We start from the raw sequence: 72089 nt of genomic DNA, 5'->3' as shown, positions 1-72089 counted from the left end.
TTCATCATGTCTTCTGGCTGCTCAGCTTGTCTCTTCAAAACAGACACATCAGCATACGTCAACTCAGCAGTCTCGTCTGATGACAGATGTAAACAGAGAAAGGGGGAATAGACAAGGAATACAAAAGCATTTTAATAAAGGACGTTGCAAAAATCACATTTGTTTTGCATTTACATTGCATTTTTTTAACCGGCTTGGCAAAAATAGCCACTGATCATTTTCTGAAGTCGTAATTTGTGAAACGTCTTGTGAATTTGTAAGATCATCAGCAGCGACCATTCCCCTTTAAGCTGACTTGTAATGGAGCCCTTCTATTCAATGACTATAAATACTACTGTAGAGGTGACAGGCTGTATTGCAGAGGTAAGGAGGGGGAGCTGATCTCTTGCAGCTTCCCAATTGAAACACTGTCTCCACACCACAATGATAAACACATCTGCTACATGTTGTTTGTGGAAGACAAAAGAAATCTAAAAAAAACTCTCTACTTACTCTCCCAAGTGCTCTCCAGTGCTTCACAAGAAATGTAGCATAGACTACAATACCAACCTTTTAAAAATATTTATTTTTGGGCATTTAACCCCTTAAGACACGGCTTTATAAATTTGTTGTTAACAGTATGGTAAATGACCAAGTCGTGGTGCATTTCTAAAGGGCCTGTGTTGCTTGTGTCATAGTATTCTAGTGCTATCGGTAATTACATTTCAATGACTATCACAGCGTGCCACTGGAGGCACGGCGTGCATTAAGTGGCTACGCCTGAGATAGGACAGTCAAAGATGATAACAGGAAATGAGCGGGAGAGAGATACAGGGAAAGACTGGGAAATGACCCCTGGCCGAAATCGAACCGGGGTCCACTACTACATAATGCCGCAGTGCCTTAGCCCAGTGTTTCTCAACCTTTTTTAGGCGAGGCACCCCTTCAATTCTTGAAAAATGCCAAGGCACCCCAAACAACAAGCGAAAAGTAACATACAGTGAGTCCAATATGTATTTGATCCCTTGCTGATTTTGCCGGTTTGCCCACTAATAAAGACATGATCAGTCTATAAATTTATGATAATATGTATTCAAACATGGAGAGACAGAATATCAAAAAGAAATTCCAGAGAATAACTTAAAATAATATATTTTATTTTTTTTGTATTTAATTTAGGCAAATAAGTATTTGACCCCTCTATCTAAAGAAGATAAAGTGCTTTGTGGCAAAGTCCTAGTTGTCTAGCACTGAGGTCAAATGCTTCTTTTAGTTGATGACAATGTTTGTGCATATAGTAGAAAATATTTTTGCCCATTTTTCTTTGCACATTATCTCTAAAACATTAATAGTTTGTGGCTGTAGCTTGGTAAATGGGAGGTTCAGTTCTCTCCATAGAATTACTATAGGGTTAATATTTGGAGACTGTCTAGGCCACTTCACGACTTTAATGCTTCTTATTGAGCCACTCCTTCGTTGCTTTGACTGTATGTTGTGTATTATTGTCATGTTGGGAGATCCAAAAATGGCCCACCCTTCAGTGTAGTGGTGGAGGGAAGGACGTTTGCACTCAGGATTGCACATTACATGTCTCCCTCCATCCATTCGTTGACGATGTGAAGCTGTCCTGTGCCTTGGCCAGACAAACACCCTCAAACCATAATGATACCACTTTCATGCATGATGGTGAGGAGGGTGTTCTTGGGATCATAGACAGCAGTACTCTTTCTCAAAACACATTGAATTGTGATAATGCCAAACAGCTTGATTTTGGTTTCATCTGACTACAGCACCTCCTTATCATATCCTAAACCAGTCTGATGTCCGTTGGCAAACCTCAAGTGGGACTGCACAGGTTCCTTCTGAAGTAGAGGTACCATGTGTGCACTACAGGATTTTAAACCTCTGTGGCATTAAGTGCTACCAGTAGTTTTCTCAGTGATTTTGGTCCCAGTAGCTTTGATATCATTGCCTAGTTCATCCCGTACAGCTCTAGGGTGATTTCTTTCTGTTCTCATGATTATCAAATCCCTACAAAAGGTCAAATCTTGTATAGAACCCCAGACAGGCTGATGAATAGTCATTTTCTATTCCTCACATTTTGGAAGAAATGCATCAACAGCTGGGTCATTAATACTCAGTCTCTTTCTTGTGGCTTTGCAGCCCATTTAATCTTTGTTCAGGTCTAAAATCGTGTCCCTGATATCATTTGACCACTCTTTGGTCTTTCCCATGCTGGTGAGGTTGGAGTGTGACTGATTCACTCATACTATGGACTGATTCTGCTGCTTAATTCAGATGACAAGTTGATCGGAAGTGACCATCTGGTCTGTGGGCCCGGAACTGTAATCAGTTGGCAGGGGATCAAATACTTATTTTGCTTGATGAAAAGGAAATAAATAAATATATATTCTCTGCAGTTATTTTCAGATTTTTCTGTTTGATATTCTGTCTCTCCATATTAGAATACGTATTATCATAACATTTATTGACTGATCATGTCTTTGTAGGCAAACCAACAAAATCAGCAAGGGATCAAATACTTATTGGACTCACTGTATTTGGAGACGTCACACGACCTACGTTCGAAGTTGCAGCTGACTGGGGCGACCTATGTTTACTTTATTGTGCGTACATGGCAGATGAAGGATTCTACTGACTAACATTAACATATCAATTTAGACAAATATATATTATATTACATAATTTATTTATCAGCCACGTTTCCGCGGCACCCCTGAGGGGGGCCTGCGGCACCCCAGGGTGCCCCGGCACCCCTGTTGAGAAACACTGCCTTAGCCCACTGAACCACAGAGCTCCTCAACAGCACCATACTAGTGTTTGGTGGATCGGCACTAAAATGATGGTANCGGTATCGGCGNGTACCAACAAATAGGGCACCGATACCATTTACAGATGCTTTTATGACACTTCAACAATTGAAATTAGTTATTTCATAGAGGTATTTAAAAGTATAAAAAGTTTTGCTCGATTCACTTTGTATTTGTCTTTTTCCTGTTAGGCAGCAGCCTGACAAAGCCATGCAATGATTTTACATCCAAGTAGTATGCACTACAGCCCTTTATATACATTTAAAATTGGGTGGTATCGTTATCAGTGTGGTATCGATATCGACTACACCCGATACTACACAGCCAGGTATCGGGTATCGTTATCGGGGCCAAAAAATGGTATCGGTGCAACACTAGTACCTACCTTGATCGATTTCCTCATGGTTCTGTTCTTCTGTCATGGGAGCTGGTTGGTGCGTGTGTGGCTTCCTCCGACAAGTGTAGATAATGCCGCCAGTCAGGCACAACGTGAGCACGCAGAATGAAACTGCTATAAAAATGAGGATGACTCTGATCACAGCTGAAAAAAAATGAAAGAGAAATGAATTAATCAATTAATCAAAGAAAGAAACATAGAAACAAACAAGGAAACAACGACTCAATTCATCAATGGCTGGAAAACCATGTACATTCAAAAATAAAATGAATGAAGCATATTAAAATGAGTCTGACTTTGGCCACAGCTAAAGAAATTAATAATGAAGGAATGGAGGCTATTAAAGCAAGCAAGAAAGATAGAATGAATGAATGAATGAATGAATGAATGAATGAATGAATGAATATGGCTGAAACGCATACAGTACAGCAGGGCTATTCAAATGGCGGCCCTGGGGCCAGATGCAGCCCTTGGACAGCAAGGTTCTGGCCCCCCACAAGTCCCTTCAAATACAGAATCGTTTTTTGGAATTTGGAGATAAAAGTATGGGTTCCATTATCATGCTGAAACGGGATACAGGACGTTAAAATGCAGGAAATTACATCTAAGAACTGCAACATTTTCTGGGAGAGGACCCCCAGACCCTCCACTTCAATGAAGTCTCCCATATTTTTTTCATTGACAGTCGGCAACCATGATACATACGTATAGTTCGGCCCCTTTACTGGGAGGAATTTGAAAAAATGGCCCTCGTTGAAATATAATTGAATTAGCGCGACACAGCGCGACACAGCGCGACTTGGCCACCACTTTTTGCTTCACGATTGAGCTGTGTCTTGACTATTTGAAAAGCAAAAAGCGGTGGATGAGTTAAGCTTTGTTGAGCTGTAGGCCTACCAGAAAACCGCCAGTGGAAAAGAGGCATAGGTGTATAGGTCAACCCTGAGTGGAAGTTGAGGGTCTCTGCTTTTTAAACCTACAGCAATTGTCTGAACAGCTCAAGGATTTTTACAAGTGAAAATCAAGACTAATCTCATCATTTCTTTCAGAATGAGTCAGAGTGGGGTTTTTTCCCCACGTAAAGCAATGCGCTGTCATGGCACCTTCCACGTGTAAGCTGTAACTTGTATTCAGTCCAGAAGGAAATGGCTGGAAACAGAGGCACAATCTAACTGTACTGTATGTTCGACCAATAGTCAGATGAGCTCCAAAAAATATAATAGCTCCAATAAAATAAAATTTTAATGAATTAATTCAAACAAGCATCATTTTGATCACCAAAGGTTATTTTTGGACCTCATTGGGCAGGGTGGCGAACTACCTCTTTCAACTGCCTGACTCTATTTTTGTAACAGAAGTGATACTCACCGGCATCTGTTTCAGTGGGGCTGTTGTTAGTGGCGTCGGCCATGGTTGATGTCTCACCACTGTGCGTGTCTTAAGGGCATAGAAAATGATCAAGTTACGCTCTGTTTTTTTTTAACCATGATGAACTCACAACAGGCAGTAATCACATCGTCACTTCTGAGTAATCTTACCAGGGCTCTAAATTAACTTTTTTCATTAGGCCTTCTTGCCAAAATGGCTAGTATGTTAATCTTGCTAGCCAAACACACCCTCGCTATGTCACTTACGGGTCAAAGTGGCTAGTAAGTTGGTCTTTTCTACCAGCCAAACTGAAATTTCACCAGCTTTTGGCCAGTTCTCGGGTGTTAGTTTAGAGCCCTATCTTGAACCTTTACCTCTAGGAAATTTAGGAAATTTTTCAACCATGTCATTTTCCAGACTTCTAAGCCTAAGGTGCATTGAGTGCTCTTTGCCAAAACAAATTGTGATGTGAAGCGCTCCGATATGACATCAACACTTTTTTTTTTTTTTTTTTTTTTTATTTTTTTTAAACCCAAACCACCACCCCCCCTTATGGGGAACCTATATTGTCTTCCTTTTTTCCTTTTTTTATTTTTTTATTTTTTTTTGATTTATTCATTTATTTATTTTAATTTCTCTTTTAACAAATTAATGTATTAAGTTTTCCTTTTAACAACAACAGAATGTAATATAGGCCTACAATAAAGGATAATAAAAGGTTACAGAAAAAAGGAAAGACAGGAAAAACAAATACAAAACCAATCTGTGTGTCCCCCAACGCTTCAAAAGTATATATATTAATTAAACAACACTACCCCCCTGACATCAACACTTTCAGGTGCAGCTTTCTTTTATTTTGTTTGTTTGTTTGTAAAATAAAAAGTCAGCCTCTGAAAATGTGCCTTCCTCACTCTGTGGAAACCACAGGCCTACACCAATTTAAGACTCTTGACGGTCTCTGAGAGTATGTACCTACCTGAGCATATTTTAAAGCATCCATGGCTCTTTCTGAGAAAGCCAGACTGCTAGTGTGTGATGTGAAAAAAAAAACAAGAAAGGGAAGCAGCGGATCTCAAAAGCGCTATTTTTAAACCCACAGCAAATGCCCGAGAACAACTCAAGACTTCTTTCCGAGAGAAAGTGAAGTGTATTCTTGTCTTTTTTTTTTTTTTTTTTTTTTAGAGTAAGGCAAGGCATAATCTAGCCATAGCCTACTGTATTGTACTGTACCGTGTTCGACACCGAGTCAGACCCAAAGCTACTCTAACTGATGCAAGTGCAGTTAAAGCCAAAAATTGGTGTCAACCTGCACAGCATTCCAGATGACAAAATCTTTCCAATGACTAAAAGCAAAGAAGCTGATTTGAGCTTTGGAACTTCGGACAACACCCATCAAATAGTTATTTTGCAGCATAGGGCAAAACCCTTTTAAAGCTCATTATTGTGACTCCGAGGCATTTCAAAATGAGTGCAACACTGGTCCTTACACACAAGTGACTTACATCCAATTCATGCAATTACTGCAGATAACGGCTTGATATATCAGAGAGAGAGAGAGAGAGAGAGAGAGAGATCATAATTTACCATTTATTATCAGCTGAAATGTGTCATTTGCCATGTTTTCCCCTGTATCCTCATTGACGACCTCTACTCTGTATGTTCCAGAATCTTCTTTGGTTACTGGGTTTATAATAACTGTCCCATTGGCTGCAATGAAGTCCAGTCTCCTCTCCGCAAGCAATACTGAAGATTGATTGAAGAACACAATCTGGTTCTTCCGAAATCTGAAAATCGCTATTTCACCATCTTGAGTGATTTTCTTCAAAGTCAACATAGTCCCACGTCCAGTGACATCTGTCACCACTTTTAGATGCACAGCTTCTCCGACATGGGATGTCAAGGTCCTGGACACGTCAACCTTGTATTCTGCTTTTAGGAAAAAGAATTTATTTCTTTATATAATTAAACATCACACACACTCACGCACACACGCACACGCGCACACACACACACACACACACCCACACACACACACACACACACACACACACACACACACACACACACACACACACACACACACACACACACACACACACACACACACACACACACACACACTTTTCCCTCACATTACATTTTACTTCATACAAGCTGATCATACAATACTTTATACAATGATGATTACTGATTGGTAATACTACAAACTTAAACAAACTAAACATTTTAAGGCAGAGGAAAAATGGTTCATATTAAGTCTTACCACTTGAAACTCCACACAATACGAGAATAAGAAGAGAAGTCTTCATTTTGGTGTTTTGCTCAGGCATCTGTGGTGTGGTGACTGAATATTTCCTCCAACATCCTTCTTCACTTCTCACCCATGTCTGTCACAATCACAGGGTTAAGAGAGGCGCCAACCTTTTGTCAGCGCACACTCTGAATGCCTTCCTCAATTGAGCATCATGTGACTTTCTATAACTTCTTGACCATTTGACAGTCTTCTCTGGTCACTGGTCACCAAATAACAACCTTTTTTGGTGTTTTTGCAAAATAATAGTAGGATTGTTGCATGCATTATGCTGTCCTGTGGTTTTCTGTTATTTGAAGGTTATAACACTGAAACATGGAAAGGTTATAAAATGAAGAGCTTTAAAGTTTTCTATCAATTGACACTGACACTACGTCAAACTTCATGAGGACAATTGGAAAACCGTAGACATTATGATGCACTGGTCGTATAATGTTGGCTACAACAAATATCTTTCTTATTTATCTCTGTAACTGAGAAATATTAGTAGCCTGCCCTGTACACTAAAACCCTTGAGCGGGCGGAAACCTGTCCAGAAACCCACATCCTGTTGTCAGTGTTTTGTCTGTTGTTGTCATGACAGCTGTTTCATGATGATTCACACCCGTAGAAGTATATATAGGCCTACATAATTATGTTCTATAGGCCTATGTGGTAGCCTATACGTATGGCCAAGCTTTCATACTTATTCCTGTGCATGTACTCAAGAAAACCAAAGTAGGCCTACAGTGTAATGATGATACCCAGAAGAAGTCTCCACACGTTCTCCTAAACATGATTGAATATTTAAAATACATTATTTGTACAAATGATGTAGGTTTTTTTTTTTTAAAGGGATACGCCACCCCCAGGCCAAATTAAGTGTCTGCCTGCATTCCCGAGAGTTAAATAAGCGTGGAAGCGTGTGTGGAAGCGTTTTCCTGGCGACCCAGCCATTGTCCGAATCTGTCACCACTGACCACTATTTGGGTGCACGCAGATTCATGCAACCCAGCGGCGCCAGGCCAAAGATTTCGGCCAAAGTGAAGAAATCACTTGATTTCTCCAGCAATTACTGTCTGGGCAGTGCTCTCTCACGCAGAGTGCAAATGACTGAGCATATCAATGTGGAGGGCTTGTTGTGGTCATTTCGGCGTGGGAACTATATTTCGGTGCGGAAATACTCAGCCGACGTTCACTCAGCAGAACGTCATTGGGGGACCCCGCCTCCCACTTCCCTTAACAAGCCAGGTAGCAAGCCAGCGTGAACAAGCGTGAAGCTGCAACAACCACCACCAACGCGCAAATTCCCTCTGCACACAAACGTTGTGACTATTTACTGCACTAATGCTTGAGCTGGCCCAGTCCCGGGTCAGACTCTTTGGCATGTTGAGTGCTAATGTAGGCCTACTTAAAAAAATAAAATAAAAAAAAACACTAACCCTTCTTGCCATCGGCACTTATTGTCCTGTATATTTTATGTGTTCTTTGTGTCTGCAAGTGTTGTGTGATTGTCCTCAATTGTAAGTCGCTTTGGGCGTCGTTATGGTTTTCACGTAGGCCTATACAGTACTTTTGTGAATGTTTGCTGACATGTTTTTTTTTCAATTGCTTTTTGCCTAGATTCAGGACAGAACAGGAAATGAGTGAGAGAGACGGGGAGGGATCGGCAAATGACGCAGGCCGGAATCAAACCCGGGTCGCTGGCATAGCAGTCTAGTGCCCTACCGTTAGAGTACGGTAGGGCCTGTTTGCAGAATTGTACAGAGAGCACAAACGCAACTCCAAATATAAGTTGAGTTTACTATACTGTTGACTAAAGACTGGCCATCTCTCAAGCCATGAGAAGAGAAGTTAATGACTTTCTCACGGGCAACTAATACTTATGTGGTATTATGTGGTGTCTGTCACAGAAGTAGGCCCTAGTTAAAATTGTGCCTATATACAATCTGCAGCACAGTTTCAATGCAACCACAAAGATGGCTGAGGGAGTTTGACTGGGTAAGTGTATGTCGGTGGACTTAAAAAAAAGGCAAGTCAACAACTGTCCACCATGCATGGTCCCTACAGTGGCTGTAACGGTAGGGCACTGAGCTGCTATGCCGATGACTCGGGTTCAATTCCGGCCCGGGTCCATTGCCGAGCCCTCACCCTCTATCTCTCCACACCAGGGGTCAGGAACCTTTTTGGTGGAGAGAGCCATAAACGCAGAATTTTGTAAAATAAATTTTCATGAGAGTCATACCATTTTAAAAACACTGAATACAATCAAAAGCATGTATTTCAATTCAGCCCAACAACTTTAGAGTGTACTGTCAAGTTACTGTATTGCTTTTCTTGATAACAGGTAATTAGGGTTGCCAACTGTCAATTTCATTATTGCGAGGCTCTGGGAGAATTCGGTATTTTTTAGATGTAATTTCCTGCATTTTAACACTTTTTAACCTCCCTTGTCCCGTTTCAACTCAATATGGAACCCATACTTTTATTTATAAATACAGGACGATTCCATATTTCAAGGGATGGTTGGCAACCCTAGATAAGTAAGAGCCATATATAGTTCCCAAAAGAGCCACATGTGGCTCTAGAGCCATAGGTTCCTGACCCCTGCTCCACACTCACGTCCTGTCACCAAGTTCTGTCTGAAAAAAAGGTTTAAAGCCCCAAAAAATCGTATTAAAAACTATCCAGCACATATCATCAGAAGGGAAGTTTATGACTGCTCTCATGACCAGTTAATAAGCTACATGGTGTCTCGTCTACCACAGAAGTAGACATGCCCACATAGATCACAGTCACACCCTTTCAACACCACGAGGGTGTGAAAATGGCTCAAGAAGTTTTACTGTGGCAGATTCTACAGTGTGTTGACTTTACAGTCTGTTGACTCAACTGTTCAGCACATCTCTCAAGCCAATGGAAGGGAGGTTCAAGAGCTGCATGGCCAGCTATATAAGTTGTGGTGTCTGCATTTGAGCACTACTGTTAAAATGTACAAAAGACACCTAAAAAGTGGTACGGAGACGGTTTTTTAATTTTAATTTTCAAGGTGTTGTTTATGAATGCATTCAAATATGTAATAAACAGGTACTGGACTGCCAGTGTGTTAACACACAGCTGGGGACATACAGTATATTGAACATCTTCTACACAACATCTTACAGCACACACCACTTCAGGTTATATTTAAAAACATTTGACAATAAAAAAAAAAACATTTGACATTGTTACAGTTGTGCAATTAAAAACTTAATCGTAGGCCTATACAGTACTGAGCAAGATGTACAAAAATGAGAAAGTGCTGTGCTGACAGCTCCAGGCATCAATTTGCCACAAATGTACACTGATGTATCATGCAGATAATGCAACATCATGACACAAACCGACCAACCACAAATCCATGGCCTGTAGAGCCATCAGTGGAGAGGTTTCATGTGAATTTTCCTTGCCACCTCTTTTTACCTGACATCAACTCATCTCCATTTTGCTCCTGTAGACATTACCTGTCTTGGGTAGCCTATACAGTATACCAGTCATCTTTGGCAGAAACATGCGCACCACTTCAACGTTCCTCCTCCACAGTTTCCTGCAGGACGCTGACTTTCAGTTCCTTGTTCCTATGCCCACCTAAGATAAGAATAATGCACAGACTACGGTAAATTGACTGTTCACCATGGCATATAGCCAGAGATATACGAAAGACAGCCACCATCATGCATGATGAAATAATATTTTTTCTCTGACCTGGCATCACTGGTCTGCTTTTGGTTGTGTAAATATAGTACCACCCAACCAGCAGTGCTGTGAGGGTGATGATCTCTGCAAGCCACACACTTACGAACACTGGAGAAATTCCTTTAAGAGAAGTTGGACATAATTCAGAGACCACATTCAACCACAAACCCACTTAAATACAGAATACAGCAAACTTTAATATGTTTTTAAATATGAATGATTTTGTTCAAGTAGACTCGATAATCCTAAATAGGAGAAGATATTAGAGGCCCAGACAGTGTCCATAGTGCACCTCATCAGTTATTTATTTACCTGTGGTGCAGGGTGGCCTGAGAACAGACCTGATGTCATCGTCTGTCATGGTGAGAGGAGCGTCTCCCACGTCCACCCAGATCTTCATCCTCTTGCTGCCATTGGGAGAAGCCCACTCCCACAGCAGAGAGCGAGTGAGGCCTGGACAGGAGGTGGTGGGAACAAATACATTACATTACATTACATTACATTACATTACGTTACGCTACACTTAGCTGATGCAGCAGGGCCGTAACCAGACCTTTTCAAATACAGAGGTCAAATACTGCCTGCTGTACATTTAGAATGCTTAAAAAAATACTTAGTCAAACTCTACAGTTTGTTTTTATTAATCACTGCCTTGAGGATAAATGGGGATGTCATATACAGAATGAATTTAACATTGTTGATCATATATCAATTTTCATCATAGATACATTTTACATTATTGAAAAAAAAATACAGAGGATATGACCTCTGTGTCCTCAAAGGTAGTTATGGCCATGCTGACGCTATTATCCAAAGCGACTCACTGATATTACAGGTTAGGCCTACAGCCCTTGGAACAATATGGGGAAAGGTGCCTCGCTCAAGGGCACTTCAGCCATAGAGGGTTGAAGGAAGCGGTTAGAGTGGGGTCTGAACCTGCAACCTTGAGATCTACAATCCAACTTCCTAACCATTATACCTAACACCACGGCTGTCCCTAAGTACTAGAGATGCACCGGATCCAAGATCCGGTTCCGGATCCGGCAGGATAATAGGGTTTTTCACAGGATCCGGATCCGGTTCCAGGATCCAGGATCCGGTAGCCGAGGCTTTTCAGTCAAAATAGTTTGAGACAACGTGATAAAAAGGGCCCACGTGTGTGAGTAGGCTATGTGTTTCAACCCGTTCATAGGATCCGGTATCCGGTTCCGGATCTGGCAGGATCTTAAGCAGTGGATCCAGTATCCGGCAGGATCCTAAAAATCAGGATCCGGTGCATCTCTACTAAGTATGTTTGCTTTTTGGAACCACACCACCGCCATGCCTTGCCTGATTATCATCGACTTTCAAATCTCGTACCGAGATGTTGGTCTGACCAAGAAGATAACGAATAACGTTTCCCAAACGGCCTGGTAAACCTGCCTCCCACGGTTTGCTACTGGTCGAGGCCAGAAAAGGTTATGCCGAAGTTTAAACCAAACATTTTCTTAGTCCCAATAGAAAGTCACTGCTTAAACCATGTCACTGTGGATTAATGGATGGATGGATGGTGGCTGTCTTTCATATATCTCTGGCTATATACCATGGTGAACAGTGATTTACCGTAGTCTGTGCATAATTCTTATCTTAGGTGGGTCTTGAACACACCTCTACCCAGGGCCGTTGGAGCAACTCAACGTTGATTGCTTCCCGACAAAGTGGGTGGAGTTCATGATTTCGCCGGAGCAAAACGTTTTTTTCTATTGCTCCTCCTTTTTCTATTGCTCCTACAGGTAAAGATGGGTTTTATGTACTATATGCATGCCAGATTACCAGTCCAGCCCTGGCCGTTAGGCTGCCCGGTGGGCCGACAGTTCTCATTGGCTGTCAGGTTTTATGTTCTCTTTAGAGATTGGCCCACAGTTTAGAGGGAGCAAAGCAAAAAAGGCTCAACCTGTTTATGGCTCCAATTCAGCCACGTGGCTTTCACATACAGTACCTGGACACGGGGAAATGATCTGACTGACATTCAAAATGCCACCGTAGGTTTTGACCGCACAGGTGACAGTCAATGGCACCTCTGCTCTCACAGACAGCGTGCTGTTGTCTGCGCTGAGATCAAAATCCACCTCCTCTGTAGACTTGGACTCATCCACCAGAGACCAGCTGTAATGAGGCTCGTATCCATCAGACACGCACGCCACCCTCCTCTCCTCGTTGAAGCACAAAGCTGAGAGGGTTGGTGGAGACGCTGCAGATTTAGAACAGGCACATTCAATTAAATTGAACTGTGTTTATTTGCCAGAAACATGTCCAAATTCACTCAAGACAGATAGTACATACAAATACACGTACAGTACAGGTACATATCATGACAGACTTGGACATTGAGGCAAGGTTCAGATGATCTTTTGATTCTCTAATACCTGTATAAAAAATTCAAATTCAAATACACATATCACTGTTCTACCTAAAAGTACCTAAAAGTTTTCATCAGCGGTGCGCCACACATGCTAGTATTGTGTTTTAAGAACCACTGCTGAACAGCAAAGCCTCAAAGTAAGCAATACACTAGCTCCACCCAAAGGAAGTGTCTTGAAATCTTGGCATGTCAACCCAAAAGATGCCAGGAGACACTTTTTAGTTTTATTCATTTATTTGTTTGCTTGTTTTTACTTATTTATTCATTTTTTTCAAATTTGCCCTTTGACCCCATGACAACGGATGCAAACAGTCCAATCCATTTAGGGCCTACTGTAAATTTGGTATATAATGTACAATCATGAATTCACCTTTGGACACTTTGAATTTCCATAACAGGACATGGCAGGTTAGCTATAGGAAATAATATGTACTGAACTAATATTCTATTGTAATACACTGTAATGATGTTATGCAGAAATTACTTTACCTTTGGTCGTCAGATACATTTTGTGGTCAGAAGTTTGTGTGCCTGTATTCTCTTCATAGATTCGCACTCTGTATGGCCCTAGATCGCTCTTCTCTGCCGGGTTTAGAATAAGTGTCCCATTGACAGGATCAAAGCGCCAGCGTTGTCGGATTGTTTCATCAACTAAATGATTAGCATCAAAGATAAGCTTGGATCTTCTGAAAACAAGCACTCTTTCATTGCCTTTCAGCAAGTCCATTTGATATGTGTTGTTGGTTGCCACAATCTGCACATATGTTGGTTGGCCAAGGGTCACGTAACACGTCACTTCGAGTGTAGCGTCGCAGATTGTTTCCCACCCTACACAAAACAATAGTAATAATGATCATTAGGATGGTTTCATTTTCTTTGAAAGTGCGTTGATTGTTTTAGCCTGTCGCCTCTTAATGCACACCGCCCCTCTCATGGAATGCTGTAATATGCTGTGAAACGACTTCACTATCACAGTACACTACATTTCACCTCTCCATTTGATGTTATTAGAGGTGCAATGACCAGGCCCCTGAGTGACTGATGGAACAAACTCCTAGAAGCAGCCAGACTAGGCACATCTTTCTCAACCTTCAAGAAGCAAGCAAAGAGTCTTTTCTTTCCTGACTATTTACTGTACTCCAGATGACGCAAAAAATGCACCCACTATTGATAGCTTTAAATCTAGACTCAAGACAAAGCTATTCTCAGATGCTTTCCCCTAGCTCAAATTCTTATTTTTTTTTTATGTTTATTTTATTTTTCATTTTATTATTATCATCATTTTACCTTGTGTTTTATGTTAATGTTTTAAATGTTCTTTGACTCTAATTTAATTCCTTCTTTCTTCCATGTTTCCTTTCTTTTTTGCATTTGTTAATGTTGTGAAACACATTGAGTTGCACCTGTGTATGAAATGCGCTATACAAATAAACTTGCCTTGCCTTGCACTGATGCTTGAGCTGGCCCAGTCCAGGGGCAGACTCTTTGGCATGTTGAGTGCTAATGTAGGCCTACTTTTTAAAACAAAAAACACTAACCCTTCTTGCCAGCTGCACTTATTTTTCTGTACATTTCATGTGCTTTTTGTGTATCTGCAAGTGTTGTAGTTGTAGGCTATGATTGTCCTCAATTGTAAGTCGCTTTGGGCGTCTGCCAAATGCAATATAATAATGTACAGTAATGTCAATCAGTCACTATCAGTGTTCCACATGCAGAATTGTGTGCATTAATTACAACCCTAACAACAGAATACACCTGTTTTGAGGAAAATGCAGCCAACATTCATTTTCTTTCAGTTTGCATGGCTAGCCCTTGTGGCAAAGCAAATTCTCATGTGCCACTCAAACTCCTGTGACTTTAAGAACCACTGAAACAACTTTTGAAAACATTATTCAAAATAGTTTTCTGTAAGTGAGACACTTTCTCCTCATTGTCTTACTGGTCAATCAGTGCTATACAGACAGTGAATTGATGTTATCTCCAACTACTTTTTTATCCAGATTAAGCACAGTTAACATGGCCCTAACTGAATTCTTAAACCGCAAATATGACATCCATCCATCCATCCATCCATCCATCCATAAGGCTTTAAAATTGGAATGCTTACCATAGGAGTTCACAGCGAGCAGCACCAGAAGGCACAATATTGGCATCTTATTGGGGGTATTAGCAGAACTCAGTCAGTTGACGCTGGCAGACTCCAAGTGAAAGACCCTTCCCTTCTGAGATAGACGCTTCCCTTTTCAACAAACTAACCCTACTGACTGAACACTGCTGACCTGCACTGTTTCGCATTCATGTGTTCTCCTGTTGCAACTTGCTTTGGATAAAATTGTCTGCTTAAAGTAGGAATAATGTTGAACAAAATGAATCTGATGTCGTCTTAAACCCTTTGTTTCCTTTAAGCAACAAAGGGCTATTCACAGCAGAATACATTTAGCATACTTGCAGTCTCCATCTACGTACCTGCATGCACAGGAAAGATGACGTGGGTGGGGGGGGCAAAAGGGTCAATTCTCCAGGGCACAGGGAGAGACGGTGCCCAGAATTGAGTCATCATTACATTGTATGTATTGGGTGGGGTGGGCCTTTCTGGTGACTTTGTCCTGAACCCGGCCAAAGCTGTCAGTGGCCCTGGTCACGACACAGGCATAATGATGTGTAAAGCTAGAGTTGAGGTTTTAAAGTGTGACAAGTAAGCAAATGCCACGTTTCCTGTTCTCATGTTCTTGGCCAGGTCATTGTCTTAGTGTTCACATCGAATGGCAACACTATGTATAGTTTGTATGTACCGGTAGGCCTATTTTTGTGATCCCTGTACCAGCCACATGCAAGGGCAAAATAGACTATGGTGAGCTTCACAGCATTGTAGCAATGGAGGTTATCATGTGTACATAGCATTCAGGACGACAAAGCCAAGAGTTTGGAAAATTATGCCTGTCATTATTTAACACATTTCATGTGTATTTCCATATATGCCTTTGCAAAAAATGTATGACATACTATACATGCTTTCTTAATCAATACTTTCATAATACTTTCTTTATTTAGCTATCTTAAATACACACCAACATCAATTCAGCATTTTACTTTGATGAGGAAGCAAACACAAAAACAACTTAATAATTTGTACAAAGTTTACAAAGTTTATTGTGCCTCTCCAAATTATAACTACAACATGCCTTGAAAAATGGATGAGACTATAATGTGCAGTGACGTGGTTAAGCCACAGGGTGGCGTATTGTTACAAGAAAGGCTGCTAGAGATCGGCCTCTCCTTTTTCACTACTGTACGTCAGGTATTCCTTCAAAAGTTCAAGGCGAAACTGGTGGCTCGGTACATGCACACCCTACAGGCTGAGAAGAGTTAAGTCACAGCATACAATCTGTTTGAAGAAAGCTACTAATTTGGATGTCTGAAGATTCTCATTCATCCATATCATCATGTTCATCAGATGAGTTGCAGAGTCGTGTCCTTGACATCAGGCTAGCATTGAAGCAGCCTGACCACTTGCTGGAGAAAAATGAAATGGAGAGAAGGCGCTAAGCTAGGGTTGCCACCACTTCTGACAGAAAACCTGGACATTTTGAAAACCCAAGCCAACCCGACAGACCGTTTTTCTTGTCAGCAATGGGGTGGCACCCTCCATTTATGCCTATCTTTTCCTGGTTGTGTTGTGTGTAAACTGTGAACTAAAAACTTTAATAAAGAAATGTTTGAAAAAAAAGATAACACTTTACTTTAGGGATACATCTATTAGCACTAACACATACAGTGTTAATGCCTGCATAAGTAACTTGTAAGGCATGTACTAAGCAAACGCTAAGGTCCTTACTAAGGTTAAATTGGTAATAAATCCCTTATTGTGCATGAACAAGACATTTGCGAATAAATGCCTAACAAATGTTTGATTTTACTTTCTACATGCCTTACAAGTTACTTATACAGGAGCATTGTATGTATTAGTGCTAATAGATTTATCCCTAGAATAAAGTGTTACCAAAAAAAAAAAGTATGCCTCTTTTCCACTGCCGGTTTTCAAGTAGGCCTAAAGCTCGATGCAGCACGACTCGCCCGAGTCGCGCTTTGACGAGCTGTAGGCCTACTTGAAAACTGGCAGTGGAAAAGAGGCATTAGTGTCCAGGGAAAGTATAGTGTATTTTCTTCCCGAGACAGACCATTAAAAACTAGTCTAGGACAGCCAGGTAAAACTGGGACAGGTGTCAACACTACACTAGGTGGCAGGCTGACTACTAACAGGAAGCCTTTCGAAAGGTGAAACGTCTTTGAGTGTCAATAAGAAGTCCAGCTTACTGCAAAGGAACTCTTTTGTAACTTGATTTATAAATACAGACTCAGTGGCATTTTCTTTATCCAAGCTTACTGCAACTACAAACCCCAACTCCGATGAAGTTGGGACGTTTGGTAAACAGTGAATAAAATCAAAATGCTATCATTTTTAAAACATTCAATCTATTCATTAGATGGAGAATAGTGAAAAGACAACATATTAAGTGTTAAAACCGAGAAAAAATATTGTTTTGGGGGACATATGTACTCATTTCTAATTTGATAAATCCAACACGTCTCAAAAGAGTTGGGACGGGGACAATAAATGGCAGCAAATGTCGAGGAAGACTAAAAACAAAACAAAAGACAACACTTAACAGTTAAATACATTAACCGATGAGATGATTTTATATAAAAAAAACAGTGTTAATTCCTATCTTGGACATGATTTCACCAGTTTAAATGGTGGGTGTATTCCTTGTCATGTTTTGCAATGTTTTCCTTTCTGTAGTGCTTACAGTGTGACAGGTCTTGACCAAAAACCCACCATTTTATCACCTGCTGGTCCTTATGATGGAGCCAAACTGTTAAAACATAGTAGAGAATGCAATTTGACCTTACTATGTGGCAGTAATCGAAGATCTCCCTTCAAAATATAATGCATGAGTGGCTTTTCATGCTGTTTAAAACCCATTTATACCATTCAGCACTGTATTTAACTCTACAGATGAGTGAGAACATCTTAACCAATGCACTACTGCACCCGCATGCCATCATGGAGGCTGACTTTTGAAGCTAGCACTAACACAAGTTGGATGGTCCATTTTCACTGTAGCACAGGATGTGCAATGCTCTATTATTGTCAAAAAGAATGGACTTCTACAACTTCTGCTGACTTCTGTAAGCAAAGGACAGTTTCCCATGTCTTCTGGGTCTATTTCAAGTGAGCTCAGGTGCTTAGGAGAATGTTACACTCCTGTATCATTTTCATGCATTAAGCATTCTTAATATGGTCAATTTTCAATAGCTCTAATTCCTGGAGTGAGACTACAGCCAATATATATTTCATGATGTCATGAACCTATACAATGATTTTATTAACAGAAATATGTCTTATATACACTCAATCGTGGTAAATCAAAGGGAATTCAAAAATGTATGTAATAACTATGGTAATTATTCCCTTTGCATCTTTAATTCTGAGTGACTCAGCCTCTCTGTGATGATCTTATACCTGGACACCTATATTGTCCGTCAGTACAATTCATTTTGAAATGTTCTTCTTTGTTGTTTTATCTTATTTGGATGTTTAATAAATGTCACTGATCCCCGTCCCAACTCTTTTGAGACGTGTTGGATTTATTAAATTAGAAATGAGTACATATGTCCCCCAAAACAATATTTTTTCTCGGTTTTAACGCTTAATATGCTGTCTTTTCACTATTCTCCATCTAATGAATAGATTGAATGTTTTGAAAATTATAGCATTTTGATTTTATTCACTGTTTACCAAACGTCCCAACTTCATCGGAGTTGGGGTTTGTAATACACACATATGCACATGCGTGCATACGCACACACACACACGCACACAGACACACACACGCACACGCACAAGCACACGCACATGCACACGCACACGCACACGCACACGCACACGCACACGCACACACACACACACACACACACACACAAACATCCCCACACACAGCTTGAAGGCCACAATGCCAACCTGTTATTTTCATTTTCTCCACCTGTTGCCTTTTGTAATATCAGAGAATAGAGGAACAACAGTTTTAGTTTTTGGGTGTCCAGTAAGACTAAACTTAAGATTATGACGTTATAAAGCATTGAACCTGGGTCTTTACTGCAGTCAGAGCCACTGACAGATTTGACCAGGCTCGGGACAATCTGAAAGCCCCCTTCCCCTCAGTACATACTGGCCCATAATTCTTGGCCCACACTCTCCATGGGCCAAGTTGGCTGTTGGCTTCCCTGTTTGCAATAACTTTACTTCACACCTTTTGGAGAAAGAAAGTAGAGATGGTGAGATAGTGGTAAGGCATCATTAGATGTGCCTCTGTGTTTCCATCATGCTGTTGGAACAATGGAACAGTTGCACTTGTAAATGCCATACGTCTCTTGCCTTTGGCATGGAACCACCCACTGCGACAGAGGATGTTATTAATTAAAAACAAGTGAACAACAGAGCTTTGGGAATGGAAAGGGTGGGAAGGGGAAAGATTGAGTGTTGGCAGAAGCTCTACGTCAGCATAACACATGCAAAGCAATATTGTATCATATTTATTATTTATGTACTTTGATGGAATATGCAAACACAACACATTGCATGTAGTTGATTAAATAGCCTACATTTTCTTAAGTCATAATTCTCTTCAGAAGAATTGCCAAGTCACATCAGTTTTACTACTCACTCTTACTCACTTACTACTTTTTTGTACAAGCAAACAACAGGAAATGCCTCTGTGACAGGAAGTAGACTATAGTGTGCATCTTCACACATGTGAACTCTTCACACTTTTGGTGCGATTTTAAATGCCTTTGCAGCTGTTGCACCTGCACCTACAGTCTCCTCAGCCAAACCTCTCTGAAGGCTAATACTCAGAACATTATTGTCATACAAAAAATGACAGCTCATATTGGTGTATTCATACTCTCTGAAGGCCAACAGTCACCTTTCACCAACATCTGACTAGTGTCAATACTGTCATTCTATCATAAAAAGATACACAATTGACACATTAAGATTACTGTGCACACTTGTTTATTATAGAAATATTTATTCCGTTTTGGTGTCAACAACATTTGCACAAAACAAATACACAAATTCCAAATCGTATTGGCATATTCACACATGATGACTGCACACTGTTTATTATATTCAGCATAACAATTCATTTGTTATAAAGTTTGACTGTATCGATAAAAGATTTAAGATGCCACACACATTTGCGACATAGTTTTAGTTTGAGCGAAGTTACGTATAGAGAGCAGCGTCTCTACCCATTTGGGGGCCCCAGGCACAATATACATATGGGGCAATTTTGAATTACTTTCAATGATATATACCATGGTGATGCTGACTGTTGGGGGGCCCCCTACAATAGGCAAATTTGCAACTGCCTAGTTTGCTTATTGGTTTAAAAAAAATAGTTCTGTGTTATGGGCTGCCTGTCTGGCCTTTTTTAGACCTCTGTGACTTTTCCGTCTGAAGAAGGCCAGATAGACTAATATCACTTAATTCAGAATAAAACCATGGAACAGAGTGTGCTGCATCTTCAGAACTACACCAGTAGCCAGCCAGCACCTCAACAACAAGACTTTGGAGTGTGATACTTTACATTTTCTCCAAGTGTTATAAGTGCTATAAGTGCTATAATACAGGGATGTCACACTCAAATTTACTGTGGGCCAAAATACAAATCAAAGTCAGAGGCTAAACTCAATATCTACTCCAAAATGGACTGAAATTGTGGATGCATGGACTTAATACTGAAAGCAAGAAAACATTCTCAACTAATTTTCCTGCACCTAATTCTATTGTAAATGAGATATACAGTACCATTATGAACTGGTATTGTTACACTGGCCTGAGCCTTCTCATAAATCATGTGGGATATACAATGTGGAATTTTCAAGTCATATTGCTATATACAGTATTAAAGGTGTATGTCGGCCAACTGTAATACACATTTGAAATGAAGTCACAGGCCAAGTAAAATGACATGGCAGGAGTTTCGCATCCGTGCTATAACACATTGACATTAAAATTGAGAGCACATGGCAAAGATACAGAACAAGTCATATGGGCATGCAAGCAATACAGAAAATAAATAGCCTACAGGATATACACAAAAAACACAAACACGCACAGAATCCTGACAGAGCACACCACATGTAGATGTGTACAAGCTGTATTGGAAGACGTAAAAGTTGTGTATTCCTTGTTCTCGTAAGAGATAACTTCAGTAATGTATATGTGAATTGACTGGAACAAAAACTTGTGCTCACTGAACCTATGATGTCTACTTCTGCAACCTATTCATATTCCCAGATTCCACAGTCCCTCTGGCCGCCTGTGACTGTGCAAGCCAGCACAGAGAATACGAAAGAGGTCCAAGATCTCTAGAGGTGAGGGCCCTGCCCATGCCTCAAACGATAGGGGCATTGACTATAGGCATGAACGGCCATCCGGGTACTTTGCTCGAAAATGTGCGTTACGCCCCTTTATGGGTGAAAACAAACCGAATGTCTCAACAACTTACATGCTACATCGGCTTGTCTAAATGAACACCGTCCATGCTTCAGCCACGGCTGTTTGGCTCTATTATTTGAACAGCCGGCAACACAACACGTTTTCGTTGTCGCGCGTGAACAACGCTAGTCTACAGGTCCGTATCTTTCGTTTATTAAACCCCAACATCACCAATTGACTTGCATGGGTTGTTTTCCCCCATAAATGGGCATAACGCACATGGAAAATGTCACGCCGTTCATGAGTATCATGTAAGCTGGGGATCTGGATTCGATTCCGGGTTGAGGTAATTTCCAGATCCTCCCCCATTTCTCTCTCCCACCCGCTTCCTATCACCATCTCACACCGTCCTATAAAATAAAGGCATAAAAGCCCCTAAAAACATATTTAAAAAAACTCCAGAGGTCAAAGGTCAATCAAGAGATAGATCCCTCTAGTTTCTGCACTGCGACAAAGTCAATAAGGAGTACTCTGAATGCTCCACAGCCAGGTGAGCTCCATGATGTCTGATGTGTGTTTTCACCTCTCCATACTCCACCGCCTCCTCCTCCCGTGCCTGCCTGCTGTGGGCGGGGGGCGCCGGCTGCCTCCTCTGGGGCCTCAGGAAAGACACGTCAGCATAGTCCAGCTCCTCTGGCTCTGCTACGGCTGGAGATGCTGGGAAAGAGTGAAGAGTGAAAAGGAGAAAAAGAGCAGAGTGAAGCATCAGAATTATATCAGTCAACTGCTGCCAGTGGCGGATAAATTGCTCTCAGTGTCCCAGTTAAAAATACTAATGGGGCCCCCAATACAGTCTGCCAAGATTATACTGTAATAGCGCCCCCACCACCAATACGGGAGGGTCATGGAATCTCTCTAGAATTCCCCCAAGATAAAATTATTGTTTATTGCATATTCAATATTACATTGTTATTATCTGTTGCATTTTTTTTATTAGGAATACATAATATAGAATGTAGTTACTATTTACTTTGTAGCACAGGCTTTAGGACCGCAGCGGGCAAGAAAGAACACTTCTAAACTACTAGCTGGCAAAGTAACTTTCTGTGAACATTGTATTCTCTGCCTTCCGTATATAGCGTAGAGTCACTGTCTCATGTTTCAGGGCATGTAAACAAAGCAAGAAAATAACAGAGAAAGGCACTGTATAAATATCTCACCTGCAGTGTTGGTTCTCTTTCTTATTTTGCAGACGTACAGTACTCCTCCTGACACTGCCAAACACAGAACGAAGGCTCCAATGGACCCCCCTGCTACCACCATGGCTGTCAGAGAGAAATAGATTGTCATGAATTCCCAGACTTTCACAACAATTGTGTTTTTGAGTATAGGAGGAAGACGACAATGGTATACCAACAAACTGAGTTGAAATTGTCTTACTGTAATTCATTTGTTCCTCTTTCTGCACGCTTGTGTGATTTTGCAGGTGATTTTTTGTGCTGGAGGTTGACATGGGAATCATATCTGAAACCGTACCGTATGCAGAGACACCACACAGCGATTTACTCACATTTAGGCTACTCAAACACATTTTACCTTTTCCCCACCACATATGCAGATAATGTTTTACTTCACATTTACTGTCACCATAGATCATACATCTTATATTGCACTGATAAAAAACACTAATTTGGAGAAATAATGTAGGCCTATGACAGGTATATATTTTAAGTGTAACTCACCTTGTATTATCAGCTGCCCTGTGTGGCTTCCTATTAGTTCTCCTGATGTCATATGGGTGAGTACTCTGTAAGTCCCTGAATCGGTCATCTCAGTGGGGTATATAAGCAGGATGCCACTGGCAGGAATATACAGCCATCTCATCCGGACTGTTGAGGCATTTGTGTAAAAGAGAGTCCTATTTCTACGAAATCGCAGAATACCACATTCGGTATTATTGACTATTTTAAGTAAACGAATTTCCTTTCCGCTGGTGTTGTTGACCAGCTGTAGATAAACAGGATATCCCAAGGTCCCGTAGCATGTGGCATTTTGTGTAAAGTCACAAGTGTCGTCTTTTCCTAAGAAACAGATGATTACAATTAAAATGAATTTCATATTCACATATTTCACATAAATCAATAGGTCTCCCAACCACGCAGCAGCGATATATCTCAAAGGAAAGTATGGAATAATTAACAAGTTCATAATAAACAAAAATAACTATACGTAAATGCAAAATGATAAATGTATACGCTGCCAACTTTGTAAAAGAGAAATTGGGAAGAGTAAATAACCCCCTCTGCAAACTAAACAAATTCTACGTCTTCATGGTTCATGATCCTGAATGTTGATCTAAGCTATGAAGTGCAGACACAGAAAAGAAAAAAAAATGGACAAAATGCAAAATGCATCCAATTCTTTCGATGTCAAAATGCATCTAATTATTGGTTCCACAGACCCTTCAGTTTGCTACTGGGCACCTATATTTCACATTAATCAATAGGTCTCCCAACCACGCAGCAGCGATAATATCAAAGGAAAGTATGAAATAATTAGCAAGTTCATGAATACACAAATCAATTCCGAGTTGGGGTTAGGGTTACTTTCTCTTTCCAATTTCTCTTTTACAACTTCGGCAGCATACACTTCTCCAAACTAAACAAATTCTACGTCTTCATGGTTCATGATGCTGAATGTTGATCTAAGCTATGAAGTGCAGACACAGAAAAGAAAAAAAAATGGACAAAATGCAAAATGCATCCAATGCATCCAATGTCAAAATGTACCCAATGTACTATGCAGCACAACAGAACACACAGTAAGTTAAACAATCACCCAGTTTATCTCTATTTTATTGCTGGTGAGTTCTATGGGTTTGCATGGTAGGCACTCTGGGAAAGAAAGTTCCACAAAACCTCCAGTTTGCCACTGTGGAAGAACCTATATATGACAAATTGGTTCTTGGAAGAACCCAAGGTTCTCTTGAAGGTTCCTTATGCCTAGTGAGCCCAAGAACCCAAAGGTTCTTCAAGGAGCCTGTCGATTCCCACAGTGGAAGATCCCTAAAGACTCTCAGAACTTTCACACTCTCTTAGAACTTTCAAGATTCCTCTGAGAATGTTTGTCTATGACATGTAAGCATGTGTGTTGTGCCAGCTTCATTAAGGCGTTTGAAAACCATGCCCGGCTTTACTTTGTCAACTCAACAGAATATTTGCAAAGCGGTTAAGTTAAAGTTTTTTTTTTTGAATAAATAATCAGAAGGATTTGGGTATGAATGGAAAGTTATTGTACGTACCTTGAGTTGTCCCTACAAACAGCACGACGAAAGAATAAGGTAAAATCAACATCTTCATGTTGTCATAAGCTGTCCGAAGAAATAGCGGAAATATTTTAACAAACAGTCTGGATGAACAACAGCTATCGTAGAAGCAAATGGAGCTGAACTACCTGCTTCACCTCTATACCTTTGCAGAGAGTGCAGAATGGCTGTGGGCAGGTTCTGCACCTCATGGTGGTGAAGGAGTCACACCAACACCCAGGCAGACATGTTGTATTGTTGTGTCATGAAGCGCTGTCACCTTCTTCACAGCACTCTCTGTGTGCTCTGGGCTGTGGGCAACAGGTCACTGAGGTTACGTAAGACCTGTTGGAAGTGCAGCACAACTTGGGAGTTCAGGGTGTCATATAGGCTTCCTGTCAGTTTGTCACCTTAAAATGTCAACACTGTTGTTCGATTCCACTGTTATTTTTTGTTCTTTGAGAATGATCACCTCATGAATTGTCATTTATTATGTTGTACTACACAATGCTGTACATCACTTTTAGTAATGTAATAGAACATCAGACCATCTTTGTTCTGTCTTAATGTCTGTGTATGCTATATGTCTGATCTGTCTTGCAATGTATTTTAATTATTATGTGCATTGAAATGGACTTTCCCATTGTGGCTTATGCATAACCTTTTCTGACTTTGACCCCCTCAATTTGATTTTATTTGAATTTATTTTACTATTTATTTACCACCTTAATGGGCTTCTTTACCACTAAATATTCCATTAGGATGAATAGTTACTTACTCTATGGCCTACTCTACCATACATACATCGTGAATATCAGGGCTTTGTTTCCAAATTGTGGCCACTGTGTGAAGTTGGGAATGTTTAATTTCTGGAGTGGAGTGTGCACTGTACTCTTGCTGAGCTGGAATTACTTAAATCAGTGTTCCCCAACCTTTTATCTTGTCTCCCCCCTAAGCTTTTTTGTAATAGCACAAGTGGGTAGGCTACATTTTCTATGCACCCCTGCAGCATGCTTGTGCACCCCTAGTGATATCTCTGTTTGGAAATCACTGGCTTAAATGAAAGATGATGACAGGCTACAAACTTGCGTAAGCAGGGGCGGTTCTAGACCGAAATTACCAGGGGGGCCGAGGTGGGGCCATTCTTTTTTTCACGGGGGCACATAAATTGGAAAAATATATATTTTTAATGTTATGAATATATAGACTAAAATACAAAAATGTATATCATGTCGTGGTCACTGGCTGTTCAGCACAGGGGCCACAGCAGGGGCCAGGAGGAAATCTACAGGGGCCCTGGCCCACTCTGGCCTACCCTGGCCCTTAGTCCTGTCTAGAACCGTCCATGTGTGTAAGGTCTATTTGTCTTTGGTTTTGGGACATCATTTTCTAGCTTACACAGACCACACTGTACACTTGTTCATATGCATACAGTATTTAATAAGGCGTAATGTGATGACATTGGAACATGCTATTTTAAATACATTCAATAGTTCTTTCTTTTTTATTTTGATATAGCATGTTACAGAAAAGGGCATTCAGAGCATAGCCAACAGCATGTTAACGAATAGGCTCACAGGTATGTGTACTCACACATTGAGTTCTCAACACATGGCTTGTTTGCCTTGCTATATTGCAGTTAGAATACCACTTCCCCCATAAGTCTAAGGTGTTAAGCCCTGTCATAGTCATTGAAGATGTCACGTTGCTTTGCAAAAAAAGAAGAACACCACAAGTCAAAGGCATGCATTTGTGAAGAAGAAGAAGAAGAAGAAGAAGAAGAAGAAGAAGAAGAAGAAGAAGAAGAAGAAGAAGAAGAAGAAGAAGAAGAAGAAGAAGAAGAAGAAGACAAATGTAGGCCAACGTAAGACAATTAAGACAAAAAGACATTGGATAATTATGAATAAGGTCGACTCACTGCATTGAATGAAGTTAAATGAAGTTGACTCACTATATTTGAATTCAGATTGGTGGTAAATGTCCATACATACATTTTGCATTCTCTATGCAGAAGTCCTTCACAGACAGTAAATGAACACAATTAACACGGTGAACCCATCTGTTCAAGTTTAAGCCCAGGGGGAAAAAAGGTGTCAGCGGCCGTGCCTACGCCAGGAGGATGTAGATGAGGTGGTGACAGACACAGACGTTAACCACAAGAGGGAAAAGAAATCCCCACTACTCTCTTACTCTGACTTTCACGTTTGTCCTTTTACGTACAATGTGACTAAATGATGGCATGGCATGAAGCTTAAGAAACAATGAAGGCCCAAAAAGTACATTTTTAAAGTACTTCCAAAAAAAAAAAATCTGAAGTCTGTATTAATTTAGCACCACCCTCATAAGACTATCTGATAAGTACTAATGTAAACACTGATCCATATTTCATATTTCATAACAATATTGAAAATGACTTTACAGACATTTCACAGTACATACAGTACATATCACATGTTTAAAATGTTCATTCCACCTGCTTTTCAAGAGTGGAGACGTTCAGTGTGTGTAGACGTACACCACCTCCACCCAGCACTCCTCCTTAGGCTCCAAAATCCCAAAAAGTCTGCATTGATTTAGCACTGATGTCATGAGATTATCAGATACTACTATCAACACTGATCCATATTTCACATTTCAGAACAATAATGAAAAGGACTTTACAGACATACTGTATCTCACAGTATATACGGTAGGCCTACATGTCACATTTTTATTTTATTTTATTCCACCTGCTTCCCACAGTGGAGACGTTCAGTGTGTTTTTCTACACAGACGTACACCACCTCCACCCAGCACTCCTCCTCATTGGGTTCAGGCTGCTTCCTGTTGGTGCACCCCAACTCTTCCACACACACACACACACACACACACACACACACACACACACACACACACACACACACACACACACACACACACACACACACACACACACACACACACACACACACACAAACACACACACACACACACACACACACACACACACACACACACACACACACACACACAAAGAGGGGAAATTGCACAAAACACTGTAACTGCGAAAGCACTGTACACTGATAGGGTGATCAGTCATCAATTAATTTAATATAAAATTCCATGCCAATTTTAATGCATTTACAACCACCAGAATTAATGTGACATACAATTCCATATCACTTTTTTGCATTTACAACCAACAGATATTGAAAGAGAAGACACCCAACTGGGAAACTCCAACTCCCATTGTCATTATGGCACAGCACTCCACAGCACATCACTGCACACAACAAAATTGCATTTATGCCTCACCCGGGCAAGGCGTCATCCCCCAGTGACGGCCACAAGGGTGCAGTGCGGTGAGTATGCTCAGGGTACCTCAGTCATGGAGGAGGATAGGGAGAGCACTGATTAATTATTCCCCCCACCAACCTAGCAGGTCGGGAGCCGAACTGGCAACCTTTGGGATACAAGTCTGACAACCGCTTACCTATGACAGCCACAGTTACACTTATTTGAATAAATCAGTGTAACTTTTTTTTAATCAAGGCTGTGGAATAAATGTCATTTTGAAACCACTAGTGTTATGTTTGAAAGCTTCATATTACATAAAATGATGTAAGATTATATTCTGACATTTATTCATGACAAAAGTGTAGACTAGAGTCACTTAATATTTCAAGGTCTGTAAATAAAGCAAATAATAGAGTTCATATAAAAACACTGTAGACCTATATACGGTAGTAAATATCTCACCTGCAGTGTGGGTTCTCTTTCTTATTTTGCAGACGTACAGTACTCCTCCTGACACTACCAAACACAGAATGAAGGCTCCAATGGACCCACCTGCCACCACCACGGCTGTCAGAGAGAAATAGATTGTCATGCATTCAGGCTTTCACAACACTTCTGCTTGTGAATACGTCTAGGGAGACGAAAATGGTATAACCAACAATTTGAGATGAAATTGTCTTACTGTAATTCATTTGTTCCTCTTTCTGCACACTTGTGTAATTTTGCAGGTAGTTGGTGCTGTACGTTGTCACAGGGATCACATCTGAAACCATATGCAGACACCACTCAGTGATTTACTCACATTTAGTCACACACATGCATTTTACTGTCATCATAGATCATAACATCATAAATTGCACTTTATCATTACTATTACAAATTCACTAATATGAAGACATAATGTAGGCCTATTCTATATCTAAAGTCTACATAAAATAATAATCTAAAACAGGCAGGTGCACTGCTACACCATCAGAGAGAGTAACTCACCTTGTATTATCAGCTGCACTGTATAGTTTCCTATTTGTGTTCCTGCCATATTATGGATGAGTACTCTGTAAGTCCCTGAATCACTCATCTCAGTGGAGTTTATAACCAGGGTGCCATTGGCAGGAATGTACTGCCATCTCATCCGGACTGTTGAGGCATTTGTCACAAAGGAAGTCTTGTTTTTACGAAATCGTAGAATAACAGATTCCTCCTCATTGACTATTTTATATAAGCGAATGTCCTTTCCACTGGGGTTGGTGACCAGCTGTAGAAACACAGGATGTCCCAAGATCACGTAGCATGATGCAGGTCGTGTAAAGTCACAAGTGTCCACTTGTCCTATGAAGAAACAGATTGGTTAAATTAATTGCCTCGACTCCTTTGACACACATGGAAGTATTGACAAAAATTGCAAATTGGTCTTATTCACTTCGACTATGTTTGTACAAAAATCCATTGTGCAATGAAGAACAATAAATGTATTATAATCAACAGGTTGTCTGACATAATGGCTGTTCAGCTCCAGTTTAAAGACAAGGTGTTTTGGCCTCGGCCGTTGCTCAAAAAGCTAAGGCACCAGACTGGAGATCGATACCAGCTTGAGGTTATTTCCCAACCCTACTCCATCGCTCTCTACCATGTCCATCTCTTCAGCTGCCATAGTAAAGGCAAAAAGCCACAAAAAAGATTTACCTGTAATTTTCGGCCTAAGCCCTGCTTGTAAGTACCACCCAAATTCACCCAAATTAAGGAGAAAAATATAATTGTACTTATGTATATAAACTGCAGCTCAGTATAAGCTTTTAGCCTACATCTATCATAAGATACAAATTAAGTACATACCATGAGTTGTCTGACCAAACACCACAACCAAAGATAGTAAAGTGTGCATCTTCATGTTGTAAGGCAGTCTGAAGAAGGCACTGAAATGGCTGATTAAAGGGTCTGAATGACTTCAAAGCATCTGCCTTCAGAGACCAACCAATGTCACCACCGGAAAGAGGCTTGGTATATACTGTGGTATATGCCTAAACCTGTTGAAATGTTGGTATAAAACCGTCACCTGCACCATGCACCGACATTCATGTTCTCAGCACACTGTAACAAGTCAGTGAACTGCAATCTAGGGGCTAGAGATATTAAGTTTGATGAAGTTTCTCACTTTCGCTCACTTTGCTTTTTTCCTCTTCTACTTGCACTTCTGATCCAGCCTATAGTGACTATAGATATACAGCAGATAGACTAGGCCTAGATCTATGATTAGATATTTGTTCTACAATGTATCAGGGGTTCCCAAACTTTACCATTAGATGTATACCCATATATACCCATATACCGGCAGATTTCAGCTAAGGCCCCCCTGGCATGGGTCGTGCCACACTATTTTTTCTGTGCACCCCGTTTCACAACCATAGTCTAGGCCTGTGAGGCAGTGAGTGTCCCACTGTAAAATAATAACAATAATTGTAGGAATGCTCAGAGATGCAATAAATTATTGTAAGGCTGTTAGTTACTCAGTTTATTCAAATATTTATTTTCAACCTGCCACAGCTGCCGTGTCGTGCCGTATCGTGTCATACCTGTGTAATGGAAAAGCAACAAATGGCGGTGGAGTCATGCTGTGTCGAGCTGGTAGAAAATGCACAGTGGAAAAGGGCCTTTTGTCTCTCCTGTCAACTTCTCTGTCTATAATGCCTAACTGACCCTCCCACGCCTCACTCCCCCCGAGCCCCTTCTTCAACCTATAGCAGGCCTGTATCCTATCCAGCTATTCTATGATCAAAACTAAAAGGCTGTAACTACCCAGAGCTCCACACTGAGTACAATGGAAAGATCCTGTCCAGTGTTTTTTTCAGGAGGACACATAAATTGGCAATAAACTTTTAATGTTATGAATATGTAATGTGCAAGAATGTCTACCATGCCATGGTTAGAAATTAATATTTTTAGTCACTGGCTGTTCAGCACAGGGGCCACAATAGGGGCCAGGAGGAGGAAATCTACAGGGGCCCTGGCCCACTCTGGCACCTCTCTAGAACCGCCCTGCAAGGCAGTATGGAGATCAGTAAGATCTTCGTAGGCCTACTCTAAAATTAAAAAAAAGAGAGAAACACTGCCGCCTACTGGAGTTGAAGGTTATTTGGACAGGGAACGAGAAACGAGTGCCCGAAAATTACAGGCCTGGCATAACACAACTTTGCCCTGCAACTTTGCCAAGTATAGTGGATAAATCCTCAAATTTCTTGTAGACAATTGCAGAGACTGACACCGCCATGGTGGACATATACACAAAGTCTCACATATTCTGTTTGGGAATGCAATTTTAAGTCATATTGGAAACGTGATCAGTGTACTGGCGACACAAACTCATTCCAAAATGCAGCACAACCAGGCAGGTTTTTCTGTAGATTTGTTAGCCCCAGAAATCAATTGAGTTTATTTTACATTTTAAAGGGTTATTGCTTCAGGTGGTTTTTGGGGCATTTTTTGGAATGGAAATCTTCATTCACATCTGGCAACCCTGATGGTGACCCACTGTATGAAGTTGGGAATGTTTCATTACTGGTGTGGAGTGTACAGTACACTGTGAGCTGGACAGGGGTAACAATGTGAATGCACCATGCATTTGTTATTATTACATTGTTCCATGTTTTCCATGTTATGTAGGCCTACCCCCTGCAGTGTGCTTGCGAACCCCTTATGGTAGCCTACCTCTGGTTGGGAGTCAATGACTTAAAATAAAGATAATGACAAGCAACAAACTTGCTTTAAGGTATATTAGATTTTGGTTATGACATCATTTTCTAGCTTACACAGACCACACTGTACACTTGTATGTTCATATACATCCACAATTTAATAAAGTATGATGACATGATGACATTATGAGCATGCTATTTTACATACATTTTTTTCTTTTTTCTTTTGATATAGCATGTTACAGAAAGGGCTTTCAGAATATAGCCAACAGCATGTTAACGAATAGGCTCAGGTGTGTGTCCTCACACATTGAGTTCTCAACACTTGGTTACATTTGGCTTGATTGCAGTTAGAATACCACTTCCCCTCATAAGTCTAAGGTGTTAAGCCCTGTCATAGTCGTTGAAGATGTCACGTTGCTTTGCAAAAAAGAACACTACAAGTCAAAGGCATGCATTTGTGAAGAAGAAGAAGAAGAAGAAGAAGAAGAAGAAGAAGAAGAAGAAGAAGAAGAAGAAGAAGAAGAAGAAGAAGAAGAAGAAGAAGAAGAAGAAGAAGAAGAAGAAAAGAAGAAGAGGAAGAAGAAGAAAAGAAATGTAGGCCTACGTAAGACCTAAAGACATTGAATAATTATGAATAAAGTTGACTCACTACATTGAATGAAGTTGACTCACTATATTTGAATTCAGATTGGTGGTAAATGTCCGGCTACATGCGTTTTGCATTCTGTATGCAAAAATTCTTCACAGACAGAGAGATGAGATGGTGTTGAGGCCATGCAGCTAACTGACAGAAACAGACGTCATTAACCACAAGAGGGGAAAAGAAATCCCCACTACTCTCATACACATGATTTTCAGAAGACATAATCTTTTTATGTACAGTGTGACTCAAAGATGGCATGGCATGAAGCTTAAGAAACGATTAAGGCCCAAAAAGTGCATTTTTAAAGCATTAAAAAAAAAACTGAAGCCTGCATTGATTTAGCACTGCCATCATAAGACTATCTGACAGTAGTATCAACACTAATCCATATTTCATATATCAGAACAATATTGAAAATGACTTTGGAGACATATTTCAGAATATAGTACGTGACATTTTTTACATTTTATTCCACCTGCTTCCCACAGTCGAGATATTCAGTGTGTGTGTCTACACAGACGTACACCACCTCCACCCAGCACTCCTCCTCCTCCTTGGACTCAGGCTGCTTCCTGCTGCTGGTGCACCTCAACTCCTCTACACACACACACACACACACACACACACACACACACACACACACACACACACACACACACACACACACACACACACACACACACACACACACACACACACACACACACACACACACACACACACACACTGTAAGCTGAAACTTTGAAAGGGCGATCAGTTTTGATTTCAAATTTCATGCCTCTTTTAATTAATTTCCAACCAGCACATGTTGAATGGATAAATAAATGTAAAATTTTCTTTCAAGGCTTATGAAACCATGTCTGTCATGTTTAAAACCTCACATAAAATATAAGATTTTGATATTTGATGTATGACATTGTTTTCTATGCCGCACACACATGAAGACAGGGGAAATTACATAAAGCACTGTAGCACTTTGCATAAGCTGATTGACTGATCAGTTATCAATACGTTTGATATAAAATTCCACGTCACTTTTTTGCGTTTACAACCACTACATATTGAATAAATAAATGTGACAATTGTTTTCAAGGCTGTGGATGTGGAATCAATGCCATTATAAAACCTCGACTGTCATGCTTGAAATCTTCACATCAAATAAAATGATGCAAGATGACATTCTGTCATTAATGTACAACATTAAAAATCCTTGTTTTCTAGTTGCCGCACACTAACCTTTGCAGGGTACAGCGACAAGTACAGCCAAACACAAGAAGAGGAGGAAGACAAGAGATCCTGATACGACCACTGGAGCTATGACAGAAAAACAATGAATGGCCAGTTTCTGTCTTTTTCCCACCAGTTCAAGTTCTAGAATTCCAGTTCAACACCCTACAGCCTCCATACAAATCAGGCTTAAAAATCCTGAAGATTATTCAAGACATCAAAGTCAGAACATGGGAAAATCTGTTGTTTAAATTCGAATCACTGATCGTACCCCATGGCTGTCAGAGAGAAATACATGTCGATTAATTAAGTGATGAATTCCCAGTTTTTCGCACCACTTCTGCTGGTGATTGAGACAAAATGTATACAATCAACAATGGGGTTTAAATAGTCTTACTGTAATTCACTGATTCCTTTGTCTGTCCATCTGTGCGATTTTGCAGGTGTGGATAGTCGTTGCTGAAGGTTATCATGATCTCTGAAACCAGACAGCACTCTGTGATTTAGGCCTAGTTACTCTAACATATTTTGTCTACATTTTGTATACCAATCCCATGTAAAAATCATACACTTTTATTTAGTTTGACAAACCAAAAGCAGTGTACTGCAACAATGTACTTTTTCATAATCACAAAGGAACTCACCTTGTATTATCAGCTGCACTGTGTATCCTATGTGTTTCCCATATGTCTCAATATATGTATGTACACTGTAAGTCCCTGAATCACTCATCTCAGTGGGGTTTATAACCAGGGTGTCATTGGCAGGAATATACTGCCATTTCTTCTTGACTGTTGAAGAATTTGTGAAAAAGGCAGTCCTATTTTTACGAATTCTCAGAATCTCAGATTCAGTATCATTTACTTTTTTATACAAAATCATGTCCTTTCCACTGGGGTTGGTGACCAGGTGTAGATAGACAGGATGTCCCAAGGTCCCGTTGCACGTGGCATTTTTTGTAAAGTCACAAGTGGCCTCTCTTCCTAAGGAATAGAAGGTTACAATTAAAATTAATTTACATTCACATATTTCACATTAATCAATAGGTCTCCCAACCACGCAGCAGCGATAATCTCAAAGGAAAGTATGGCATAAAAGCCTAAACAAGTTCATCAAAACGCAAAAATAACATGTAGGCCTAATTGCAAAATGATAAATGTATGCTGCCAATATTGTAAAAGTGAAATTAGAAAGAGAAAATAACCTCCTCTCCAAACAAAAAACAAAACATCCACGTCATCATGGTCCATGATGTTGAAGTTTGATCTAGGTAGGCCTATATGAAGTGCACAAAAAATGGACAAAATGCTTGTGCACAACCGAACACATGTTACCCTATCACCCATTATCTCTATTTTTTTTATCACTGTTGAGTTCTACGGGTTTGTAGTGGTCATATTGAAAAATGCATATGTTGGTAGGCACACAGAAAATAAAGTTCCCCACAGAGCCTTCAGTTCGCCCCTGTGGGTGAACCTATATGTGACAAATTGGTTCTTAGAAGAACCCAGAGGTCTTCTTGAAGGTTCTTTAGACTCACAGAACCCACGAATGCAAACATTCTTTGAGGAACCCATGACCCAACACCTGCCCAACACTAAAGGACCTAAAGATTCTCAGGACTCAGAAGGCTTTTTGTAGAACCTTCAGGTTTTCACACTGTAAGACATACAGTATACAACATGACATGTTGGCATGTGTGTTGTGCCAGCTTCATAAAGACACATGCTTGGCTTTACTTTGTCAACTCAAAGTGCTTAAGTCCAAAGCTTTTTTACATTTCTTTTATTTCAATAATGTGGAGGATTTAGTATGAAGTGAAAGAATCTGTACGTACCTTGAGTTGTCCCTACAAACAGCACAGCCAGGGCTAGTGAAATCAGCATATTCATTTTGTCAGAAGCTGTACAAAGACGTAACAGAGATAGGCCTATTTCAACAAACAGTCTGGATGAACAACAGCAAGTTGAAGTAAATGGAGCTGAACTATCAACTATACCTAGGCCTATATACCTTGCAGAGAAGGGAGAAAGGTTGTGGGCAGTTTCTGCACCTCATGGTGGTAAAGCCAGTCACAACAACACGGCTTCCTGTTCAAATTAGAACTGCCCTAACAGTATAATGAAATTAAAATTAGTTATCTACTCTATATATTACTTTCTACTTACTACAACATTTCATTTTGTAATATTTTTTTATAATACGTTTTTTATTACGTGCGTTGAAATGGGCTTTCCCATTGTGGCCTATGATTAACCTTTTCTGACTTTGACCCCCTCCCTTTAGTCCACCCTAAGTCATCTAAAGGTCCCAAAACCAATGCATAGCCTACCCAATGTAATGAGGACACAATTCTGGGCCCTATCTTTCCCTGTGCCTGGGACAAGTGGCCCCTTTGTCTCCCCTGTCAGCTTCCATGCCTATTATATGTCTACTGACTGTCCTACACCTCACTGCTTCTAAAGCCGAGTGCACACCTAGCCGATCCGACCAGATATAGTAGGCCTGTATCCAGCTATTCTGCCCTACAAAACAAAAAGGCAGTAACTATTCAGAGCTCCAAATTGAGTACAATGACCTTGAAAAGATCCTGTTGTCCAGCCCAAGTAGTTGTAGGTAGACTGTTGACATGTGGCAGCTTTGTTACTTGGTAGGCCTACCACATTCTTTGCAGATTATTCATTTTATCCTACATTATATTTTGGTATAGGTCATTAAAATCACAATTCCAGGAGGAAATCTACAGGACCCTGGCTATGGCCCCTTTCTAGAACCGCCCTGCAGGACAGTCAATAGGATCGAGGCCTACTCTGAAATGTACAGTGAGCAACACTGCCGCCTACTGGAGATGACGGCTATTTGGACAGGGAACAAAAAACGAGCGCCTGAAAATTACAGGCCACTTTGCCTGGCAACTTCACCAACTACACTGAATAATCCGCAAAATTCATTGTAGATAAATACAGAGACTGACACTGCCTTGGTGGATATATCACAAAAAGTAACACATTTTCTGTATTGGAAACACTATCAGTGTGCTGGTGTGGCATCAGTGATAGGCCTAGTAGATATATGGCCTACTCTCACAATGGGGGTGACCTGAAGGATGACATGCTGCCAAGTAACCGAGAGCATTAGAGACAGAAAAAACTTTGATGTTGTTCACAAGATACTTCCATCCATAACACACTACTGTCACAGGCTTGTCAGGAGTATAGTTTGTAACGTTTTACACAACAAAATCACGTACCAGTAACCTGATATAAATGTGTATATTTCAAATACAAATGACACATTTCAAGCCAGCATGATTTAAATGTGTTCATAACGATGTATGATGTAAACATGTTAGATCAATGTCCTTTTGGGCAAAGCCAATGAGCTCATTTTTTCAGTCATTCTGACTGTTGACTATTTCTTTCAAGCTTAATTACTTATTCTCTATAGTTTTTCACACAACGTCCGATACTTGTGACACAATTCTGACAACATGTAACCCATTCTCCAACCCCCTGAACAATTGTAACCACTGTTTACATTTAGAAACCATGCGACCATGGACATAAAGATCAAACACAGAATATCTCACATTATTTGTTGGTCAATTTGAGAAATGGAGTGTAGTGGAAAGCGCGCACATCCAGCAAAAAAGCATCAGCAGGTGCCAAATCAAAAAATTGTCAAATGTAGGAGCGGGAAAGGATCTGCACACTGCTGGCAAAAGACTTCATTTATTTGGAGCAACGTTTCGATTATAGATCTTCTTAAGAGATCTATGATCGAAACGTTGCTCCAAATAAATTAAGTCTTTTGCAAGCATTGTGGAGATCCTTTCCCGCTCCTCAATTTGAGAAATGGCCAGAGATGTATAGTATCAGGAGAAGTAGGCTACTGTTACTGTTGATGCAATTACACGACCAGTAGCCTAGTTTGGTATTACATGGTTGCAATGTAATATCATTGTAATTACACTCGTACCAGTACTTTGTATCTACTTCTACTTTATACATCTCTGAGAATGGCAGATGGAAGGGGACATAGTCCCACCTGGTGGTAGAAAGTAGAAATGTGCTGGACCCAGAAGAATATGCCTGATGTGCCCGATGAAGATCCAGGGTGATCAAAACATTGCTCATTTTAATTAAATAAAGTTTATTTTTGGAGCTTATTTGGCATTATGCAGACCTACAGTACCTTCTTCTTGCCTGGTACCTACAAAAAGAGTTGTTGGGTGTGTGCACCCTACTGAAAACAAGCTGGACTGACAAGAACGCAGAAGATAGCCGACATGATTTGTAAAACTCAGACAATTAGAGGGTGCAAAAGTTGAGTTATGTATGTATGTGCGCAATCATCCACACTTCTGACCAGCAATACATTAGGCTATGTGATGGAGAGACCATCAATAGGGTTGTGGGTTTGCTCTCTCAATGAGCTCTCAATCCACACCAATGGAATGAGCCTGGGTTGTGGCCCACAACTTGTGGGGCATCTTGGATGGGAGAAGTATGGTGAGAGGTGCAGTATGTGAGCGACACCCTGAGTGGGTCAAGTATATGGACCTGTGCAACGGAGGCTAACTAGCAGGGGTGCATTTCTCGAAACCAAAGTTGCTTACTACATTGGCTACTTTGTTGTTTTAAATGTATTTCCCCATTGGCAACTACCAAAGTTGCTAACAAGCTAACAACTTCTCTTTTGAGAAATGCACCCCAGAGTTGGCGTGGAACGTTAGTAAACCTCCCTCCGAAAGCCTCATACAGTGTTGATGCCGTTGGGCTGGGGAACTGGTCCTTTAGTCCAGCCAGCGGTATCATACTGCGCCTCCCATTGCCGGACCGTTGTAGTTGACGTGGTCGTAGGCTCGCATCCCCGAGGGGGAACGAACAGGCGCAAGAAGACCTCCGTCACAGTGGTGCCATGACCCGGATTGGAAGTGAGGTTTAAGGGGGAGAGTGTAACGGAGGCTAACTAGCAGAGTTGGCGTGGAGCGTTAGTAAACCTCTCTCCCAAAAGCCTCATACAGTGTTGATGCCGTTGGGCTGGGGAACTGGTCCTTTAGTCCAGCTGTATCATACTCTGCCTCTCATTGCTGGACCGTTGTAGTTGACGTGGTCGCAGGTTCGCATCCCCGAGGGGGACAAACATGTGCAAGAAGACCTCTGTCACACCTGCTTCCTGAAGAAGAAGCGTGGTGGAGAGACAACAGATAGGCCTATCAAATCTCTGTATTTTGCAGAAAGGTGGTAGAATTGATTTAACGTCTTTCGCATACCTACTGTATATAACCTTACTGTCGCAAAAAATGTTCTGTTACTCGAGGCTCTGGGTAGTAAGGTTACAGCAATGTTGTTAGATGTAGGCTAGTTAGTAAAGTCTTTTCAGCAATGAGTGAATGGGCCCACCGCCAGGCCCATGCGAAAAGAGGCCACATGAATGTACACAACTCTTGGAGCATGACCTGCATGACCTGTCTTCATATCAGAGGAATAGAATAAATTATATATATATATTAAAAAAAAAATATGGTCTTTTTTTGTCCTTGTGCAGACAGTGAAGATCATGACAGGAAGATAGTGGAAAAGAGAGACAGGATAATGTTGGGAAATGACCCAGGACGGACTCGAATCTGAGTCCCCATGCATGCAAGACAATTCTGTGCAGCTATACATTAGCGTGATGTGGCACTTCACCCCTATAGAATTGTTGTTCCACACACCAGTATATGTATATATTCACAATATTTAAGGCAGGCCTATGTTGCATTCTTACACTGATTCTCACCTGTTTTGCATATCGGTTAGATTAGGCACATATTTTCACTTGTTTTGGTTGACTATTCAGTGATAGGCTTACTGTGTAGGTTAATGCAATGATGGGGTGACTGTGATGAAAACAATTAGGCCTATGCTATAACGTAATAATGACAGCAACAGCAACAAGAACATTATTATTATTATTAATAATAATAATAATAATAATAATAATAATAATAACAATAACAACATCAACAACAATAATAATAATAATAATAATAATAATAATAATAATGTTGTTGTTGTAAAGAATATTTTTTTTACACTGGGGGGCCATTTAGGCTACTCAAATGAAATCAAAGTAGCCTATTCCCTCAGTGATGATTTTTTATATGGTTTGATAGGACTATGAAGAAAATAAATCGTGCTTTCTAGATACATTCTTTGAATGGTTTACCATCACAGACCATTTAAATTTGGGCGTTTACAGCATCTTTATGCAGTAAACGTCATTTCCTCAATAGGCAAGTGAACACACGCCTGGTGAGGGCGACAGCTGCTCGCGCGGAGGCCGACTTTACTATATATGGGCAAAGCCAAGCATACCGAGAGCGGCGTTTGCTTCCGTGTTTGTGGGATTAGGAGAGTCTAGACCCACCGGTGACAGGGACTCGAGGACTAGGGAGGCTCACGGTTCCATTCATTTGAGGAAATTACTTCAAGCTCGCCAACATGGCATACGAATTGAGTAAGTCCCTCCAAACCCGCCGGCGTGTCTCCCATCTCCAGCTTTTCATTCATCAAGGGGGAAGCCTTTGTGAGCGTGCCCTGGTCTTGACAGCTTTTTGATCAACTCGCTGGTGGAGCTCTAGACTCCCATTCAGCTAGCTAGCTTCAGCGGTGGAAACCTCGCCCATGTCGGCCAGAGGTTTAACCAAATGTGGGCGACCAAAACGTCTTTTTGTTAAAATAGGTTCCGCGTATTGCTACCCATGTCGTGCACAATCGAGCACTGAAAGTGGATATTCATTCCTGTGGCATTAAACAAATTTACAAGTGACATTGCTGTATCGCCATTCCAAGTGATGCGGAAATGTGTGGGGACACATTGTTATGATATGAGGGGGGAGTTTGCGTTTGGATGTGAAAGGTCTGGCATGATTTAGAACTACTGTAGCAATTCATTGAGTCACGAATGGTTTTGGTACACGGGCGTTGCTTTCACGTTCTGTTCTTTCAGAATGGGGAAGAATGAAAAAGAAATGGCTGCGCATTTGTTTCCCGATATTTGTAATGTTAGCTACATTAGCATGTCTGGTGTCGCTACTCCAGTTGAGTTATTGTTGAGGAAGCGTGAGATCAGCTGATTATTTCGGTGTCTTGTAGGTAGGTTACTACTACACGTTTCAGCAGTGGACGAAATCACAGTCTTTTCAGGGCTTCTTATCACACAGAGACCATGCTATATTGGCTGGCTGCAGAGGCCACCTGCTTTTCGCCGTTTTAACCCACTTATTGCGACTAATTGGGCCTGCCAACTACCTGCACGGGAACGTCACATTATGCAACCACCCCATTCAACCCTATTGTGTCTGCATTTTTCATTAAGCCGTTGTTTGTACCGGTGCTTAACGTCCATGTCGGTATGCAAGAGGAAAGACCGCTCAGTCTTCTTATTTCTCCCTTGTACACAGAGCACGTCTTCGCCAGTCTCCCGCAGATGGAGAGGGGAGTCGCCAAAATCCTCGGAGGAGACCCCAAAGGCAACAACTTCTTGTACACCAACGGGAAGAGTGTCATCATCAGAAATATCGATGTAATGATGCACCCTCATTTAATATTTCATGCCACGAATGCCTACCTCCCTTATCAACAGAGAGGTTTATCCATGTCATTGGTTAAATATAGATCATATTCCCAATGGATTTGCTGTGTCACTGCGCGACATTGGTCTGCCATTATAATCCACACAGTAATATGAAATTTAATCTTGTTAACATGTAATAATCCCATGTAGCTACTGATCCTCTCTCTAACATTTGCTTCTCTTCTTGCTTAATCTTGTTTTGTTTTTTGTTTTGTTAAAATGACAGAACCCTGCCATCGCTGATATCTACACAGAGCACCCTCATCAAGTGACTGTAGCCAAGTATTGTCCCAGTGGCTTCTACATCGCATCTGGAGGTGTGTGTGTCTTTCAATCTTCTGAGATATTAAACTTGCATGGATGTTCCCACTAGGAATACCCACACAGGCCACACCCTTCTGATTAAGTGTCTTTGGAAAAAATAATGTAATAATGGGCACGATCGTGATGAAGCAGTGCTGCTTTTGCTAGGCAGTGGGCATGCACATTTTGCTACTTTTGATGTATTGTGGTTCGCATGCCCACAGCTTAGCAAAAGCAGCACTGCTTCATCACGATCGTGTCCAATGGCACGACCTGGATGCACTATCGCACCCTATCCTGCCTGGATGTAATTGTCAGCCAGCCACAGACACGGACCTGTGGAGAGGGCCAACGTTGCTCTGACTGCTTTCTAAGAAATGTTCTGCATTGCCGTTTCTTAAAAAAAATAAAAAAATGCTTCCTCATCCACAGACATTTCGGGCAAGATCAGAATCTGGGACACCACCCAGAAGGAGCACTTGCTGAAGTATGAGTACCAGCCCTTCGGAGGCAAAATTAAGGACATCTCCTGGACGGAGGACAGCAAGAGAGTCGCGGTGGTGGGAGAGGGCAGAGAGAAGTGAGTATAGCACTCTCTGCGTCAGGCCTAATTAGAATTTCATTTGGGCCACATTTCGAAACCAAGAATTTAAGTTGTCTCATACATTTTAAGCGATCACTAAAATGTATTTAAACATATCATATATTTATCTAATTAAATCAGAACAAACGCTTTTTAAACATGTTCTTCTAATATTATACTTAACAACATTGAATGTTCAATGTACAAGACAAACAAGAGATTCCCAAGAGCAGCATGTGGTCTACTATAGTGTCAAAAATGGAGCGTACAGTGCTACAGTTGTGGTAATGTCTGGGCCACATATACAGCTCCAGGCCTTTTTATTAGAATACCATGAAAAAGTTGATTTATTTCCATAATTCCATCAATAATGTTAATCTGTCATGGATTGTAGATGCATGGCCCAGTTTTTTAACTATTCCAATCATTATTTTTTTTCTTTTTATATACGTTGGCCTTCCAGCTCAAAAAACCCATGAATTGGGGAATTCGCATTATTAGAATATTGTTATAAAATCACATTTTTCTTCATCAAAATTCGGGTCACATTAAAACAGTTGAAATTTGGTACTTTCTACATAACATGCAATGGTCAATACTTGGTTAGGACATTCTCTGTCTTCATAATGGCCATGATGCATTTAACATTGAAGTCAATGGCAAAAACAGTGCATGGGAGTTATGGAAGCCCAGATATCCTTGATGCTTTGCTGTCAGCTGTTCTTGTTTGTTGACCTGGTGCCCCACACTTCCCTCTTCAATATACTCGAAGATTTCCATGCCACGTTTTGGTGTTAACTCACCAGTTTAATTCTAACTCAACAGAAATTAAACCCCATTCATTTTCAATGGGGTTTCATTTCTGGTTATTTAGAATTAAACTGGTGAGTTAGCGCCAAAACGTGGCATGGAAATCTACAGGGTATATTGAAGAGTGAAGTGTGGGGTACCAGGTCAACAAACAAGAACAGCTGACAGCAAAGCATCAAGGATATCTGGGCTTCCATATCTCCCATGCACTGTTTTTCCATTGACTTCAATGTTAAACACATCATGGCCATTATGAAGACAGAGAATGTCCTAACCAAGTATTGACCATTGCATGTTATGTAGAAAGTACCAAATTTCAACTGATTTAGTGTGCCCCGAATTTTGATGAAGAAAAATTTGATTTTATAACAATATTCTAATAATGCGAATTCCCCAATTCATGGGTTTTTTGAGCTGGAAGGCCAACGTATATAAAAAGAAAAAAAATAACGATTGGAATAGTTAAAAAACTGGGCCATGAATCTACAATCCATGACAGTTTAACATTATTGATGGAATTATGGAAATAAATCAACTTTTTCATGGTATTCTAATAAAAAGGCCTGGAGCTGTAGAAGGATCAGGAAGCGCCTTGTCACCTTGTCTTCTTATTCTTTACACTGGGTGCTTAACTTCGTCAATGAATGAACTCGTATCTCAAAAGAAAGTGAATAAAGAAGCACTCATCAGATTTCTTTTTTCATTTTTTAATCTCCTCACATCAGACGTTTCGGGCTTACACCCTTCTTCAGTGTCATGTTAGAGTGCTGATGAAATGGCCATTTTACACTGAAGAAGGGTGTAAGCCCGAAACGTCTGTGATGTGAGGCGATTAAAGATGAAAAAAGAAATCTGATGAGTGCTTCTTTATTCACTTTCTTTTGGGCCACATGTAGTCCAGGACTGGGCCGCACGTGACCCTCGGGCCACCAATTGAATAGGCCTGACCCTACGTCGTCTATGGCACTTTTAAACACACCTTCATTTCTAATTGGTGGCTTTGGCTGATTTAATGCCTTTGAATCATGGCCCCCAAAAGGTTATTCATTGGGTGAATCCCAATATGTGACCTTGCCTCCTCCACTTGTGCTCGTCTCCTCATCCCGCCTCCTGGCCCCTCCTCCGTGGAGAAAACGATAAAGTTTCCCAGCTGTCAGCCTCGCCACAACAACTTTCGAGGGACTGTTTTTCATTCACCATCCCAATTGCAAATGAGAAAAAGACTTTACAATTGAGCTTTTGCAAGATATTGAAATATAATGCTGTTGTCAGTGATGTCATCATGACGAGAAGCAAGTGGAGGAGGCAAGTGGAGGAGGCAAGGTCACATATTACACACTCATTCACAGTGGTGGTAGAGGCAAGAGAGAAGGGAGTATACAAGTCTCTGCAACAGCGATACAATTAGTCATTTCGAGGAGGCCGGCATTTCTGCGCTGAGCTGAATCAGGGGTTTAAATCGTGGACGTCGCCCACGGAGAAAATTCACTTGCTATTGATTTTGTGCTGGGGCAGACACTAGTGCTTGAAGCAGCTCTTGCACTTGAACCTCATGCTCTGGCTGTAATTGCCTCTACCTGAAGAAGGTCACGAAGCTGGCCCTGCCGTGGCCAACTGGTAGGGGTACTCGCCTGCCATGCGGCTGAGCCGGGTTCGATTCCCGGCCCGGATCCTTTGCCGACCTCTTCCCGTCTCTCTCCCAATTCGCTTCCTGTCCACCTCTCACACTGTCCTGTCAAATAAAGTTGAAAAAGACAAAAAAAGCAACAAAAAAAACCAGAAGGTCACGAAGCTGAAGGCTTGCGTATTACACGGCAGCAAGTGCAGTGTGCAGGTTCCATAGTCTCTTTCAAATTCGGCACCTCCAACGAGAGTGATGTGGCTGACTTAATCAAACCTCAATTAACACCTACGTTTTGAAATGACATACATGAATGACTGTACTACAGTACATTCTGATGCATTTAGAAAGAACAATGGAATGTAAGGCACTCTTTGTATCCGAATATGTGTTTAAAAAAAGCCTGTATTTGAACATGGCCATGGCCACACCAACCCGTATGCAGCGACACAGGCTGCCTTCTTCAGGGCAGGGGAGGTCTGGTCTGGTGTATTTTTGACCTGACCGTCACAATGTGTGTGAATGTGCCTGTGTGTGTGTGTGCTTGTGTGTGTGTGTGTATCCCTGTGAATGTGTGTGCACGTGTCCGTGCGTGAATGTTCATTCTTCTTCTATGTGCGCGTGTCTCAACAGGTTTGGTGCCGTGTTCCTGTGGGACAGCGGCTCCTCCGTGGGCGAGATTGTCGGCCACAGCAAGATCATCAACTCGGTGGACATCAAGCAGACGCGCCCCTACCGCCTCGTCACCGGCGGCGATGACACCTCCTGTGCCTTTTTCGAGGGACCGCCGTTCAAGTTCAAGTTCACCATGACTGTGAGTGGGATTTTTGTTTTGTTTTTCGTCTTTTCAGCATATAACCAGGAAGTGTTTGTGGGCTAAGCTTGTGGTTGTGGCCTGTGCCAACTTTCTTTCTGTCTGGCCAATCTGGCTGTTTGTGTGGATTTAACAGGGATCTGGAAGCGAATGAATGGAAACTATTTCATTGCTTGGAAATTGTGGAGGGTTTTTTATTGTGTGTGGCTTGTATGACGCCGGATATGCTGATCAGAAATGCTTCAAATGATTCTTTTGTGGAGAGGAATTAAAATGCATCAAGCACTCATCATCACTTATTGTGTGAAAGGAAAACTGTGACTGCCAAGGCAGCTAGACTAGTGTGTGTGTGTGTGTGTGTGTGTGTGTGTGTGTGTGTGTGTGTGTGTGTGTGTGTGTGTGTGTGTGTGTGTGTGTGTGTGTGTGTGTGTGTGTGTGTGTGTGTGTGTGTGTGTGTGTGTGTGTGTGTGTGTGTGTGTGTGAGTGTGTGTGTGTGTGTGTGTGTGTGTGTGTGTGTGTGTGTGTGTGTGTGTGTGTGTGTGTGTGTGTGTGTGTGGCGGGGGGTGTTCATGCTGTGCCCGATAAAGAGGTGGCATATCAGACTTTGGCAATCAGCTCTCTTATTTTCTCTCCTCCAGTCCTCTCGCCCTCCCTTCATTCTCATTATATAACTGGCCAGTGATACAATGGCCTCTATGTATGGCAGTGTATTCGCAGCAGAGTTCCAGCTCCAGCGCTGACTTCACTGTGGCTCTCAGCAGGGGCTCTCTCTCCAAAATATTTACTGCTTGGAGCAATAAGGGGGAAATGGAATGCACTGGCTTTTGCCTCAGCGTCAGAGAGAGTAGAGAGAGAGGTTCCATTGGCCCATTGTTTCTGGGTTCTATTATTGCAAGGGGGAGGGGGGATCCCCCTTTAGGCAGACCTAAGGACTGTTCTATTCAATGCTAGGAGTATTATGACACACCCCTTTAGGCAGACCGGAACCTGGTCATGTTAGGTGCCCATGGTAACCTATTACATTGGCATATCTCTACATACTTAAAGAATCTCCGTCAGTGTGCCGTGTGGACATAGCAGGGGAAGCACCCTGACACTCTCAAGCTGCCAATATGTGATTTGTAGCAAATGGAGGACTGGAGAAGTATGAACATAAATGCTGTATTTGTAAGCATTCATTGCTTTAGACGCAGAAATGGGTATGGCAGGGCTCCAGAGTGCGACCAATTTGGTCGCATATGCGCCCATTTTTTTCAATGGTGCGCCTAAAAATATTTTTAGGCGCACCGGTGCGACCAGCCATCAGTAGAACAAAATGAATTACCAAACAACCGTTTTAATGGACATAAAATGAATAGTCATTCTACAGTAGTGGCCCATCATCACACATTAAAACGTGTCGATGCGGTCATTCCTTCAACTCCGCTGAACTACCGGTAGCTTTCTCCCCCTTCCTCGTTCACAGGCAGCACGACGTTTCAGAATAGAATGGTCAACTTTGCTCAAATATCCGAGTTCACATGTGCCAGCGAGTTTTGTGTTCTCAACCAGGCGAGTTTTGCAACGGACGAGAGAGTTACAATCACGGTAAAAACAGCAAAATGACTTGCTGATACTTTAAACACGAGAGAGTCACAATCACGGGGGAAAACTAAATGGCTTGAGCGGATATTAAACATTGCCACATAAAAACGCAGACCGGTGCGGATAATTGCCCGTTTCAGACGCGTGCAGAGCTGGCCAAACAACAGGTGACGCGCTAGTCTGTCGGGACTTCTGTGAGTTTTTTTTATAGAGACTAGGGCAGGCTACATACTGCCTATCAGTCGGCAAGGCATCGTTCATGCACCTCGAGACAGCACGAGAGAGAGGGGGAGAGAGAGAGAGAGCGAGCGAGCGAGCGCACTAGTGCTGTCGTGTCTGTTCGTAGCGCTTAAGATAATACAATCATTGTGCAGAGGGAGAGCGCTAAAAACCGGGAAATGGATAAAACCCAATTCACCTCAGATTCCACTGTAAACATAGGCTAGGCTATTTGTGTCTAATGATTTTAAAAATCATGACATTTTTAGCAGGGTTTGTTAAAAAAAATCTATCCATCCATCTTCATATTGTAACTCAGTGCTTCCTTGTGCCGTGTGCATAGCCTTATTGCAGAAAAGGCTGGTATGTTTATCTTACTAGTCAAACACTACTGACTAAAAGGCTACTCATTTGGTCTTTTCTACCAGCCAAACTGCTTGTAGCCAAGATGTGTTAGTTAGGTAGCCTACTGTCATGTCTTTTATAAGGAGCACATTTGGAAGACTAGCCTATAGCACATGAAAGGCTCCAGGTCTTTTAAAATATAGCAACAATAATAGAATAATAATAATAATAATAATAATAATTATTATTATTCTATTATTGTTGCTATTATTATTGCTATTGTTATTATTTTTAATTAGTATTTTTTTTTAAAGCTGACGTGCGTGTGTGTATGGGGTGGTGAAAACACTTGGGTGCACCTAAATTTTGTGCTGGTGCACCTAAAAAAGTTTTTTAGGCGCACCAGTGCAACCAGTGCAAAAAGTTAGTCTGGAGCCCTGGTATGAGATATGGACATGAATTGAATCAGTGTCCTTTTATATGACATGAATCATCGGATTCTACAAAGCTTGTTGGCAATTTGTAAAGCCATGCTTTTTGTTCCCTTTTGTAGTGTCTGATGTCAATTATTTTGGAGACAGTGACTTTGCGCTACAGTAAATGTTTTTTGTTTGTTTGTTTGTTTTTTAAATATATATATTTTTAGGGCTTTTTTTGCTTTTATTTGATGGGACAGTTGGAGATGGTGACAGGAAGCGAGTGGGAGAGAGAAATGGGGGAGGATTGGCAAATGACCCGGGCCAGAATCGACCACAGGATGCCAGCGTAGTAACCCAGTGCCCTACCGTTAGGCCACGGCAGGGCCCACAGTAAATGTTTTTGTTAGCTGTAAGCTTCCCTAATAATCCCATTGGGAGGCCATACGTTGATCATTATCAGTTACTGAATGCAGTTGACACTTAGTGTGTCGTTTGTCACCTCTTTTGCAGTGGTGCGATGTACTGGTAGTCATTTAGATGGTGGAATGCCATGGCATGCATGCGTGAACACATTAAAAGCTGTCCTCGTGGTTTTGATTTACAACAATCTCCCTTGACCACCTATTAAGATGGCATGGCATCGCACAGTGTAGTTTGGAGGACCGCAAAGTCACACACATAAAGGGAATCCTCTTTTTTCCCCTCACAATCACATTGATGCTTGTCTTGTGTATTCTGGTTCATGGTGTTTGAAAGCAGTGGGCACACTTTGAACTTTGTCTTGCTCAATGTTGCAATGGCTTGTAAGTGTGCCACTGTTCTGCGCTCCAGTTTAAAAACGGCCAAATATTTAGAAATCAGTTGAATCTGTGACCATTCCCTCCAGGTTTTTTGATGCTCGATGATTGCCAAATCTACTTCAGGAAGCTGTTGGTTGAGCGCATGATCACAGTAGACTGTGCAGAGATTAACAGGTTTTTGGGTTAAAAACTAGGTCATGACACCCAAGGGACTGAATGTGTGTGTCTGTGTGTGTGTGTTTGTGTGTGTGTGTGTGTGTGTGTGGGGGGGGGGGGTGGCTGTTCAGCGCGAGTCAGCCTCTGGATGGTAGTCTAATTCATCTTTCCATTCCTTGAATCCTTTTCAGGACCACAACCGCTTCGTCAACTGTGTGCGATTCTCTCCAGATGGGAACCGCGTTGTCTCAGCTGGGGCTGACGGCCTGGTAAGTGGAGCTCTGTTCTGTCCCCCTCGCTCTCAGCATATTAAAGTGCAAACTGACGTGTCCAGAAATGCAGCACAAGCATGCATTATGGTTTTTAAAAATTATATATTTGGGCTATCACAGAACAGAGAAGTAGTTAGACTGTGAGCTTATGGTGCATTATGTTGTGAGTAAGGGAGAGGATGTATTCCTGATTCAGCACAATATTTATACATACTTTTGCCATTATCCTCCTCTCTGCATCATGTGTAGTTCAACAAGACGTGTCCAAAAATGTTCACGTATGCTCTACATTTTTGAAAATGATTTATCTGCTCTGTCTTGTGTAGTCAAATGTTGTCTGTCAAATTAAATGGAGAAGTACAGCACAGAGAGTGTGTGTCTGTGTTAATTTTTCGTCTCCTACATGACGGTGCATTATGTAGGGAACAAGCGATTCAGGTTTTAACAAAGTATTTCAGCACGCCTTTTGTGTTTCTGACACTGTGTGTAGGCTTTAACATACATCATGAACTGAACATTGTCTTTATATGCTTAGGTAGAAAAAAACACTCTCTTTGCTTGTTGAGGGCAGGACGAAACACATCTGGACATGGCACATTCAACCACAACCATGAGATTTCTGTCTTTTTTCTACCCTATCTGATGACTCGACACAACTATCCCACAGTCTGAGCGTGTCTTCGATTGCAACAGGGTTTTTATGTGACACCACTGTGAGCATAATAGAGAGTTGGTGATGTGCTATTTACAGACCTCTGACATCAGGCTCAGGAAGACTCAAGGAGTTGAAATAAGTTGCATAACATGGTCATATATGGTGGCTTGTAGTGGACAGTGGTGTTGGTGTGTTAAGCTCTTTTAAAACAACTTCCGCCTCACACAAACTGACATGGCAAAAAATCGGTTTACACCCACCCACCAGAAGCTCATATCCCATTGGTGTATGAGAAGAAGAGTACTGCTTTCAGTTTGCTTATGCATTGCCTGATTGGCGACATTAAGCCAAATGTTTTTTTTTTTTTTAAATCATTGTCTAACATGTGAAATCCTTAAAGTAAACATTGCTGCCAGTGCTACGGAGAACTGGAATTCTTACATTCAAGTGTAGTGTCAGTAAAAGGTCAAGATGGATCTTAGATCTGTAGCTTAACAAGTGAATTACTATCTGTTCAAGTTCAGAAAGACACTGCATCCATATTTTTTTTGTTGTCTTTTTGAAAAGTAACTTAGTCCCATGTTGCAAAATGCAGTATCATCTTTCATTTATTGAGAGACAGTCTTTTTCCAGTCTTGACTAAAATCTTTTTCAAAAATGAACATGAATAATTTGTTTATTGACCCTGTTTTTTTCCAGTCTTGCACCATATAAGGTGCACTGGACTGTACTCTGCTCTTGACCTCGCTGTGTACCCCTATGTCATTTCAGATCTATATCTATGATGGCAAGACCGGAGAGAAGATCGGCACTCTGGGAGGAGAGAAGGCCCACGATGGTGGAATCTATGCTGTAAGTCTGAACGATCGCCCCTCAACAAACCCAGGGAGTGCTTAAAGGAACATTGCACCATTTTTTGGAAATATGCTAGAATATGATAGAGGGAAGCTAATATCACCAGGATAAGATAACAGCTGGCAGAACAGCAGAAAGGTGAAGCTCAATTATTTAACCAGAGTTAGATGTATGTAAGATGGGCATATTTCCAAAGATGGTGGACTGTTTCTTTAACGCTTGTCATACAGCTTATCGAATCAGCGACCACCTACTGCATGTGTGAAGATTCTCACTCATCCTTGTCATGTTATACGAAGAGTTTGTCAATAAGCAACCAAACAATTTCTCTCAGCTTTGAAGACATTTCTGATGATGCACTTTGGAATAAGGAGTGAAAAGCCTTCAAGCTCAGAGAAGTGAAATTGTTCACAGCTGTTTTGTTCAAAATGCTGATAAATGGGTGATGTTTCCTCAGATTGTGTCTGTACATGTCGAACGAGTGTCTTTCTTTTTTCCCTTGCTCTGCTGGAATGTGCTGTCTGATTGAAACGGTGGAAACAAGGGGAGCTAACGGGGGAGGGAGGGAGGGACAAAGTGGTCAGTTGATCCTGGCCCAGAAAATACTGTGGGCCCAGAATTGGATCCTCATCACATTGTATGTTTGGGGCGTGGGCTGACTTGGTGTCCAGGGCCCAGGCGATGCTGTTAGCGGCCGGGTTGAGTGGAAATGTGCTGAACTCCGGGAACTATCCGGAGCTGTTAGTGGTGTAGTAGTAGTCGATTGGGCTGACATGCCTCAATGTAATTGCAGCTTCCTCTCTGGGGAGTTGAAGAAAACGATGTGTGGGAGGGGGACTGTGATGATGATGATGTGGTGGTGATGGTGTTTGTGTTGTCTGCTGCTGGGGTAATGTGCAATGTGTGCACCACAGGATTTTACTACTTTAATTGAGTCCGTGGGTTGGTGTGTTCCAAACAGGAGTACATATAAGCTTATTTTTTTTAAAAACCTAACCCTACTTAGCATCTGCACTTGAGGTTCTGTATAGGTTCTGTGCACTTTGTTTCTACTAGTGATGTCTGCTATGATTATGTCCTCAATTGTAAGTCGCTTTGGTTTAAAGAAAAAAGTGTCTGCCAAATGCTATGTAATGTAATGCAATATCAACATACTGTATCAACATGTGGCTGCCTTTGCAGAGATACAGATGTAATTGTAATGATGTGAAGTGTATGCCACAGACATTTAGGACTACTTAAATTGAGTCAGTGGGCTGTTGTTTGTTGTTGTTGTTGTTGGAAATGGGACTGAAAAAATATAATACTGAGGTGCAGCAGCATTGCAACAATTTGCCTCAGAGATGCAGTACAGTTACAATTGTGATCATATGCAGTGTGTATGTACCACAGGATATAAGGACTACCGTACTTAAATTGAGTCGGCAGACTGGTTGTTGGGCTGGTATGGGAGTACAAATCAACACACTGGATCAACATTCAGCTCCCTTTGCAAGCTATTGCCTCAGGGATGCGTGCAGTTATGCACGCACCGTATGAATGTGAGTTGAAGTGACTGATATTCATCTTCACCACTGTCAGTTTGATCAATTATATAATACTTCATTAAAAAAAGCAGCCGCAAACCCAGATGGCAGTATTGCTTTTAATGCATTTAGCTGAATACAGCATTCACATGGGCAGCAAAGTGACTTGTCATATTTGGCCACTACCAGTGTTTAGTGGAAGGAGTTAGGGCTGCACGATATCAGAAAAATATGCGATACACAATATCATCACTGTAAACCGCGATATCGATATTACTCGCGATATTTAACATATATCTTCCCCTCTCTACTTGCCATTCTAAGTTACATTTTATCATGTATAAAACAACTGAGAGCAATGTGTTATTTCCAACATTATTTTTTATGAGGAAAAAACATGGCTAATATACAGCATCAACTTAGAATGCCAACGTTTTTAATACTTTTTTTTAACCTTTTCACCAAATTTGCTGTTTTTAAAAATGTGAAACTCTTTGCGATATGTGCAAAACTTTGTGATACGTGTATCGCAAGCCGTCATATCGCGATATGGCGATATTTTCGATATATTGTGCAGCCCTAGAAGGAGTGCTACTTGTACAAAGCACAAGCATGTATAAGCTACAGAACGAGAGAAACAGTCACTACGCGCTTAAAATAACAAATGAATGTAATCTCACTTACTTACAGTATTCATATTGGATTACAGTAGGCTATATGGGCGTCTTAAGAGGTATTAATTCATGTGTGCTGAAAGAGACACTTGTGCATAAGGAGAAATAAAGTTCCCCACTCTAAGGGGTTTTTACTATGGGGGCTGGCATGCCTGCTAGGTGGGCATTGGGATAATGGAGAGGCAAGAGATCACGATGGAGTCATATGCCAATATGGGGTACATGAATAGCTAATGTAATTAATTGCTATTGCCTTTGTAACCATGGCCCCCATGTCCGTTGCTTGGAGGAGGGATAGTCTAGTACTGTGGTTTTCAAAGTGGGGGCCGGCGGCCCCTCCCTGGCGGGTGAAAAATAAGCTTGACAATATTCCCACTGGTTAAAGGGGTACGCCACTATTTTGGGGCTTAATACAGTTAAAATGTTTGGGTGGGGTTTATAAAGGTGGTAAAGTGTCTTATTTTTCATTTGAAGCGTTGTCTTGCTTTAAGACAAGTTAAAAGAGGGAGTATGCCGCTAAGCTAGTGAAAGTCAATGCATCCATATAGCATTGCTACATGCTACACGGATCCATTGACTTTCACTAGCTTAGCGACATGCTCCCTCTTTTCACTTGTCTTAAAACAAGACAACGGCTTACATGAAAAATAAGACACTTCACCACCTATATAAACCCTGGCCAACGATTTTAACTGTATTAAGCCCCAAAATAGTGGCATACCCCTTTAAGAACTGCACTAAATACTGTATTCCAATGGGGAACTGAGACAGACATGTATTATGATGGTGAAAGTGGGTGCACAGAAAAAGATGGTGTGACACGGCCCATGTAAAGGGCGACTTTGAATCTACAGGTCAATGGGTGTCTTGTCATGGTCAAGTTTGGGAACTGTTGAGCCCTCCTAGTAATCTGACCTGTCAAATGAATCTAATGTTTCACAGCGTAACATGAAATCTAGATCAGCATACTACCGGTATCTTGGCTGCAAGTCAAGTCAACCCAGAGCATGTTCAGGTTCAGGCTGCGTTGTTATTATGTGACAAGTCAAGTCTCAGGTGACTGCCAAGTGACAAGTCATTAAGGAAGCACATTGAGCACAAGAGGCAGATCATTAGTAAGCAGAGCGCATACAGGGTTTGGGTACGAATTGAAATCGTATGCTTCACTGATGTACATAGAGCTGGTTGCTTGGGGCTTGTTTGGAATGATTAGGTAATTTACTCTAAGTACCCGTCTTACAGAAATGAATCCTGAGAACGTAAAAGTTGTGAAAACATTAGTGTAGCTCAAAGTAGAATTTGGATGAGTTTCCTGAAAATCATTAGTAAGCAGTGCTCAGGGGTGATGTGAGTTGTAAGGTTAATCATGTGCTTCACAGATGATACTAATGATGATGACATTACATTGCAAACAGCTGGTGCTTTCATTTATTCAAAGCGACTTACAGTTATCATTTTTTAGGGCATTGGTTACAGTCCCTGGAGCAGTATGGGGTTAGGTGCCTTGCTCAAGGGCACTTCAGCCATGGATGGAGATGTAGGGAGAGGTCAGGGGGGATTCGAACCTGCAACCCCTAGATTGAAAGACCAACTCTCTAACCACTAGGCCACGGATGACCCCATGATGATGACGGTGGTGGACCATTGATGACTTTTTGAAATTACTAGGTGCTCATGGGTCTGTTCCATTTTGAACTTGAACCTGAGCTTGAAAAATGACTTTTTAGGAGAACTCTGAGTGTCACTGTTGCTTAACCCATTGATGCCTAAAGCACCAGCAAAAAAATGCCTGCTGAATGCCTAAGCCCTTGTTGGGAGAGTTGCCCTCAGCCTATAAAAACCTAAATATCTCAGCCTCTGATGCACATAAAAGCATGAAATAAGTAAGCTTAAACTTTTAAACCCCAAGACTCTCATCTAGCATTAGACTGTGTTCATTCAGCTGTAGCATACCCATATTTGTATTAAAAAAGCTAAAATCTCGAGAGCCTGAATGCAGCGTATATGTGTCTCCAGGCACCAAAGGTCAAACAACATATGAGTCATCGGGCTAAAATGAGTTAAGGAGAATTCGTTTCAAGATTACTCTACAATGCCACTATTTCTACTACAGAATACCTCTTCGAGAGCATTGGTAATTCCATGCTTCACTGATGACGAGGGGAGGTTATGAGAACTGGTCGTTGGCAATCGCATGCATCATGGATTTTAATGGATTTTAATGATGATGGTAATGGTGATAGTCACTTGGTTGTTCACATTATGAGAACTGGCAATATCGGTAATCATGTCCTTCACAAAGGTTAAGACTACACTGATTAATATAATTATTGTGATGGAGGATTTGTTTTAAATCTGAACTTAGCTGGCAAAGCTGAATGAAGAAACATTACATTACACTTAACTGACACGTTTACCCCAAAGTAGCCTACAGATAATACAGGGTATTGGTTACAGTCCCTGGAGCAGGTTGAGGTTCTGTGCCTTGCTGAAGGACACTTCAGCCATGGAGTGAGGTGGGGAGTGGAAGGGTGGGATTCGAACCCCCAACCCCCTGATCTTAAGTCCATGTACTTAACCATTGGGACAGTGTTTTTCAACACTGGGGTCAGGAGGACCCCATTTGGGGTGGCCTAGAGTGTGTCTTAATATGCGACCTTGCCTCCTCCACTTGCGCTTGTCTCCTCATCCCGCCTCCTGGCCCCTCCTCCGTGGGGAAAACAATTTTCATTCACCATCCCAATTGCAAATGAGAAAAAGACTCTACAATTGAGCTTTTGCAAGATATTGAAATATAATGCTGTTGTCAGTGATGTCATCATGACGAGAAGCAAGTGGAGGAGGCAAGTGGAGGAGGCAAGGTCGCATATTAAGACGCACTCCTTGAATTCAAATGGGGTCACCTGAAATGTCTGAAAATGTGTGAAAAAAAGAATACTGATAAATATTACTAATTAATGTAGCATAACTATTTAATATTCTCTCTGAAACACTACTTATAATCTTAGATTGAGCAACTTGTGTAGCTCAGTCATGTTTTCAATTTTTGGTCGTGAAAAAATGTGTATGGGGTCCCCAGAACAAAACCTTGTGAGCAATATAATTGCAAGTGTAATGGACAGTGTATGCTTCTTTATTGTTCACTCGCAGGTAAGCTGGAGCCCAGACAGCAGCCAGCTGATCTCTGCGTCGGGTGACAAGACGGTGAAGCTGTGGGATGTGGGCGCTGGCACGGCCGTCACCACCTTCAACATGGGGGCCGACGTGCTGGACCAGCAGCTGGGCTGCCTGTGGCAGAAGGACCACCTGCTCAGCGTCTCCCTGTCCGGATACATCAACTACCTGGACAAGAACAACCCCGACCGACCCATCCGCGTCGTAAAGGTCCGTACAGTACAGTGCAGTCAAGTCAGTCGGTCTTTGTGTTGTTAGTTTCAAGGCTCTATTTGAAGAGCTCTTTTCCATAATGAGATATATCCATTTTATAGAATGTTGGGAAATTGACATTTTTGTATTGGGCATTCCATTGAATTGCATTGCAAAATTAATTTTATAGAGGTTTAAAAAGTATGTTCTCAAAACATTTGAATGGCACGAGTTCACATATAGATGATAGGACTTCTTAACAGTCAATTCCAATATTAAAATGCAAAAAGTCAAAAATGGTGGATATAGCGTTTTGGAAAAGAGCTCGATTTTGCTGGTGGTCTGGTCTGGTAGGGTTAGGGTTAGGGTATGTAGAAGGACCACCTGTTCAGTGTCTCCCTGTCCGCAATCAACCAGGGCCTCGTTTCCGAAAGGGTCTTAAGTACTACTTAACGCTACGTGCTACTTAAGTTCACACGTAACACCATCGTAGAGCTCACGGAGCGTTTCCCAAAGCCAACTAAGCAAAGAACCATCGCAGGTTGACACGTAACTCTAAGAGAAATCCATGAGTGGTCTGAAGTAGTCTTAACACGCTAAGATTGATCTTAGCGGCATGGCACAGTGGAGACACCCACAGGATATGAAGGGAAAAGAAGAAACCTGTGCATAAGATTGCTGTTTTAAAACGCGAATGGCATGGCACAGTGGAGACACCCATAGGAAAAGAGGAAACTTGCACTTCAAGTTGATGTTTTAAGACGGGAGTGTAAATATCATGGCAGCACAGTTGACACTGCAACGAAAATAAGAAGGTAACATTAATTGTGGATGTGTAGGCCTATAAAATAAAAGCAATGTGTTTGGAAATATTTTACAGGTAGCCTAGTAAAATAGTTCGACTGTGTTTGATAAATCTGGGCATAATTAAACTGTGATCAATCATAATTTGTATTGGTGCTTCATGAGCAAGAACAAGGCAAAATGAATAAGGGGCTTCGGAAACCAGAGACAAGAGTGTTGATGAGTGGTGATGAAACTTTATTTGTTTTATATTTTTTTTTAAAGAAAAATGGTCAGCGAGTTGTTGCACCCTCTTTCATTTTCAAGTAGCCTAAGAAAGGGAAGGCGACGCAGAAAATACATGATAGTTGTAGGCGAAGGGTAAGCTATGACAAAAAAGGCAGCGATGGGGATTCGTGTAGATTTTTTGTTTTAATAACAGCAGACTGCCGTGCAAAAATGTCCTCACAGTTGTGAAAGCCTTGAGCGCACGGTACTTTGCGCACCGCTCACCACATGTGCCAAGCTCTGCTCTCCCTATTCCGACTCTAGTAGGCTAAGCAATAACAAAAAGGCAGCGAGGGGATGTGTCAATTTTGATGGACATTGTTTTTCATAACAGCATGCTGACGTGCTCCCGACAGTTGTCAAGCCTTGAACGCCTTGAGGTTGTAACTTTGCGCATCCCAATTTGGAACTCCAACTAGGCCTACTTGTCTTCTTAAATAGGCCTATTAAGCTGCAGTAGCCAACTGCACGCGCTTTATCTGGGTCTTAACGGCGTAGCTCATGGTTATTACCGTCAGTTGGGAGTTTTGCATGATTTCATTGTTTGTGTGCATTTTATTTCATTTGCCAACAATAACTCCTATCAATAGTTGCAAACAGCTACAAATGTATTCCACCTTTTATGGAGAGCAACTTTTGACACTTACACACGCCTTACTTTTTGTAAATGGTTTAGCAGCAGATGACGGCGCAGTTCACTCCGAGGACACTTCAGCACCACGTAAATGGACAGCGATCCTTAAGAGCGACGCTACGAATGATCTTAGAGGCTGTGCACGCGCGTTCATGTACGAATGTCTTTGGGAAACAGTCGTAGAAAATCTAAGAACATTCGTAGGATCACTGGTTAACGACACACGTAAGGCTAAGAACCATCGTTATCGGGAAACGAGGCCCTGGACAGTACTGTATTACTACAGGTGAGCTTTGCATTGTCAAATGTAAGGTCAATCTAGCTGAGCTCTGTCAAATCCATTGCTGAGATTTTCAGTTCATTTGTTTATTCCTGCCCTGCACTGCATTTGCCTGGATCGTGCTTCTGTGACTATGGTATTGTTGGTGATTTTCCTTAAGGGTTAAGCTTTTAAAGGTACACTGTGCAGACAATGGTCAAACAAGGTACTGCAACTAATGCTGCTCATTGAAATTGGGCTGCCTATTGCCAAATTTGATCTTAACATGAACATTTACTAAGTAATAAACTAATATGTTCTAGTATGGCCCACGTACAGTCATTTTTGCTGCTAAAAATGTATATTTCTTGACATTCAAAATGGCAGACCATGGAGAAGATCCCCCTTTTTCATACATGAAAAGTGCAATTTTCCCCAGTCATAATGCATCCTTCGAATTTGATGGTGGTGTTAAGTATTCATGAAAAAGGTAACATTAGAGAATGGGTAGCACGAGTTCTGGAAATAAACAACTAAAAATCTTACATGGTGTACTGTACCTTTTTAAGAATCGCTATAATTTCCTGAAGTCTAGAGTGCCATTTAATGAATGTAATCAAATGAGTAATACTGATTGTGTGAATGTCTCTTCATGATGTTTTACAGGGACACAGCAAGTCAGTTCAGTCCTTGACTGTCCATAAAAGCAGCGAGGGAAGGAACATCATCTACTCCGGCAGCCATGATGGACATATCAATATCCTTTCAGGAAATTCAAAAGACGATAGTTTACCACACACTTGTTTGGCTTTGGGTCATTAATTCAGAGAGAACAACGTGGTTCAATCCTGTGCGTCATCAGGTTTTGCTCAGGCATCTTCTTCTTTTGAATTGTTATTCAATCCTGCATTTACCAGCACCTTGAAGCTGAGCATGGATACTTAAACATTTGCATCCTTTTCATCAAATAGGTATAGGTAAGGAAGGCAAATGGGTAATACAGGTAGCCAGATTTTTTTTATTTTTTTTTATTTCAACATTCCATTTTTATGTAACATAAACATCAGAGCTGGGCACATGGGTTCCAGAATTTCGTGTTACGCCCCTGTTAGCATTGCACCTGAATAAGGGGACAATCTGTAACATGTTATTTTAGTGTTACATCTATTATCACTAAAATAATGTTAATGCCTGTATACTGTATAAGTAACTTGTAACAAGGCATATACTAAGCAAAATCAAACATTTGTTAGGCATGTATTCGTAGTCGGGATTTATTACCAATATAACCTTAGTAAGGAACTCTAAAAGTTTGATTTTGCTTAGGGCATGCCTTACAAGTTACTTATACAGGCATTAACATGGTATGTATTAGTGTTAATAGATGTAACACTAAAATAAATTGTTACCGGGTCATCTGATCTGAGATGAATTGAGTCATCATCCTGTTTGGTTGTCACCCTTAACCCCACGGGTGCACATTACTGGGATGCTGAGACTGGAGACAACGACGAGTTCCTGGGTAAAGGGCACAGCAACTCTGTGGTCAAGATGGCCGTCAACGACACCGACCAGCTGGTGACCTGTGCCATGGACGATACCGTCCGCTATGTCAACGTCAACACAAAAGAATACAGGTAACCCATGTCACAGTTTTCACTATGTTGATCTTCTCATTGACCCATATGCAAAAAAACATCAATGTTGAAGATGGATTAAAAGGAGAAGTAGAGAGGAGAGACGGAAACAAGAGAGAATAGCAAGAAGACAAAAGAAGACATAGATAGAGATCGTAGAGTCATAAGGTCCACATAGGTTGGGCCCTGGATTCTTAGAGGTATAAGGTCCACAGTGGCTGGGTCCAGCATAAGTGATAGATAGTCGCACTGAATTTGGGCGCTCAGATGTGGCCCCTGGTGGTTACCATGGACGTTACTGCATGTTGCACTGTTTGGATTTAATCTGTCTGACTCGTGTTTTGATGTTCATTCCAGTGCCTCAGACCTGCTGAAGATGGACGTTCAGCCTAAATGCGTCTCCGTGGCGTCAGGTGGCCTTGCCATGGCTGTCTGCATCGGTCAGGTAGGAAATACCTGCATGGAGCCTCATGTTTGTTTACTGTAAATCAGTGCTTCTCAACATTTTTTCAAACAACTGACCCTTTGACCTCATCATAAACCTCCCAACAGCCCGTTGACCTGATCAAAAGCCTGCCCTTAGTATTTAAAATTAAAATGCATGAGTGTCCCCCCCATTTGCAACTGATTGCCCTCCCCCCCTTCTCAGTGCCCCCCAAGGGCTCCCTGAAGCCCCCTGGGTGACTGTAGAGCCACTCTTAAAACACTTCTTAATCATCGTTTTACCAGCACTGAAATAGCTTTTTATTTTAGTATACATTTATTCATACCTTTTTTTTTTAACCAATTTTCCTTGTACATTTTAGTATACATTTGTTTGTTTTTATAACAACCCAAGCAAAGTTGGTATCCCTCCAAAAAAGTCCCTCAGTTCCTGACACATTCCTATCTGTGGCGGCGGCGGCGAGATGTTTTGGTATAGCAATTTAAGGGTGCATTCCAATATGCGACCTTGCGTCCTCAACTTGGGCTTGTGGCCTCACGTTTTGCTGATGTCCCGCCTCCGTGGAGAAAACGATTAAGTTTCCCCGCTGTCAACCTATCCGAAACAGTTTTTGGGGGCCTATTCTTCATTTACCATCCTGTTTGATAATGAAATAATTACTTTACAATTGAGCTCTTGCGAGATATTGAAATATAATGCTGTTGTCAGTGATGTCATCATGACATATTACTTCCTGATACAAAGCCACAAGAACAAGTGGAGGACGCAAGGTAGCATATTGGAATGCAGTCTATGTATGCAGCAATAATAAACAGCGCTCATTTCTCCCGTTCCCCTTCCCATGATCCTTTGCAGGTGGTGCTGATGAAGGACAAGAGGAAAGTGTTCACGCTGGACAATCTGGGCTACGAACCAGAGGCAGGAGCTCTGCACCCCGGAGGTGGCACTGCGGCAATCGGAGGAGCTGTAAGACATCCACTTTTTGTGTGCTTTATTTTTTACCCCCTTCTGTTTCTTTTATTTTTTTCTTCTTTCGTTTCTTCTTCTAATGTCTGAGAGAGAACCACTGCATACCAGGAAATGAGGTGCAGGTTGTGAGATGCTTTTTTGGCTCAAAGTGTAAAGAAACTGCACACTCTTAATTTTCTACTCTACTCAATCTTGCTTGTACCATTTTCTTTAACTTATATATTATTTTTGCAATTACGGGTAACAACAAATGAACAGTACTCAAACATGTACATCAACATATTTTGTTTTGCAAGACTATGTCGACTGCAAATAGCCTATATTATGAAATTTTATTCGGCAAGGCTTTGTATATAGGGAGTGTGACTTATTGATTCAATAACATTTTGGTCAACAGCTCCATGTGAACTGTTCTGCAGCAGCTACCCCTTTAAATTCTCATCCCCCCCCCCCCTCTGTCCTATCCTCTTGATGTGCTCGCTCCGCAGGATGGAAAGGTACGTCTATACTCTGTGTCCGGGAACACCCTGAAGGACGATGAGAAGGTCTTGGAGGCCAAGGGGCCGGTGACGGACATGGCCTACTCCAACGACGGAGCCTTCCTGGCCGTGTCCGACGAGAAGAAAGTGGTCACGGTCTTCACAGTGGCAGATGGATACGCGGTGAGTGCATTATTTGGCTTTTTTGTTTTGTTTTGTCATTGTCATATACATATGAATTTTATTCATGAGCAATGAAAAGTTTTGTGCTCAAAAACGTTCCGAAAAAGGAAAAAAATGGTATGAAAATGTTTGAGAAAAAAAAGTCTTCTCAGGAAAAAGGCTGGTTAAAAAAAAGAGATGTGAAGATTAATTCTGTGAGATGACCAGTCTATGGTTCTTCATGGCAGTTCAGCATCCTAATGGTTTGTAGGAAGAGGCGGTCGGTCACTTAGTCTGATGGTATGGGGGTGCACACTCCTGTATCTGCGGGCAGATGGTAGTACGGTGAAGTGTGCATGTGACTGGGCTGGTGTGGATAATGCGTTTGGCCTTCCTTAGACATCGGTGGCTACACACATGGCCGTAACTACCATTGAGGACACAGAGGTCATGTCCTCTGTATTTTTTTCAGTAATGTGAAGTTGATCTATGATGAAAATCGATATATGACCAACAATGATAAATTCAGTCTGTATATGCCACCCCCATTTAGCCTCAAGACAGTGATGAATGAAAACAAACTTAGGAGTTTGAAGTGTTTCAATATACAGTTCAATATACAGCATGGGAAAGCAAGAAACGTAATTTCAAATTCTTTGTATGACCAGTGCATGTAAAGAAATTGACAATAAAACCAACTTGAACTTGAACGTGAACTTGCAGTACAGCACACATTATTTAACCTCGGTATTTGACAATGTCTAGGTACGGCCCTGGCTATAAAGGCTGTGGATGCTGGGAGTCCATTTGGCTGATTACAGTATCTGGTCTCTCTCAATTAATTGAATGGATTTTAATTTAGGATTATTGGACAGCCTAGGCTGGGGTTTCATTTAATTAAGCTCAGTCAATTTGTGTTTATTTGTTTTCCTTTGTTGCCTTTGGTTGCAAAACTTCCTGAGCTTTGTTCAGACCAGCAAATATTAGTTTGTTACTTACTAAGTATTTATGAATGGAAAATATCACATTTTGTAAATGGACAGCATACATCTTGAAAATAGTACAAATTACTGTATGCCCAGTGCATTTGTGTTCATTTCCTCTCCTTTGTTCTCTTTGTTTTGTGTGGTAGCATTGTAACTCAATCCTGTATGTAGCCTGTTATGCTGTGAATGCCTAGCTAAACATTTTCATATAATAAATAAAATGAATAAATAAATGTTCATGATGATTGACACTGAAATGCGTTCAAACAGGAGAGGGCAGGGTAGGATTATTGTGATCGTGTGAGTCTAAGCCATACCTGAAATGTCTGAAACGGTCATTCAATTCATAGTACATTATCTAGGGAACAAAACAAGCAATGTTCTTGAATGGCTTTGGATTTAATTATGTTCAATCCATTTATGTTCTTTTGCTGTCCTTTGTTGTCTTTGTTTTGTGTGGGACCAATGCACATCCTGTGCTGCGAATGAAAGAGCAAACATTTTCTTATTCACCATGATGACTGAAATAGATGCAAACAGGAGAGGACGGTGTATTACACTGTACTGTATAGGGAATAAGACAATGCTATTGGAATGGCCTTGTGTGTAATTATGTATAATGTACCAGTATGTAGAATAATGCACTGTCCTCTCCTGGTTGCATCTATTTGAGTTATAATTGAGGTGTAATTATTATGTCCAATGTATTTATGGCTCTGTGTTTTTTTGTGGTGCTGTAGGTGAAAAACGATTTCTACGGGCATCACGCGAAGGTGATGTGCCTGGCCTGGTCGCCAGACAACGAGCACTTCGCCAGCGGCGGCATGGACATGATGGTGTACGTGTGGACCGTCTCCGACGCCGACAAGAGGATCAAAATTCCAGGTGAGTGGGGTAACTCACACCACCACACAGATGGCGAGCATCGGTATCATCGGAGATCAGTGTCGCTTCTCCTAGAGGTGTTTATAGAGGTCCACACAGATCGAAACATTTGATTTGCAGTCCTGTGTTGCTTCTCTTTGAGGCGCTCACTCACCCGACTGATCTAATTGGAGTTTTTATTTCCTTCAATGGAACATTTTAATGGATGTCTGTCCTGTAAATGCATTCAGTTCTGGTCAGTGTCTCTGACAGCTGGAACTAAACACACCAAGACCAGCCTCACAGCCATACACGTACATGTGCTTTGGCTGAAATTTTGAACGCTTGCCTGGAGGAAGCTACTGTACTAGTACATGTGCACTGCGGTACACTGTACTGTACTGTACATGTGTGCCAGTGCAAAATAGCCATGTGGGCTTCCCCGCTTGCCTATTTCAATACCTCAGAAGTAACTGTATCCTGGGAATTTGTCCTGTCATTCATGGGACTGAAGGATACTGTGACAGACTATGGGCCTCACTTTAGCTGAGTGTCATGTTCGACTCTGGGGATTTCCTTTCAGAAGTACCCCCCCCACACACCAGTCACGGCTGAATAGCGTAGCTTCTGCGTCTTGCATCTTGCTGCCGTGCAACAGTCCTGCAGCTATTACACCGCAAATAGTGGATGGTTTCAGATGGCAGTTTACCAGGCGTCTTCTTTATAAGTTGCAGTGACAAGTTGTCGGAAGATGCTGTTTGGATACTTTAACACTTGTGTGCATTAGCCTGCACATATTTTAAGTACTGTGCAAAGACATTGCATCAGCGGAAAGCAACTTTTTATTTCTGATGGGGTAATCGTGTTGTCATACAACCTAGCAACCTTGCATGGAAAGTTGCTTCACACACACGTCATCAGTCTTTTCAGTTGAAGTGCTATGATGGAGGCATGAAATAGAGAGGCAGAAATGGCAAAAGACATTTCTTACTTTGTCCTTGTTGCAGCTGAGGACGTTGTGTATTGGTTGCTCACCTATGTGAAATATTGTGGTGCCCCACTTCACATACAAATATAGATCTTGCGAATGCTGGCCGCATGTATGCAAAAGCCGAGCCGGTTCCTGCTGTCCTTTTTGGGTGAACTATAATTCATTGAAATCAACACTAGAGGGCGCAATTTACCCACAATGGTCCATTGCAATCCCCTCACCTAAAAATAACATGATCAAGACGGTGAAAGTGTATTTCAATGTTGGAATTACACAAGTTGTATTTGAAAAGGGGAGGATAAATCACAATACCGTTTGTAACCATTAAACTCTATCTTTAAATTCTGTTCTGCCGTAATAAGTGTTTTTTTTTTTTTTTTTTTTTTTTTAAAGTTTGGCACACGATAATATCTGTCTTCTTTTGTCATATACACAAAACACCATAGTCCAAGCATTGTGTTGAAGTACTTTTTTGTGTCAAGTCAGAATTCACTGTGTTCTAATTGACAATACGAGGGTGAGCCACACGGCACAGTACTGCTTGCAACCATTTATTGTTGTTTTGGAGTTCTATCCTCCTGTAATGGGTCTTTGCCTTGCTGACTATTATGCCTTCTTTCTTTCCTTCCTTCCTGTGTGTTGCGTAGACTCCCACAGACTGCACCACGTGAGCGGCCTGGCCTGGCTGGACGAGCGCACAATAGTGACCACCTCCCACGACGCCAGCGTCAAGCAGTGGACTTTAAAAATCTGAGCATTTCACAGCACTCCGGAGCATCAGGGACTAGGACTACTGTAGAGGGCAGCATCACCCCACCCCCACCCCCCTTCCATCTCTCCACTCCTCCATCCATCCCTCCGTCTAGGTTGTTCTGTCACTGTCGTTTTTTTCTCTCCTCCTCCCTCACCTTACCTTCCATACCTTCATCTCTCTTTTCTGTAATTTCTTTTCTGTAATTTCTTTCTTTCTTTCTTTCTTTCTTTCTTTCTTTTCTGGTCTCTGTTTACCTCACCAAGCCCCTTGACTCCTTCTCTCACTATCTTTATGTCATGGTAAGGGAAAAGCTCATAGATGCAAAAAAAATAATCGTCACCATCACCACCTCCCTCCTCTGTCTCTTTCCTACATTAAAAAGTGTACTTGGTTACTTATTTGCACAAGAAAAGAAAAGAAAGAAAGCAAAAGGTCTATGACATTAATCACTTAACATCATCTGAGGAGCTTTCCATGTTTAAAAAACGTAAAAAAGAAAAGAAAAGATAGACTGATAAAATAATAACCTTGCGCTCAACATTCCAGAGGCGCCAGCCTTATGCCTGTTTTATCGGAAATGCTTTTGCGTGTTCTCTCTCTCTCATGTTTGCCAGCTGTGGTCAGATCAGTGGTCAGGGTGGCACAGTGATGGGCACTTATCGGGCACTTCTTGTTAACCTATCTCTCATGTGTTCACAGAAACCCACCCATCTCTGACTGTGCCATCCCAGAAAAATCCCTATTTTTTAAAAACAAGAAAGTATGGGTGCGTGGGGAGCAATAATGAGTAAAAAAAAAGAAAGAAAATGAATAAAGATAAATAAAAGAAAACGGAACATAAGTTGTTTTCCGGTCTTCAATCAAAGAAATGCTGTGTGTTTGTTTTGGAACTCCCATGAAATTGATGGTAATTATTTTTTGACTCATTATTTGTCATTGTTTTTTTTATTTTTATTTTCTTTATCCTTTTGGTTTATTGTGATGCCTCCACCAGATCCAAGTGGTGGATGTACCTCATAATATAATGAATAAAATGAACACTTTTTATGCAATCTCTGAGTCAAAACCACCTACTTGATCCTCCTGCATTTTCTGTTAGATTGTCCTGGGGAAATACCAAGAACATAATAATAATAATAATAATAATAATTGTATTTGTATAGAACTGTATCATACAAGGCATGTAACTCAAAGTGCTTAACAAATGGCAAAAAACCCCATCATTGTTAGAGAAGGATTTTAAAAGGAGAGGTAGAGAGGAGAGGCAGAAATAGCAGGAAGGCAGAGGAACAAGAGATAGATCGAGATTGTAGAGTTATAAGGTCAACGTAGGTTAGGACCAGGATTCTTAGATGCGTAAGGTCCATAGTGGCTGGGTCTAGATGGTCACACTGAATTTGGGCGCTCAGATGCGGCCCCTGGTGGCATCAGGGGTGAGGGAAAAACTCCCTTTTACATGACTCTGGTAAACCTGGCTAAGATAACAATAGGATCATGGTAAACCTACTAATGTATAGTCAAATATGTCTAATTGAACAGTCAATTTAAAGGGTAACTTCAGCCAATTTCAACATGCAGTTGTAATGCTCACACGAACATGGAATTGTCAGTACCTGAGATTTTTTTTTTTTTTCAGCCTTTTCCGAGATCCTGGTCATTGTAATGGGGGCAAGGGTTTGTTTACATCTAAAAAAAACCCCATCTTGCTTTATTCCTAAAAACATCCAAAAGATTTTGCAACATCAGTAGACAGCCAACAGAGGTACCTTTTGGGAAAATATTTGGAGTAGGTCCATGTTAAGATTTTTTAAAATGTAAATAAAAAGCTGACCCCATTAGAATAGCTCATATCTCGGAAAGGGCTGAGCCAAAAAATGCAGCATCACCGGGTACTGACAAGTCAAGGGTAGCGTGACCAATAGAACAGCATATTGAAATTGGCAGGAGTCAGAGCCATCTAATAACAGAGTTACGCAAACCGGGGACCAGGAAGTCGGTTGGTGATGTGATTCGCGTAGATTAAAATGTTTCTTAACAGTAAACTTCTGTTCGTTGGAAACTAACACAGAACCATCACATACCAAACAAAGATTAAGTACAAACAAATTACATTATCTTTACCACATTTTCTGTGTTCTACGGCCACCTCCTGGAACTAAGTAACTTCTAATAGAACTAAAGTCAATGGGGATTTCCATGTTAACGCTCCGTGAGGCTCCATGAGAGCCGCCATTGCTGTGGAAAGATTGGTCCATAGAGGTCTATGGGAGTGGCGTAACTCTGATATTAGATGGCTCTGGCAGGAGTGCTCCTTTAACCTGGTTTACTACTGAGCCAGGTTCTTTGAATACCCTCTTGGGTTTACACTACTGTTGTACCTCATTAATACAGTTATATGAATTAGTTATATGAAAGCAAGGACTTAAGAAATGAACCCAGATAAATTAATCGAAACTAGTTGGTATGTAGTGACAAGGGAGATCATTACACCACACTAAAAGCTGATTTCACCTAAAATGATGAACGGATATTTTGGGAGGGTGGCCTACCTAGTTCCAGTTCCAAGGCACCTAACCCAGAGTGGGGTTCGGTGCCTTGCACAACTAGCCTGGCCGCGCCAAAAACCCCTACAGCAAAGCTATTTTGCGGCCACTAGGGGCGTCTAGATTTCTAGGCTATTGCACAACGGCACTGCGTCTAGGCCTATGCATGCCATGGGCATCGCCATCTCGAACCTTAGACCTTCTGGTCCCAAGACCAGCTACCTAGAATAATTGTATTTGTAATGTACGCCTACTAATGAATGTGGGTCAGACGACTCACCGAGGGAAACCAGGTAATAACAAAGAAATAAACCAATCTATTGAGAATGTAGTGTTGATGGACCTAAACGTAGGCTGTGCAAACAAGCTTGGGTTTCACACTTGCCTGTGAATGAGGTTTTCACCTTCCAGTTTTTAGACATATAAAAACTAGTGAGAACGCTACTAAATAACAAGACGCACGAAGACGGTCTCAGACGCTGTCCACCTGTCAACAGCAGGTGAGAGCGCAACACTCCGGAAACTCGTCTCTCTCTCCAAGGTTACCAGCATTGTACGCTACAATATTTTGCACGAGTTAAGTACGCCTATCTTATATTAAATGTAGAATTTAAGCCTCTCAAATAACAGGTCAAACGGATTGAATGACAGTTAATCTTATAGTCAAAGACTTAAATATTTTGCAGTATTTCAATTCACCTGGGACCGTTGGAGAAATAGGATAGCCTACTGTGTGTTTTGTCTGGATTATTTGCCTCTAAAGCAACATGCATGAGTGTTCAACAGGAGACATATTTCCTTGTAGTAGGCCTACGTCATCAACACATACAACGCTTGCTGTATCATTGCCTACCTTGGTGAGACACCGACCCCAATCCAGCAGGCCAAGGAGTTCATGCGCGCGCCATGAAGGTAATTCCACCTGCGATACAAACATTTCCCCAGCAGCTGCAACTTCTCTCTGCATCGCAATACGAAAATAAAGCCTAGAGGCTACTGTAGTTGTTGAGTTAGTTAAAGAATGACTTTGGCTGCAGTCTTGACCAAGCGGACTTGCGAAACAGTTAAGAAATGAGACAAAAAGTTAACGGAAAGTGTTCTGCCGAAATTTTATTTGACGTAGGCCTAAGTATCTAACCGGAATCAGGTACTGTAACTAAGTATCAAATATCTCATGGGAAATTCAGAACAAAGAAGGCCAACGAATGTCAATTCTGTCATTTTGATGCCACGTTGTTAACCATATGATAGCAAATGGTGTAAGCTAATTATGATGAATATCGTGCCAATCATTGAAATATGCGATGATGGCACACTTTTTGAAAGTGCACGAGATCACCACATGTTGCTCTTTTGCTTCACGCGTGACAGATATAGGCCTAAATACAGGGGGTAAACATCTGATTATGAGTGCTTTTCAACCACACAACGTTATTTTATTCTCTCCCCCTGCCCGTTTCCCATGATGACAGAGGTCATTGTTCTAGGCCTAAGCAGCATTTTAAGTGAGTGGTCACAGTCCTTGTGCAGGCCTACCCGCGCACTTTCCCTGTCGTGGTGTCATTAAAATGGAATCATCCCAAATGTGCCTCATGTGACCAGGGAAATGCGGTCAGTAAATCACTTGGTTTGAGTTAGCGCAAGAGAAATTCCCAACATCTACATTCATACAAGGACTGAGGCGGCCAAGTGTCTGGTGGTGGTGAGTGCTATTCAGCCGGCCTAGGCTCGATTTGTTTTCACAATGTATAGCCTATCACATGCTCAACGTGTTTCCTTTGGGAATATTGACTTGAGAAGATTTAAAACAAATACAATCGGTTTATGTAGTATTATGTGTTGGCAACTGGGAGGGAAACCATGTGGACTGTTGTGAGGCGATATTGCTGTTGTTATTACACATAATATTAGCCTAACCTAATATCTGTCAGAATCACCTTAGAAGAATGCTAGGTGATTTTCCCAGTGTGATTCTCTTGTGTTTTCATTGCCACCTGCTTCTAACAAATGCCCCTGGTGCCATGGGAGAGAGGTGTAGGAGAATGTGGGCTTCATGTTATTCTGATCTGTCTGTCTGTGAGGTGTCTGTGTTTTGATCACAGTCTTGCATCTACAATTGTACTAATGCAGCCTCCTAAGTCATTATAGTCCTCCAGTCTGTCATATTCACATAGATTTCACCAATTAGCATATCCACCTAATTTCGAATGCATCTGATAATTATGACAGCTCTTGTTAAGATACGACTTTATAAATTTGTTGTTACCAGAATGGTAATGACCAAGTCGTGGTGCATTACTCTAAAGGGCCTGTGTTGTGTCATAGTATTGTAGTGCTATGGTAGTTACATTTCAATGACTATTAAGTTTACAGCGTGCCACTGGAGGTACGGCGTGCATTAAGGGGTTAATAAGAGGTAGTCTGCTGATCATCGTTATCGGTACATAACAAACTTTGTTAGTACAATTGTGGATGTAGAGGACTTCAAAATACACAGGGAAGCCGTAGCCTAATGGTTAGTGAGTTGGTCTTGTAATGGAAAGGTTGCAGGTTTGAATACGTACCATGCCCAGGGAAGCTGGCGGAGGGGCAAAGGGGATAGTTGTCCTGGGCCCAGTGAGAGAGGGACCCCAGAATTGGGTCCTCATTGCATTGTATTGGGCAGGGGGCCCTTTCAGATTGCTTTGTCTCGGGCCCAGCCACAGCTGTCAAGCAGCCCTGGCCATACCAGCCATGGATGAACGACCTTGAGCAAGGCACTTAACACCACATTGGTCCATTGACCTTGTCCAATATCCTGTTATAACTGTAGGTAGCTTTAGATGAAAGCATCAGCTTTTTTTAGTGTTTGTTTGGGCTTTTCCCCTTTATCCAATAGCACAGTGAACATGATGATAGGTAGTAAGGAATTCGAGACGATTCGTCTAATGAATTGTTGAGAGGGGACCATTCGAACAAAACGTTGGACCATTCGTAGAAGGCATGGGGCGTTTCGTGCAGTACCTGAGGATTTTTCGTAGAAGACCTAAGGACGTTACGTTCAACCCATGCAGACCTTTCGTGTAACTGGGCAGACGTTTAGTTTAGTCTGCCTATTTTATTAGCCTATTATTTTTATATTTTATCAAACTTGTGTGCCTACCACAATGCAATGAAAACAAAAATCGAACCATGTAGAAAGTGCCTGCGTGCGTCTCTATTTTTTTTTAAATTAATTATTCATTTTAGTTCAGGCTGCTTTTTTATCATTAGGCTTATTTTATAGCCTATTTTATAAATATACTATATCGTAACGGACTGCCTCTGCCTCCTCCGGAGTGAGATAGCAGCGTTACCCCCTGTGAACTACACGTGCAGCCTATAAACTGGAGTTAATTTCAAATGGCGGGTGAGACTGTCAGGAAGCAACAAGCCGAGAGAGCAAGAGAGAGGGAACCATGAAGTGTGCGCCGAGAAGATCACCATTCGCAAGAATGCTAAAGCCAGACATTGATGTGAGTTTTTCCAAATTGAGAGGGTTTTGCAAAAGTGCACTATTAAACATAAGAAAAGATATTCGTTGTGTTGATATGAGTTATTTCTAATGTGTTGGTCACTGATTTTTATTCATTTTTGGAAAGGTAACGGCAGTCTTGCTGCCTGGCTGGCGCCCATCTCATAACTTAAAACTACAGTCATTTGCACCACTACAATATCGACGAAATGTTTCAAAATGTACAACATCAATTTAAAAGGTAGGCCTAAGGGATAATGTAGCCTATTGTCCACACGTGACTAAGAAAATATTTCCCTACGGGGGGAGTAACACCCCCGACGCCGAAGGCGGAGTGCTGTTATCTCTGAAGGGAAATGTATTTTCCGTAGTCACGTGTGGACAATACATTATCCCGCTTATCCCGCCTTTACCAACATTAGAAAGCATACATAGGCCTAGTTAACCATAGTTTATAGCGTGCGCAAAGAAAGATAGTTCGTGGAACGCTCATAATTTAAAAAGGTTAACAAGCAACACGGTTTGGCT

The 72089-nt window shown here is 41.4% G+C and overlaps 1 protein-coding gene across 1 annotated transcript; it reads left to right on the top strand.

The window, feature by feature from the left end:
- The first annotated feature begins 40010 nt into the window (after positions 1-40010).
- Positions 40011-66577, top strand: wdr1 (WD repeat domain 1). The gene is made up of 15 exons (XM_063190499.1): positions 40011-40153; positions 41100-41221; positions 41499-41589; positions 42008-42155; positions 45223-45403; positions 49118-49195; positions 50625-50705; positions 56059-56292; positions 58905-58997; positions 59721-59875; positions 60233-60320; positions 61176-61286; positions 61778-61951; positions 63657-63801; positions 65419-66577. The coding sequence occupies exons 1-15, from the start codon at positions 40138-40140 to the stop codon at positions 65523-65525; spliced, it is 1824 nt and encodes a 607-aa protein (XP_063046569.1). The 5' UTR covers positions 40011-40137; the 3' UTR covers positions 65526-66577.
- Positions 66578-72089: the final 5512 nt, after the last annotated feature.

Source organism: Engraulis encrasicolus, chromosome 23 (assembly GCF_034702125.1).
Source record: "Engraulis encrasicolus isolate BLACKSEA-1 chromosome 23, IST_EnEncr_1.0, whole genome shotgun sequence".
NCBI classification, from domain to species: domain Eukaryota; kingdom Metazoa; phylum Chordata; class Actinopteri; order Clupeiformes; family Engraulidae; genus Engraulis; species Engraulis encrasicolus.
Note: the sequence above shows the minus strand (reverse complement) of the source record. Positions and strands in the feature narration are given on the sequence as shown.

What these genes read in the sequence shown, in the direction of transcription:
- wdr1 (XM_063190499.1), top strand. An exon ending in ACGATGGTGGAATCTATGCT is followed by an intron (nt 50,706 to 56,058) that starts GTAAGTCTGAAC and finishes GTTCACTCGCAG; the next exon opens with GTAAGCTGGAGCCCAGACAG. An exon ending in CAAGAGGATCAAAATTCCAG is followed by an intron (nt 63,802 to 65,418) that starts GTGAGTGGGGTA and finishes TGTGTTGCGTAG; the next exon opens with ACTCCCACAGACTGCACCAC.